The sequence below is a fragment of the Chiloscyllium punctatum genome, chromosome 34 (genome assembly GCF_047496795.1).
Source record: "Chiloscyllium punctatum isolate Juve2018m chromosome 34, sChiPun1.3, whole genome shotgun sequence".
NCBI lineage: Eukaryota > Metazoa > Chordata > Chondrichthyes > Orectolobiformes > Hemiscylliidae > Chiloscyllium > Chiloscyllium punctatum.
In genome coordinates, this window is record NC_092772.1 from 18,569,351 (window position 1) to 18,641,439 (window position 72,089).

Here is a 72,089-nt window from a genome sequence, read left to right on the forward strand (position 1 = left end):
TGTTTCATCAGTACATCAGAAAGTGCTTCCTCAATACCTCAGTAAGTGCTCCCTCAATACCCGAGATATTGCACCCTCAATGCCTCAGATAGTGCTTGCTGAATACCTCAGACAGTACTCCCTCAGTATCTCAGATAGTGCTTCCTCAATACCTCAGAAAGTTCTTCCTCAATACCTCAGAAACTACTCCCTCAGTACCTCAGAACGTATTCCCTCAATACCTCAGATAGTGCTTCCTCAGTTCCTCAGATAGTGCACACCCAATACGTCAGAAAGGGCTCCCTCTGTACCTTAGATTGTCAGTCCCTCAATACCTCAGATAGTGCTCCCTGAATACCTTAGACAGCGCACCTTCAGTATCTCAGAAAGTGCTCCATCAATACCTCAGATAGTACTCTCTCAATACCTCAGAAAGTGCTCCCGCAATCCCACAGATAGTGCTCCCTCAATACCTTCAGATAGTGTTCCTCAATACCTCAGATAGATCTCCCTCAATACCTCAGAGAAGGTTCCCTCAGTACCTCAGGCAATGCTTGCTCAATACCTCAGAAAGTGCTCCCTCAGTACCTGAGATATTGCTCCCTCAGTACCTCACTTAGTGCTTGCTCAATACCTCAGGAAATGCACCCTCAGTACCTCAGATAGTGCTTCCTCAATACCTCAGTAAGTGCTCCCTCAATACCCGAGATATTGCACCCTCAGTACCTCAGATAGTGCTTGCTCAATACCTCAGACAGTACTCCCTCAGTGCCTCAGATAGTGCTCCCTCAATACCTCAGAAAGTGCTCCATCAGTACCTCAGATAGTGAACCCTCAATACCTCAGAAAGTGCTCCCTCACTACCACAGAAAGTGATCCCTCAATACCTCAGTAATTGCTCCCTCACCACCTCAGAAAGTGCTCCCTCAATACCTCAGATAGTGCACCCTCAATACCTCAGTTATTGCTCCCTCACTACCTCAGAAAGTGCTCCCTCACTACCTCAGATTGTGCACCCTCAATACCTCAGAAAGTGCTTCCTCAGTACCACAAAAAGTGTTCCCTCAGTACCTCAGAAAATACTCCATCAGTATGTCAGATAATCCTCCCTCAGTACCTCAGATAGTGCTTCCTCACTACCTCAGATAATGCTCACTCTGTACCTTAGAAAGTGCTTCATCACTTCTTCAGATAACGCTTCCTCAATATCTCAAAAGGTGCACCCTCAATACCTCAGAAAGTGCTCCCTCAAAACATTAGAAAATGCTCCCACAATACCTCAGTAAGTACTCCGTCAATACCTCAGATAGTGCTCACTCAATACTTCAGAAAGTGCTCCCTCAATACCTCAGAAAGTGCTTCCTCAGTACTTCAGATAGTGCACACTCTGTACTTCAGGCAGTGCTTCCTCAGTACTCAGACAGTGCTCGCTCAATAACTAAGATAGTGCACCCTCAATACCTCAGATAGTGCTCCCTCAGTATCACAGAAAGTGCTCCCTCAGTACATCAGATAATGCTCCCTCAGTATGTCAGATAATGCTCTCTCAGTCCCTCAGATATTGCTTCCTCAGTACCTCAGAAAGTGCTCCCTCCATACCTCAGAGAGTTCTCACTCAATATCTTAGAAAGTGCTCCCTCAATATGTCAGATAGTGCACACTCTGTAATTCAGGCAGTGCTTCCTCACAACTCAGACATTGCTCACTCAATAGGTCGGACAGTGCTTCCTTAATACGTCAGAAAGTGCTCCCTCTGTACCTCAGATAATGCTCCCTCAGTACCTCAGAGAGTGCTTCGTCAGAACCTCAGAAAGTGCTGCCTCAATACCTCAGATAATGTTCCATCAGTATGTCAGATAATGCTTTCTCAGTACCTCAGATAGTGCTTCCTCCGTACCTCAGAAAGTGCTCCCTCAATACCTCAGAAAGTGCTTCCTCAGTACCTCTGATAATTGTCCCTCAGTACCTTAGAGAGTGCTTCATCACTACCTCAGATAGCGCTTCCTCAATACCTCAAAAAGTGCACCCTTAATACCTCAGAAAGTGCTCCCTCAGTACCTCAGAATGTGCTCCCTCAGTACCTCAGTTAGTGCTCCCCCATACCTAAGATAGTGCGCCCTCAATAACTCAGAAAGGGCTCCCTCAATACCTCAGATACTGCTCCCTTTATACCTCAAAAAGTGTTCACGCAATACCTCAGAATGTGTTCCCTCAATACCTCCGATAGTGCACCCTCAATACCTCAGAAAGTGCTTCCTCAGTACCACAGAATGTGCTCCCTCAGTATGTCAGATAATGCTCCCTCAATACCTCACATAGTGCTTCCTCAATACCTCAGAAAGAGCTCCCTCAATACCTCACATAGTACTTCCTCAGTACCGCAGATAGTGCTTGCTGAATACCACAGAAAGTACTCCCTCAGTACCTCAGAAAGTACTCCCTCAATACCGCATTTCGAGCTTCCTCACTTTCTCAGATAGTGCACACACAATACCTCAGAAATGGCTCCCACAGTACCTCAGATAGTGCACCATCAGTACATCAGAAAATGCTCCCTCAATACCTCAGACAGTGCACGCTCAATAACTCAGATAGTGCTTCCTCAGTAACTCAGGTAGTGCTCCCTCAGTTTTCTTTTTGTGCTTCCTCAATACATCAGAAAGTGCTTCCTCAGTACCACAGGTCGTGCACTCTCAATAGCTCAGATTGTGCTCCCTCAATACCTCAGAAAGCCCTCGCTCAATACCTCAGAAGGAGCACCCTCAATACCTCGGAATGTTCTCCCCCAATACCTCAGATAGTGCTCCCCCATGCCTTAGATACTGCTCCCTCAATACCTCAGATAGTGCTTCCTCAGTACCTCAGAATGTGCTCCCTCAGTACCTAGAAAATTGCTTCTTCAATACCTCAGAAAGTGCTCCCTCTACACCTCAGATAGTGTTCCCACAGTTCCTCACATAGTGCTTGCTTAATACCTCAGAAAGTACTCCCTCAGTACCTCAGATAGTGCTTCCTCAGTATCTCAGAAAGTGCTCCCTCAGTACCTCAGATAGTGCTTCCTCAGCAAATCAAATAGTGCTTCCTCAATACTTCAGAAAGTGCTCCCTCAATACCACAGATAGTGCTTCCTCAGTACCTCAGATAGTTCTCGCTCAATACCTCAGAAAGTACTCCCTCAGTACCTCAGAAAGTACTCCCTCAATACCTCAGATAGTGCTTCCTCAGTTCCTCAGATAGTGCACACCCAAGACCTCAGAAAGGGCTCCCTCAGTACCTCAGATAGAACGTCCCTCATTACCTCAGATAGTGCTCACTCAATACCTCAGATAGTGCTCCCTGAGTACCTTAGCCAGCGAACCTTCAATACAACAGAAAATGCTCCATCAATACCTCAGATAGTACACCCTCAGTACCTCAGAAGGTGCTCCCTCACTACCACAGAAAGTGTTCTCTCAATACCTCGGATAATGCTTCCTAAGTACCTCAGAAAATGCTCACTCAACACTTTAGATAATGCTCACTCAATACCTCAGATAGTGCACACTCTGTACCTCAGAAATTGCTCCCTCAGTACCTCAGACAGTGCTTCCTTAATACGTCAGAAAGTGCTCCCTCAGTACCTCAGATAGTGCTTCCTCAATGCCTCAGAAAATACTCGCTCAATACCTCAGAAGGAGTTCCCTCAATATCTCAGATAATGCTCCCTCAATACCTCAGTAATTGCTCCTTCAATACCACAGAAAGTACTCTCTCAATACCTCAGATAGTACACCTGCAATACCTCAGAAAGGGCTTCCTCAGTACCACAGAAAGTTCTCCTTCACTACCTCAGATAGTGCTCTCACAGTACCTCAGATAATGCTCCCTCAGTATGTCGGATAATGCTTCCTCAGTACCTAAGATAGCGCTCCCTCAATACCTCATATAATGCTCCCTCAATACCTCAGAAAATGTTCACTCAATACCTCATAAAGTGCTCCCTCAGTACTTCAGAAGATTGCTCCCTCAATGCCTCAGAAAGTTTTCCTCAATACCTCAGATAGATCTCCCTCAATACCTCAGAGAGTGCTTCCTCAGTACATCAGATACTATCTCCTCAATACCTCAGATAGTGTTCCTCAATACCTCAGATAGATCTCCCTCAAAACCTGAGATATTGCTCCCTCAGTAGCTCAAATAGTGCTTGCTCAATACCTCAGAAAGTCCTCCCTCCATACCTCAAATAGTGCTCCCTCAATACCTCAAAAAGAGCTCCTTTCATACTTCAGAAAGTGCTCCCTCAGTACCTCAGGTCGTGCTTCCTCAATACCTCAGAACGTGCTCCCTCAATACCTCAGATAGTCTGTCCTCAGTACCTCAGATAGTGCTTCCCCAGTACCTTAGAAAGCCTTCCCTCAGTATCTCAGATAATTTTCCCTCACTACCTCAGAAAGCGATCCCTGAATACCTCAGATAGTGTTCCCACAGTTCCTCAGATGGTGTTTCCTCAGTTCCTCAGATAGTGCACCCTCAATACCTCAGACAGTGCTTCCTCAGTATCTCAGATAGTTCAACCACAGAAAGTGCTCCCTCAGTACCTCAGATAATGCTCCCTCAGTATGTCAGATAATTCTTCCTCAGTACCTCAGGTAGTGCTTCCTCAGTACCTCCGAAAGTGCTTCCTCAGTACCTTGGAAAGCGCTCCCTCAGTATGTCAGATAATGTTCCCTCAACACCTCAGATAGTGCTTCCTCACTATCTCAAAAAGCGCTTCCTCAATACCTCAGATAGCGCTCCCTCAATATCTCAGATCGTCCTTCTTCAGATCCTCAAAAACTGCTCCTCCAATACCTCAGATAGCGCTTCCTCAATACCTCAGAAAGTGCACCATTAATACCTCAGAAGGTGTTCCCTCAGTACCTCAGAAAGTGCTCCCTCAGTACCAAAGAAAGTGCTCCCTCAGTACCTCAGATAATGCTCCCTCAGTATGTAAGATAATGCTTCCTCAGTACCTCAGATAGTGCTTTCTCAATACCTCAGAAAGTGCTCCCTCAATACCTCAGATAGTTCTCACTCAATACCTTACAAAGTGCTCGCTCAATACGTCAAATAGTGCACACTCTGCACTTCAGGCAGTGCTTCCTCACAACTCAGAAATTACTCCCTCAATATGTCGGACAGTGCTTCCTTAATACGTCAGAAAGTGCTCCATCAGTACCTCAGATAGTGCTTCCTCAATAACTCAGAAAATACTCGCTCAATACCTCAGAAGGCGCTCCCCCAATACCTCAGATAGTGCTCCCTCAATACCTCAGAAAATGCGCCCTCAATACCTCAGATAGTGCACCCGCAATACCTCAGAAAGTGCTTCCTCAGTACCACAGAACGTGCTCCCTCAATACCTCAGATAATGCTCCCTCAGTACCTTAGAGAGTGCTTCATCACTACCTCAGATAGCGCTTCCTCAATACCTCAAAAAGTGCACCCTTAATACCTCAGAAAGTGCTCCCTCAGTACCACAGGTAATGCTCCCTCAAAATCTCAGATAGTGCTTCCTCAATACCTCAGAAGGTGCTCCCTCAATACCTCAGAATGTGCTCCCTCAATACCTCACATAGTGCTCACCCATACCTAAGATAGTTCTCCCTCAATGCCTCAGCTAGAACTCCCTTTATACCACAAAAAGTGTTCACGCAATACCTCCGATAGTGCACCCTCAATACCTCAGAAAGTGCTTCCTCAGTACCAAAGAAAGTGCTCCCTCAGTATTCAGATAATGCTCCCTCAGTATGTCAGATAATGCTCCCTCAGTACCTCAGATAGTGCGTCCTCAATACCTCAGAAAGTGCTCCCTCAATACCTCAGATAGTTCTCACTCAATACCTTACAAAGTGTTGCTCAATACGTCAGATAGTGCACACTCTGTACTTCAGGCAGTGCTTCCTCACAACTCAGAAATTGCTGCCTCAATATGTCGGACAGTGCTTCCTTAATATGTCAGAAAGTGCTCCCTCACTACCTCAGATAATGCTTCCTTAATACCTCAGAAAATACTCACTTAATACCACAGAAGGAGCCCTCCAAATACCTCAGGTAGTGCTCCCTCAATACCTCAGTTATTGCTCCCTCACTACCTCAGAAAGTGCTTCCTCAATACCTCAGTAAGTGCTCCCTAAATACCTGAGATATTGCACCCTCAATGCCTCAGATAGTGCTTGCTGAATACCTCAGACAGTACTCCCTCTGTATCTCAGAAATTCTCCCTCAATACCTCAGAAAGTGCTCCCTCAGTACCACAGATAATGCTCCCTCAATAGCTCAGATAGTGCTTCTTCAATACCTCAGAAAGTGCTACCTCAGTACTCATATAATGCTCACTCAATGGCTCAGAAAGTGCTCACTCAATACCTCAGAAAGTGCTCCCACAGTACATCAGATAGTGCTCCCTCAATACTTCAGACAGTGTTCCTCAATACCTCAGATAGATCTCCTTCAATACCTCAGAGAGGGCTCGCTCAGTGCCTCAGGCAATGCTTGCTCAATACCTCAGAAAGTGCTCCCTCAGTACCTCAGAGATTGCTTCATCAGTACATCAAAAAGTGCTTCCTCAATACCTCAGTAAGTGCTCCCTCAATACCCGAGATATTGCACCCTCAATGCCTCAGATAGTGCTTGCTGAATACCTCAGACAGTACTCCCTCAGTATCTCAGATAGTGCTTCCTCAATACCTCAGAAAGTTCTTCCTCAATACCTCAGAAACTACTCCCTCAGTACCTCAGAACGTACTCCCTCAATACCTCAGATAGTGCTTCCTCAGTTCCTCAGATAGTGCACACCCAATACGTCAGAAATGGCTCCCTCTGTACCTTAGATTGTCAGTCCCTCAATACCTCAGATAGTGCTCCCTGAATACCTTAGACAGCGCACCTTCAGTATCTCAGAAAGTGCTCCATCAATACCTCAGATAGTACACTCTCAATACCTCAGAAAGTGCTCCCGCAATCCCACAGATAGTGCTCCCTCAATACCTTCAGATAGTGTTCCTCAATACCTCAGATAGATCTCCCTCAATACCTCAGAGAGTGCTCCCTCAGTACCTCAGGCAATGCTTGCTCAATACCTCAGAAAGTGCTCCCTCAGTACCTGAGATATTGCGACCTCAGTACCTCACTTAGTGCTTGCTCAAAACCTCAGTAAGTGCTCCCTCAATACCCGAGATATTGCACCCTCAGTACCTCAGATAGTGCTTGCTCAATACCTCAGACAGTACTCCCTCAGTACCTCAGATAGTGCTCCCTCAATACCTCAGAAAGTGCTCCATCAGTACCTCAGATAGTGAACCCTCAATACCTCAGAAAGTGCTCCCTCACTACCACAGAAAGTGATCCCTCAATACCTCAGTAATTGCTCCCTCACCACCTCAGAAAGTGCTCCCTCAATACCTCAGATAGTGCACCCTCAATACCTCAGTTATTGCTCCCTCAGTACCTCAGAAAGTGCTCCCTCACTACCTCAGATTGTGCACTCTCAATACCTCAGAAAGTGCTTCCTCAGTACCACAAAAAGTTTTCCCTCAGTACCTCAGAAAATACTCCATCAGTATGTCAGATAATCCTCCCTCAGTACCTCAGATAGTGCTTCCTCACTACCTCAGATAATGCTCCCTCTGTACCTTAGAAAGTGCTTCATCACTACTTCAGATAGCGCTTCCTCAATATCTCAAAAGGTGCACCCTCAATACCTCAGAAAGTGCTCCCTCAAAACATTAGAAAATGCTCCCACAATACCTCAGTAAGTACTCCGTCAATACCTCAGATAGTGCTCACTCAATACTTCAGAAAATGCTCCCTCAATACCTCAGATAGTGCACCCTCAATACCTCAGAAAGTGCTTCCTCAGTACTTCAGATAGTGCACACTCTGTACTTCAGGGAGTGCTTCCTCAGTACTCAGACAGTGCTCGCTCAATAACTAAGATAGTGCACACTCAATACCTCAGATAGTGCTCCTTCAGTATCACAGAAAGTGCTCCCTCAGTACATCAGATAATGCTCCCTCAGTATGTCAGATAATGCTCTCTCAGTCCCTCAGATATTGCTTCCTCAGTACCTCAGAAAGTGCTCCCTCCATACCTCAGAGAGTTCTCACTCAATATCTTAGAAAGTGCTCCCTCAATACGTCAGATAGTGCACACTCTGTACTTCAGGCAGTGCTTCCTCACAACTCAGACATTGCTCCCTCAATAGGTCGGACAGTGCTTCCGTAATACGTCAGAAAGTGCTCCCTCTGTACCTCAGATAATGCTCCCTCAGTACCTCAGAGAGTGCTTCGTCAGAACCTCAGAAAGTGCTGCCTCAATACCTCAGATAATGTTCCATCAGTATGTCAGATAATGCTTTCTCAGTACCTCAGATAGTGCTTCCTCCGTACCTCAGAAAGTGCTCCCTCAATACCTCAGAAAGTGCTTCCTCAGTACCTCTGATAATTGTCCCTCAGTACCTTAGAGAGTGCTTCATCACTACCTCAGATAGCGCTTCCTCAATACCTCAAAAAGTGCACCCTTAATACCTCAGAAAGTGCTCCCTCAGTACCTCAGAATGTGCTCCCTCAATACCTCAGTTAGTGCTCCCCCATACCTAAGATAGTGCGCCCTCAATAACTCAGAAAGGGCTCCCTCAGTACCTCAGATAGAACGTCCCTCATTACCTCAGACAGTGCTCACTCAATACCTCAGATAGTGCTCCCTGAGTACCTTAGCCAGCGAACCTTCAATACAACAGAAAATGCTCCATCAATACCTCAGATAGTACACCCTCAGTACCTCAGAAGGTGCTCCCTCATTACCACAGAAAGTGTTCTCTCAATACCTCGGATAATGCTTCCTAAGTACCTCAGAAAATGCTCACTCAATACTTTAGATAATGCTCACTCAATACCTCAGATAGTGCACACTCTGTACCTCAGAAATTGCTCCCTCAGTACCTCAGACAGTGCTTCCTTAATACGTCAGAAAGTGCTCCCTCAGTACCTCAGATAGTGCTTCCTCAATGCCTCAGAAAATACTCGCTCAATACCTCAGAAGGAGTTCCCTCAATATCTCAGATAATGCTCCCTCAATACCTCAGTAATTGCTCCTTCAATACCACAGAAAGTACTCTCTCAATACCTCAGATAGTACACCTGCAATACCTCAGAAAGGGCTTCCTCAGTACCACAGAAAGTTCTCCTTCACTACCTCAGATAGTGCTCTCACAGTACCTCAGATAATGCTCCCTCAGTATGTCGGATAATGCTTCCTCAGTACCTAAGATAGCGCTCCCTCAATACCTCATATAATGCTCCCTCAATACCTCAGAAAATGTTCACTCAATACCTCATAAAGTGCTCCCTCAGTACTTCAGAAGATTGCTCCCTCAATGCCTCAGAAAGTTTTCCTCAATACCTCAGATAGATCTCCCTCAATACCTCAGAGAGTGCTTCCTCAGTACATCAGATACTGCCTCCTCAATACCTCAGATAGTGTTCCTCAATACCTCAGATAGATCTCCCTCAAAACCTGAGATATTGCTCCCTCAGTAGCTCAAATAGTGCTTGCTCAATACCTCAGAAAGTCCTCCCTCCATACCTCAAATAGTGCTCCCTCAATACCTCAAAAAGAGCTCCTTTCATACTTCAGAAAGTGCTCCCTCAGTACCTCAGGTCGTGCTTCCTCAATACCTCAGAAAATGCTCCCTCAATACCTCAGAAAGTGCTCCCTCAATACCTCAGATAGTTCTCACTCAATACCTTACAAAGTGCTTGCTCAATACGTCAGATAGTGCACACTCTGCACTTCAGGCAGTGCTTCCTCACAACTCAGAAATTACTCCCTCAATATGTTGGACAGTGCTTCCTTAATACGTCAAAAAGTGCTCCCTCAGTACCTCAGATAGTGCTTCCTCAATAACTCAGAAAATACTCGCTCAATACCTCAGAAGGAGCTCCCCCAATACCTCAGAATGTGCTCCCTCAATACCTCACATAGTGCACCCGCAATACCTCAGAATGTGCTTCCTCAGTACCACAGAAAGTGCTCCCTCAGTACCTCAGATAATGCTCCCTCAGTACCTTAGAGAGTGCTTCATCACTACCTCAGATAGCGCTTCCTCAATACCTCAAAAAGTGCACCCTTAATACCTCAGAAAGTGCTCCCTCAGTACCACAGATAATGCTCCCTCAATAGCTCAGATAGTGCTTCCTCAATACCTCAGAAGGTGCTCCCTCAATACCTCAGAATGTGCTCCCTCAATACCTCACATAGTGCTCACCCATACCTAAGATAGTGCTCCCTCAATACCTCAGCTAGTACTCCCTTTATACCACAAAAAGTGTTCACGCAATACCTCCGATAGTGCACCCTCAATACCTCAGAAAGTGCTTCCTCAGTACCAAAGAAAGTGCTCCCTCAGTATTCAGATAATGCTCCCTCAGTATGTCAGATAATGCTCCCTCAGTACCTCAGATAGTGCTTCCTCAATACCTCAGAAAGTGCTCCCTCAATACCTCAGATAGTTCTCACTCAATACCTTACAAAGTGCTTGCTCAATACGTCAGATAGTGCACACTCTGTACTTCAGACAGTGCTTCCTCACAACTCAGAAATTGCTCCCTCAATATGTCGGACAGTGCTTCCTTAATATGTCAGAAAGTGCTCCCTCACTACCTCAGATAATGCTTCCTTAATACCTCAGAAAATACTCGCTCAATACCACAGAAGGAGCCCTCCAAATACCTCAGGTAGTGCTCCCTCAATACCTCAGTTATTGCTCCCTCACTACCTCACAAAGTGCTCCCTCAATACCTCAGATAGTGTTCCCACAGTTCCTCAGATAGTGTTTCCTCAGTTCCTCAAATAGTGCTCCCTCAATACCTCAGAAAGAGCTTCTTCCATACCTCAGGAGTACCCTCAATACCTCAGAGAGTGCTCCCTCAATACTTCAGATAGTGTTCCTCAATACCTCAGATAGATCTCCCTCAATACCTCAGATAGATCACCCTCAATACCTCAGAGAGTGCTCCCTCAGTACCTCAGGAAATGCTTGCTCAATACCTCAGAAAGTGGTCCCTCAATACCTGAGATATTGCACCCTCAGTACCTCAGATAGTGCTTCCTCAATACCTCAGTAAGTGCTCCCTCAATACCTGAGATATTGTACCCTCAGTACCTCAGATAGTGCTTGCTCAATACCTCAGACAGTACTCCCTCAGTATCTCAGATAGTGCTTCCTCAATACCTCAGAAAGTGCTCCCTCAGTACCTCAGAGAGTGCTTTCTCAGCAAATCAAATAGGGCTTCCTCAATACCTCAGAAAGTGCTCCCTCAATACCTCAGATAGTGCTTCCTCATTACCTCAGATACTGCACACCCAATACCTCAGAAAGGGCTACCTCAATACCTCAGATAATCCGTCCCTCATTACCTCAGAAAGTGCTCCCTCAATTCCTCAGATAGTGCTCCCTCAATACCTCAGATAGTGCTCCCTCAATACCTTTGCCAGCGCACCTTCAGTACCTCAGAAAATGCTCCATCAATACCTCAGATAGTACACCCTCAGTACCTCAGAAAGTGCTCCCTCACTACCTCAGAAAGTGTTCCCTCATTACTTCAGCGAGTGCACCCTCAATACCTCAGAAAAGCCTCCCTCAATACCTCAGATAGTGCACCCTCAATACCTCAGATAGTGCACCCTCAATAACTCAGATAGTGCTTCCTAAGTCCCTCAGAAGGTTCTCCCTCAATACCTCAGAAAGTGCTCCCTCAATACTTTAGAAAATGCTCCCACAATACCTCAGTAAGTGCTCCCTCAATACCTCAGATAGTGCTCACTCAATACCTCAGAAAGTGCTTCCTCAGTACCTCAGATAGAGCTTCCTCAATACTTCAGAAAGTGCTCCCTCAGTATTTCAGATAGTGCACTCTCTGTACTTCAGGCAGTGCTTGCTGAGTACTCAGACAGTGCTCCCTCAATACCTCAGATAGTGCACCCTCAATACCTCAGAACGTGCTTCCTCAGTACCTCAGATAGTGCTTCCTCAGTACCTCAGATAGTGCTTCCTCAGTACCTCAGATAGAGCTTCCTCAATACTTCAGAAAGTGCTCCCTCAATACCGCAGATAGTGCTTCCTCAGTATCTCAGATAGTTCTCGCTCAATACCACAGAAAGTACTCCCTCAGTACCTCAGATCGTGCTTCCTCAGTTCCTCAGATAGTGCACACCCATTACCTCAGAAAGTGCTCCCTCAATACCTCAGATAGTACTCCCTGAATACCTTAGCCAGCACACCTTCAGTACCTCAGAAAATGCTCCAACAATTCCTCAGATAGTACACCCTCAGTACCTCAGAAAGTGCTCCATCACTACAACAGAAAGTGCTCCCTCATCACCTCAGGTAGTGCACCCTCAATACTTCAGAAAGTGCTCACTCAATACTTTAGATAATGCTCACTCAATACCTCAGAAAGTGCTCCCTCAATACTTAAGCTAGTGCACTCTCTGTACTTCAGGCAGTGCTTCCTCAGTACTCAGACAGTGCTCCCTCAATAGCTCAGATAGTGCACACTCAGTACCTCAGACAGTGCTTCCTTAATACGTCGGACAGTATTTCCTCAATACGTCAGAAAGTGCTCCCTCAGTACATCAGATAGTACTTCCTCAATACCTCAGAAAATACTTGCTCCATACCTTAGAAGGAGCTCCCTCAATACCTCAGATAGTGCTCCCTCAATATCTCAGTAATTGCTCCCTCAATACCTCAGAAAGTGCTCCATCAATACCTCAGATAGTGCACCCTCAATACCTCAGACAGTGCTTCCTCAGTATCTCAGATAGTTCAACCACAGAAAGTGCTCCCTCAGTACCTCAGATAATGCTCCCTCAGTATGTCAGATAATTCTTCCTCAGTACCTCAGGTAGTGCTTCCTCAGTACCTCAGAAAGTGCTCCCTCAATACCTCAGAAAATGCTTCCTCAGTACATTAGAAAGTGTTCCCTCAGTATGTCAGATAATGTTCCCTCAACACCTCAGATAGTGCTTCCTCACTACCTCAGAAAGCGCTCCCTCAATACCTCAGATAGCACTCCCTCAATATCTCAGATCACGCTTCTTCAGATCCTCAAAAATTGCTCCTCCAATACCTCAGATAGCGCCTCCTCAATACCTCAAAAGTGCACCATTAATACCTCAGAAAGTGCTCCCTCAGTCCCTCAGATAGTGCTTCCTCAATACCTCAGAAAGTGCTCCCTCAATACCTCAGATAGTTCTCACTCAATACCTTACAAAGTGCTCCCTCAATACGTCAGATAGTGCACACTCTGTACTTCAGGCAGAGCTTCCTCACAACTCAGAAATTGCTTCCTCAATATGTTGGACAGTGCTTCCTTACTACGTCAGAAAGTGCTCCCTCAGTGCCTCAGATAGTGCTTCCTCAATAACTCAGAAAATACTCGCTCAATACCTCAGAAGGCGCGCCCCAAATACATCAGATAGCGTTCCCTCAATACCTCAGTAATTGCCCCCTCACTACCTCAGAAAGTGCTCCCTCAATACCTCAGATACTGCACCCGCAATACCTCAGAAAGTGATTCCGCAGTACCACAGAAAGTGCTCCCTCAGTACCTCAGATAATGCTCCCTCAGTACCTTAGAGAGTGCTTCATCACTTCCTCCGAGAGCACTTCCTCAATACCTCAGAAAGTGCTCCCTCAGTACCTCAGAAAGTGGTCCCTCAGTACCACAGATAATGCTCCCTCAATAGCTCAGATAGTGCTTCCTCAATACCTCAGAAGGTGTTCCCACAATACCTCAGAATGTGCTCCCTCAATACCTCAGATAGTGCTCCCCCATACCTAAGATAGTGCTCCCTCAATACCTAAGGAGTGCTCCCTTTATACCACAAAAAGTGTTCACGCAATACCTCAGAAAGTGTTCCCGCAATACCTCCGATAGTGCACCCTCAATACCTCAGAAAGTGTTTCCTCAGTACCAAAGAAAGTGCTCCCTCAGTACCTCAGATAATGCTCCCTCAGTATGTCGGATAATGCTCCCTCAGTACCTCAGATAGTGCTTCCTCAATACCTCAGAAAGTGCTCCCTCAATACCTCAGATAGTTCTCACTCAATACCTTACAAGGTGCTCGCTCAATACGTCAGATAGTGCACACTCTGTACTTAAGGCAGTGCTTCCTCACAACTCAGAAATTACTCCCTCAATATGTCGGACAGTGCTTCCTCAATACGTCAGAAAGTGCTCCCTCAGTGCCTCAGATAGTGCTCCCTCAATAACTCAGAAAATACTCGCTCAATACCACAGAAGGCGCTCCTCCAATACATCTGATAGTGCTCCCTCAATACCTCAGTTATTGCTCCCTCACTACCTCAGAAAGTGCACCCTCAATACCTCAGAAAGTGCTTCCTCAGTACCTCAGATAGTGCTTCCTCAGTACCACAGAAAGTGCTCCCTCAGTACCTCAGATAATGCTCCCTCAGTACCTTAGAGAGTGCTTCATCACTTCCTCCGCTAGCGCTTCCTCAATACCTCAAAAAGTGCACGCTTAATACCTCAGATGTCCTCCCTCAGTACCACAGAAAGTGTGCTCCCACAGTACCACAGATAATGCTCCCTCAATTGCTCAGATAGTGCTTCCTCAATACCTCAGAAGGTGCTCCCTCAATACCTCAGAATGTGCTCCCTCAATACCTCAGGTAGTGCTCCCTTTATACCACAAAAAGTGTTCCCGCAATACCTCCGATAGTGCATCCTCAATACCTCAGAAAGTGCTTCCTCAGTACCAAAGAAAGTGCTCCCTCAGTACCTCAGATAATGCTCCCTCAGTATGTCAGATAATGCTTCCTCAATATCTCAGAAAGTGCTCCCTCAATACCTCAGATAGTCCTCACACAATACCTTAGAAAGTGCTCCCTCAATACGTCAGATAGTGCACACTCTGTACTTCAGGCAGTGCTTCCTCACAACTCAGAAATTGCTCTCTCAATACGTCAGACAGTGCTTCCTTAATACGTCAGAAAGTGCTCCCTCTGTACCTCAGATAATGCTCCCTCAGTACCTCAGAGAGTGCTTCATCAGAACCTCATAAAGTGCTGCCTCAATACCTCAGATAGTGCTTCCTCAATACCTCAGAAAGTGCACCCTTAATACCTCAGAAAGTGCTTCTTCAGTACCACAGATAATGCTCCCTCAATACCTCAGAGTGTGATCCCTCAATACCTCAGATAGTGCTCCCCCATACCTTAGATAGTACTCCCTCAATATCTCAGAAAGTTCAACCTCAATACCTCAGATAGTGCTCTCTCAGTTCCTCAGAGAGTGCTCCCTCAATACCTCAGATAGTGTTCCTCAATACCTCACATAGATCTCCCTGAAAACCTCAAAGAGTGCTCCCTCAGTACCTCAGGCAGTGCTTTCTCAATACCTCAGAAAGTGCTCCCTCAGTACCTTAGGCAGTGCTTCCTGAGTACCTCAGAAAGTGTTCCTCAATACTTGAGTTATTGAAAACTCAGTACCTCACGGAGTGCTTCCGCAATACCTCAGAAAGTGCTCCCTCAATACCTCAGATAGTGTTCCTCAATACCTTTGATGGATCTCCCGCAATACCTCAGAAAGTGTTCCCTCGATACTTGAGATATTGCTCCCTCAGTACCTCACATAGTGCTTCCGCAATACCTCAGAATGTACTCCCTCAGTACCTCAGGGAATGCTTCCTCAGTAAGTCAAATAGTGCTTCCTCAATACCTCAGATAGTACTTCCTCAGTACCTCAGATAGTGCTTGCTCACTACCACAGAATGTACTCCCTCAGTACCTCAGAAAGTACTCCCTCAATACCTCAGATAGTGCTCCCTCAATACCTCAGATAGTGCACTGCCAGTACCTCAGAAAATGGTCCTTCAATACCTCCGAAAATGCTCCCTCACTACCTCAGATAGTGCACCCTCAATAACTCAGATAGTGCTTCCTCAGTACCTCAGATAGTGCTTCCTCAGTACCTCAGATAGTGCTCCCTCAGCACTCACATTGTACTTCTTCAATACCTCAGAAAGTGCTTCCTCGGTACCACAGATAGTGCACACTCAGTACGTCAGCAAGTGCTCCCTCAGTACCTCAGAAGGAGCACCCACAATACCTCAGGAAGTGCTCCCTCAATATCTCAGATAGTGCTCCCCATGCCTTAGATTTTGCTCCCTCAATACCTCAGAAAGTGCTAATTCAGTACTTCATATAATGCTCACTCAATAGCTCAGAAAGTGCTCACTCAATACCTCAGAAAGTGCTACCTCAGTACATCAGATAGTGCTCCCTCAGTTCCTCAGATAGTGCTCCCTCAATACTTCAGATAGTGTTCCTCAATACCTCAGATATATCTCCCTTAATACCTCAGAGAGTGCTCCCTCAGTACCTCAGGAAATGCTTGCTCAATACCTCAGAAAGTGCTCCCTCAGTACCTCAGATACTGCACACCCAATACCTCAGAAAGGGCTACCTCAGTACCTCAGATAGTCCGTCCCTCATTACCTAAGAAAGTGCTCCCTCAATTCCTCATATAGCGCTCCCTCAATACCTCAGATAGTGCTCCCTCAATACCTTTGCCAGCGCACCTTCAGTACCTCAGAAAATGCTCCATCAATACCTCAGATAGTACACCCTCAGTACCTCAGATAGTGCTCCCTCAATACCGCAGGTAGTGCACCCTCAATACCTCAGGTAGTGCACCCTCAATAACTCAGATAGTGCTTCCTAAGTCCCTCAGAAGGTTCTCCCTCAATACCTCAGAAAGTGCTACCTCAATACTTTAGAAAATGCTCCCACAATACCTCAGTAAGTGCTCCCTCAATACTTCAGATAGTGCACTCTCTGTACTTCAGGCAGCGCTTCCTCAGTACTCAGACAGTGCTCCCTCAATACCTCAGATAGTGCACCCTCAATACTTCAGAAAGTGCTTCCTCAGTACCACAGAAAGTGCTCCCTCAGTACCTCAGATAATGCTCTCTCAGTATGTCAGATAATGTTCCCTCAATACCTCAGATAGTGCTTCCTCACTACATCAGAAAGCGCTCCCTCCAAACCTCAGATAGTTCTCCCTCAATATCTCAGATCGCGCTTCCTCAATACCTCAGAAAGTGCACAATTAATACCTCAGATAGTCTCCCTCAGAACCTCAGATAGTGCTCCCTCAGTTCCACAGATAATGTTCCCTCAATACCTCAGAAAGTGCTCCCTCAGTACCTCATAACGCTCCCTCAATATCTCAGAAAGTGTTCACTCAATACCTCAGAAAGTGCACCTTCAGTACTTCAGAAAATTGTTTCCTCAATACCTCAGACAGTGCTCCCTCAATACCTCAGAAAGGGCTCCCTCAGTACCTCAGATAGTGCACCATCAGTATCTCAGATCATGCACCCTCAGTACCTCAGAAAATGCTCCCTCAATACCTCAGAAATGGCTCTCTCAATACCTCACATAGTGCACCGTCAGTACCTCAGATAGTGCTTCCTAAGTACCTCAGAAGGTGCTCCCGCAGTACTGCAGAAAGTGCTCCCTCAATACCTCTGATAATGCTCCCAAATTACCTCAGAAAGTGCTCACTCAATACCTGAGAAACTGCTTCCTCAATACCTAGATAGTGCTCCATCAATACCTCAGATAGTACTCCCTCAATACCTCAGGAAGTGCTCCCTCAATACCTCAGACAGTACTCCATCAATACCTCAGAAAGTGCTCCCTCAATACCTCAGATAGTCCTCACTCAATATCTTAGAAAGTGCTCCCTCAATACGTCAGATAGTGCACACTCTGTACTTCAGGCAGTGCTTCCTCACAACTTAGAAATTGCTCCCTCAATGCGTCGGACAGTGCTTCCTTAATACGTCAGAAAGTGCTCCCTCAGTACCTCAGATCGTGCTTCCTCAATACCTCAGAAAATACTCGCTCAATACCTCAGAAGGAGCTCCCCCAATACCTCAGATAGTGCTCTCTCAACACCTCAGTTATTGCTCCCTCAATACCTCAGAAAGTGCTCCCTCAATACCTCAGATAGTGCACTCTCAATACCTCAGAAAGTGCTTCCTCAGTACCACAGAAAGTGCTCCCTCAGTACCTCAGATAATGCTCCCTCAGTACCTTAGAGAGTGCTTCATCACTACCTCAGATAGTGCTTCCTCAATACGTCAGATAGTGCACACTCTGTACTTCAGATAATGCTCCCTCAGTACCTTAGAGAGTGCTTCATCACTACCTCAGATAGTGCTTCCTCAATACCTCAAAAAGTGCACTATTAATACCTCAGAAAGTGGTCCCTCAGTACCTCAGAAAGTGCTCCCTCAGTATCACAGATAATGCTCCCTCAATAGCTCAGATAGTGCTCCCTCAATACTTCAGAAAGTGCTCCCTCAGTAACTCATATAATGCTCCCTCAATTTTGCAGAAAGTGTTCACTCAATACCTCAGAAAGTTCACCTTCAGTACTTCAGAAAAATTGTTTCCTCAATACCTCAGAAAGTGCTCCCTCAATATCTCAGATTGTGCTCCCTCAGTACCTCAGATAGTGCTCCATCAATACCTCAAAAACAGCTCCTTCCATACCTCAGAAAGTGCACCCTCACTACCTCAGAAAGTGTTCCCTCTATACCTCAGAGAGTGTTCCTCAATACCTCAGATAGATCTCCCTCAATACCTCAGAGAGTGCTCCCTCAGTACATCAGATTGTGCTCCCTCAATACCTGAGACATTGCTCCCACAGTAGCTCAGAATGTGTTTGCTCAATAACTCAGAAAGTGCTCCCTCCATACCTCAGATAGTGCTCCCTCAGTACCTCAGATAGTGCTTTCTCAATACCTCCGAAAGTGCTCTCTCAGTAACTCAGAGAGTGCTTCCTCAGTAAATCAAATAGTGCTCCCTCAATTCTTCAGAAAGTGCTCCCTCAATACCTCAGATATTATTCCTCAGTACCTCAGATAGTGCTTGCTCAATACCTTGGAAAGTACTACCTCAGTACCTCAGAAAGTACTCCCTCAATACCTCAGGAAGTGCACCATCAGTACCTCAGATCCTGCTCCCTCAATACCTCGGATAGTGCACCATCAGTATCTCAGAAAATGCTCCCTCAATACCTCAGAAAATGCTCCTTCAAAACCTCAAATAGTGCACCCTCAGTACCTCAGAAAATGTTCCCTCAATATCTCAGAAAAGGCTCTCTCAATACCTCACATAGTGCACCGTCAATATCTCAGATAGTGCTTCCTAAGTACCTCAGAAGGTGCTCCTGCAGTACTGCAGAGAGTGCTCTCTCAATACCTCAGATAATGCTCCCTCAATACCTCTGATAATGCTCCCACATTACCTCAGAAAGTGCCCACTCAATACCTCAGAAATTGCTTTCTCAGTACCTAGATAGTGCTTCATCAATACCTCAGATAGTGCTCACTCAATACCTTAGAAAGTGCACGCTCTATATGTTAGAAAGTTCTCCATCAGTACCTCAGATGGAGCTTGCTCAATACCTCAGAAAGTGCTCCCTCAATACCTCAGAATGTGCTCCCTCAATACCTCAGATAGTGCCCCCCCATACCTAAGATAGTGCTCGCTCAATACCTCAGAATGTGCTCCCTCAATACCTCAGATAGTGCACATTCTGTACTTCAGGCAGTGCTTCCTCACTACTCAGACAGTGCTCCCTCAATACCTCAGATAGTGCACACTCAGTACCTCAGAAATTGCTCCCTCAGTACCTCAGACACTGCTTCCTTAATACGTCTGACAGTGGTTCCTCAATACGTCAGAAAGTGCTCCCTCCGTACCTCAGATTGTGCTTCCTCAACACCTCAGAAAATACTCGCTCAATACCTCAGAAGGAGCTCCCCCAATACCTCAGATAGTGCTCCCCCAATACCTCAGTAATTGCTCCCTCAATACCTCAGAATTCTCCCTCAATACCTCAGAAAGTGCTCCCTCAGTACCTCAGATAATGCTCCCTCAATACCTCAGAAAGTGCTCCCTCAATACCTCAGAAAGTGTTCCTCAATACCTCAGATAGTGCACACTCAGCACCTCAGAGGGTGCTCCCTCAGTACCTCAGACAGTGCTTCCTCATTACCTCAGAAAGTACTCCCTCAATACCTGAGATATTGCTCTCTCAGTAGTTCAGATAGTGCTTCCTCAATACCTCAGAAAGTGCTCCCTCAGTACCTCAGATAATGCTTCCTCAGTACCTCAGATAGTGCTTCCTCAGTACCTCAGATAATGCTCCCTCAGTATCTCAGTTAATGTTCCCTCAGTCCCTCAGATAGTGCTTCCTCACTACCTCAGAAAGTGCTTCCTCAATACCTCAGATAGCACTCCCTCAATACCTCAGATCATGCTTCTTCAGATCCTCAAAAAGTGCTTCCTCAATACCTCAGATAGCGCTTCCTCAATACCTCAGAAAGTGCACCATTAGTACCTCAGAAAGTGCTCCCTCAATACCTCAGAAAGTGCTCCCTCAGTACCTCAGAAAGTGCTCCCTCAAAACCTCAGATAGTGCTTCCTCAATACCTCAGAAAGTATTCCCTCAATACCTCAGAATGTGCTCCCTCAGTACCTCAGAAAGTGCTCCCTCAAAACCTCAGATAGTGCTTCCTCAATACCTCAGAAAGTATTCCCTCAATACCTCAGAATGTGCTCCCTCAATACCTCCTTGCTCCCTATACCTTAGATAGCACTCCCTCAATACCTGAGAAAGTGCTCCCTCAATACCTCATATAATGCTCCCTCAATATCTCAGAAAGTGTTCACTCAATACCTCAGAAAGTGCGCCTTCAGTCCGTCAGAATATTGCTTCCTTAAAATCTCAGAAAGTGTTCACTCAATATCTCAGATAGTGCTCCCTCCATACCTCAGATAATGCCTCCTCAATACCTCAGAAAGTGCTCCCTCAAAACCTGAGATATTGCTCCCTCAGTAGCTCAAATAGTGCTCCCTCAATACCTCAAAAAGAGCTCCTTTCATACCTCAGAAAGTGCTCCCTCAATACCTCAGAAAGTGTTCCCTCAATACCTCAGATAGTGTTCCTCAATACCTCAGATAGTGTTCCTCAATACCTCAGATAGATCTCGCTCAATACCTCAGAGGGTGCTCCCTCAGTACCTCAGGTCGTGCCTCCTCAATACCTTAGAATGTGCTCCGTCAGTACCTCAGAGAGTGCTTCCTCAGTACATCAGACAATGTTTCCTCAATACCTCAGAAAGTGCTCCCTTCATACCTGAGACATTGCTCCCTCAGTACCTCACATAGCGCTTTCTCAATACCTCAGAAAATGCTCCCTCAGTACCTCAGACAGTGCTTCCTCAGTAAATGAAATAGTGCTTCCTCAAACCTAAGAAAGTGCTCCCTCAATACCTCAGATATTACTTCCTCAGTACCTCAGATAGTGCTTGCTCAATACCTCAGAAAGTACTCCCTCAGTACCTCTGAAAGTACTGCCTCAATACCTCAGAAAGGGCTCCCTCAGTAGCTCAGATAGTGCACCCTCAGTACCTCAGAAAATGCTCCCTCAATACCTCAGAAAAGGCTCTCTCAATACCTCACATAGTGCACTTTCAGAATCTCAGATAGTGCTTCCTAAGTACCTCAGAATGTGCTTCTGCAGTACTGCAGAAAGTGCTCCCTCTGATAATGCTCCCTCATTACCTCAGAAAGTGCTCACTCAATACCCCAGAAACTGCTTCCTCAGTACCGAGATAGTGCTCCATCAATTCCGCAGATAGTACTCTCAATGCCTCAGAAAGTGCTCACTCAATACCTTAGAAAGTGCTCCCTCAATACCTGAGATATTGCTTCCACAGTAGCTCAGATAGTGCTTTCTCAATGCCTCAGAAAGTGCTCCCTCAGTAACTCAGAGAATGCTTTCTCAGTTAATCAAATAGTGCTCCCTCAATACCTCAGATATTATTCCTCAGTACCTCAGAGAGTGCTTGCTCAATACCTCGGAAAGTACTCCCTCAGTACCTCAGAAAGTACTCCCTCAATACCTCAGAAAGGTCTCCCTCAGTAACTCAGATAGTGCACCCTCAGTACCTCAGAAAATGCTCCCTCAATACCTCAGAAAAGGCTCCCTCAATACCTCACATAGTGCACCGTCAGTACCTCAGATAGTGCTTCCTAAGTACCTCAGAAGGTGCTCCCGCTGTACTGCAGAAAGTGTTCCTTCAATACCTCTGATAATGCTCCCTAATTACCTCAGAAAGTGCTCACTCAATACCTGAGAAACTGCTTACTCTGTACCTAGATAGTGCTCCATCAATACCACAGATAGTACTCCCTCAATACCTCAGAAAGTGCTCCCTCAATACCTCAGATAGTGCTCACTGAATAACTTAGAAAACGCACCCTCTATATGTCAGAAAGTGCTCCCTCATTACCTCAGATAGTGCTAACTCAATACCTCAGAACATGCTCCCACAGTACCTCAGACATTGCATACTCAGTCCCTCAGATAGTGCACCCTCAATACGTCATAAAGTGCCGCCTCAGTACATCTGATACTGCTCCCTCACTACCTCAGAAATTACTCGCTCAATACCTCAGAAAGTGCCCCCTCAATACCTCAGATAGTGCACACTCTGTACTCCAGGCAGTGCTTCCTCACAACTCAGACAGTGCTCCCTCAATACCTCAGATAGTGCACACTCAGTACCTCAGACAGTGCTCCCTCAATACCTCAGATAGTGCATACTCAGTACCTCAGAAATTGCTCCCTCAGTACCTCAGACAGTGCTTCCTTAATACGTCAGAAAGTGCTCCCTCAATACCTCAGAAAGTGCTCCCTCAGTACCTCAGATAGTGCTTCCTCAATACCTCAGAAAATACTCACTCAATACCTCAGAAGGTGCTCCCCCAATACCTCAGATAGTACTCCCTCAATACCTCAGTAATTGCTCCCTCACTACCTCAGAAAGTGCTCCCTCAATACCTCAGATAGTGCACCCGCAATACCTCAAAAAGTGCTTCCTCAGTCCCACAGAAAGTGCTCCCTCAGTACCTCAGATAATCTTCCCTCAGTATGTCAGATAGTGCTCCCTCAGTACCTCAGATAGTGCTCCCTCAGTACCTCAGATAATGCTCCCTCAATACCTCAGATAATGCTCCCTCAATACCTCTGATAGTGCTTCCTCAATTCCTCAGAAAGTCCTCCCTCAATACCTCAGAAGGTCCACCCTCAATACATCAGATAGTGCTCCACCATACCTAACCTAGTGCTCCCTCAAAACCTCAGAAAGTGCTCTCTCAATACCTCATATAATGCTCCCTCAATATCTCAGAAAGTGTTCACTCAATACCTCAGAAAGTGCTCCCTCAGTACCTCAGAAAATTGCTTCCTCAATAAATCAGAATGTGCTCCCTCAATACCTCAGATAGTGCTCCCTCAGTACCTCAGATAGATCTCCCTCAATACCTCAGAGAGTGCTCCCTCAGTACCTCTGGTAGTGCTTCCTCAATGCCTCAGAAAGTGCTCCCTCAGTACCTCAGAGAGTGCTTCCTCAGTCCCTCAGATAGTGCTTCCTCAATACCTCAGAAAGTGCTCCCTCAAAACCTGAGATATTGCTCCCTCAGTAGCTCAAAAAGTGCTTGTTCAATACCTCAGAAAGTGCGCCCTCCATACCTCAGAAAGTGCTCCCTGAATACCTCAAAAAGAGCTCCTTCCATACCTCACAAAGTGCTCCCTCAATACCTCAGAAAGTGTTCCCTCAATAACTCAGATAATGTTCCTCAATACCTCAGATAGATCTACCTCAATACCTCAGTGGGTGCTCCCTCAGTACCTCAGAGACTGCTTCCTCAGTCCCTCAGATAGTGCTTCCTCAATACCTCTGAAAGAACTCCCTCAGTACCTCAGAAAGGTCTCCCTCAGTACCTCAGATAGTGCACCTTCAGTACCTCAGAAAATGCTCCCTCAATACCTCAGAAAAGGCTCTCTCAATACCTCACATAGTGCACCGTCAATACCTCAGATAGTGCTTCCTAAGTACCTCAGAAGGTGCTCCAGCAGTACTGCAGAAAGTGCTCCCTCAATACCTCTGATAATGCTCCCTCATTGCCTCAGAAAGTGCTCACTCAATACCTGAGAAACTGCTTCCTCAGTACCTAGATAGTGCTCCATCAATACCTCAGATAGTACTCCCTCAATACCTCAGAAAATGCTCCCTCAATACCTCAGATAGTGCTCACTCAATACCTCAGAAAGTGCACCCTCTATATGTCAGAACGTTCTCCCTCAGTACCTCAGATAGTGCTAACTCAGCACCTCAGATAGTGCTTCCTCAATACCTCAGAAAGTCCTCCCTCAATACGTCAGAAAGTGCTCCCTCAGTACATCTGATACTGCTCCCTCAATACCTCAGAAATTACTCGTTCAATACCTCAGAAAGTAGCCCCTCAATACATCAGATAGTGCACACTCAGTACCTCATACAGTGCTTCCTCAGTACCTCATACAATGCTCCCTCAATAGCTCAGATAGTGCTTCCTCAACACCTCAAATAGTGCTCCCTCAGTACCTCAGAACACGCTCCCTCAGTTCCTCAAATAGTGTTCCCTCAGTACTCACATGGTGCTTCCTCGTTACCTCAGATAGTACTCCCTCAATACCTCAGAAAGCACTCATGCAATACCTCAGAAGGAGTACCGTCAATACCTCAGACAGTGCTCCCTCAATACCTCAGATAGTGCACACTCAGTACCTCAGAAAGTCGCCCCTCAGTACCTCAAATAGTGCTCCCTCAATACCTCAGAAAGTACTCGCTCAATTCCTCAGATAGTGCACACTCAGGACCACAGAAAGTGCTCTCTCAAACCTCAGAAAGTGCTCCCTCAGTACCTCAGGTAGTGCTTCCTTAATACCTCAGAAAGAGCTCCCTCAGTACCTCAGATAGTGCTTCCTCAATACCTCAGAAAGTGCACCCTTAATATCTCAAAAAGTGCTCCCTCGGTAGCTCAGAAAGTGCTCCCTCAGTACCTCAGAATGTGCCCCCTCATTACCTCAGATAGTGCTTCTGTGAAGGGAGGGGGAGAAAGAGACAGAGAGAAAGTTCACCTTTCAATCCAGTGATTTCTGCGCGAAAGTTCCTTCAGAACAGACCGTTTTGAGGAAGAGTCACTTGGAATGCGAATTGTTCCTCTCTTCACTGTTGCTACCTGCTGTATTGTGCTGAATTTCCCCACCATCTGTTGACTTGAGAACTTGATCTCATTCATGCATCACTGAGTAATTCAGTCTGTGTTCAATGCCCTGAGGCTGCTACTGTTGAAAGTTGACAAACAGGTTTAAGGCTGTGGTAAAATCAATGACTGCAGATGCTGGAAACCAGATTCTGGATTAGTGGTGCTGGAAGAGCACAGCAGGTGTGCAGGTTTAAGGCTGTGTAAGGTATTGTATTCGGAGTGCGGGCTACATGGGAGAACAGATACAGAACAAAGGCACACCGAAATGTTAGGTCTGAGCTGTTCCTTCTGAACTAACATCACAAAGTTACATTGATCAGGATCTTTGTGAAGTGCCTTTATCAAGTGACTCTTCCTCAAAACAGTTTGTTCTGAAGGAACTTTCCTGCAGAAATCACTGGATTAAAAGGTAAACTTTCTCTCTGTCTCTTTCTCCCTCTCCCCTCAGAGATGCTGCCGGACAAGCTTAGCTTCTTCAGCAATCTCTGTATTGATGTTTCAGGTCTCTAGCGTGTCCGTACAGATTGATTTTAGTGTTGAATTCTCAAGCTTGCTCTGTTCAAGGGATTGAATCCCTCGGCTACAAAGGGGGGTCAGTTACCTCAGCTAACAGGTTCATGATGCCAACATTGTTGGCTCAATCTCTATCATGACCTCTCCCCTCACCTGAGGGGTGTGACCCACCAGGCCTCTCTCTCTGACAAGACAGCAGCTCTCAGGTCCTCCTGGTCTATAATAACTTCCCAACTTTAAAAAGGGCACTCCAGTAAGAGAGCTCTTTACATGGTTCAGGTCAAACTCCTGGAGCTCCCTCCCTAACATCACTGTGGGACACCCAAGGACTGCAGCAGGAGAGTACACCCCACCCCCACCTTCCAGGCAACTATTAGAGGGGGTGGGAATCACATACAAGCCACATTTGAAAATAAGTTTTATAACAGGGTCACGGTGGATGGTCACTAACTCTGTTTCTTTACCTCCGATCAAATCAGCGTAATGAAGAAGCAAAGGGTCAGTTGAAAATGACAATGATATCCTTTCGTAGGTTGGTGTTTATTAGAGTTTGAATCGACAGTATGAATGTTTGAGCACTTATTCAAGGGCATGCAGGTAGCTGCCAGAGGAAGTGATGGGGGCTGGTATAATTGCGACATTTAAAAGGCATCAGGATGAGTAGGTGAATGGGAAGGGTTTAGAGGGATATCAGCCAAGTGCTAGCAAATGGAATAAAATGAGATGAGAATATCTGGTTGGTATGGACAAGTTGGATAGGAGGGTCTGGTTCCATGCTCTGCATCTCTGTGACTCTGTGCCTCCGAATAATCTATTGCAGAGAGTTTCAGACAGGCCTTGGTTTGTGTGTCTCTCTCATGCTTCCTCAGAATCTGCAAACCCTATGTCTCCATATTTCCCAAGAAATAAAGAGGGTCAGTACCGAGGGAGTGCTGCACAGTCAGAGGGTCAGGACTGAGGGAGTGCTGCACTGTCAGTGGGTCAGCACTGAGGGAGTGCTGCACTGTCAGAGAATCAGTACTGAGGGAGTGTCACACTGTCAGAGGGTCAGTACTGAGGGAGTGCTGCACTGTCAGTGGGTCAGCACTGAGGGAGTGCTGCACTGTCAGTGGGTCAGTACTGAGGGAGTGCTGCACTGTCAGTGGGTCAGCACTGAGGGAGTGCTGCACTGTCAGTGGGTCAGTACTGAGGGAGTGCTGCACTGTCAGTGGGTCAGCACTGAGGGAGTGCTGCACTGTCAGTGGGTCAGCACTGAGGGAGTGCTGCACTGTCAGAGAATCAGTACTGAGGGAGTGTCACACTGTCAGAGGGTCATTACAGAGGGAGTGCTGCACCGTCTGAGGGTCACTACTGAGGGAGCGCTGCACTGTCCAAGGGTCATTAATGAGGGAGTGCTGCACTGTCAGAGTGTCAGTACTGAGGGAGTGCCGCACTGTCAGAGTGTCAGTGCTGAGGGAGTGCCACACTGTCAGAGGGTCAGTACTGAGGGAGTGCCACACTGTCAGAGTGTCAGTGCTGAGGGAGTGCCACACTGTCAGAGGGTCAGTACTGAGGAAGTGCCACACAGTCAGAGTTTCAGTACTGAGGGAGTGCCACACTGTCAGATGGTCAGTACTGAGGGAGTGCTGCACTGTCAGAGGGTCAGTACTGAGGGAGTGCCACACTGTCAGAGGGTCAAATTGAGGGAGGGCCACACTGTCAGAGTTTCAGTACTGAGGGAGTGCCACACTGTCAGATGGTCAGTACTGAGGGAGTGCTGCACTGTCAGAACGTCAGTATTGAGGGAGGGCCACACTGTCAGATGGTCAGTACTGAGGGAGTGCTGCACTGTCAGAATGTCAGTACTGAGGGAGTGCTGCACTGTCAGAGTGTTACTACTGAGGGAGTGCTGCACTGTCAGAGGGTCAGTACTGAGGGAGTGATTCGCTGTCAGATGGTCAGTGCTGAGGGAGTGCTGCTCTGTCAGAGTGCCAGTACTTAGTGAGTGCCACACTGACAGAGGGTCAGTGCTGAGGGAATGCTGCACTGTAAGAATGTCAGTACTGAGGGAGTGCTGCAATGTCAGAGGGTCAGTACTGAGGGAGTGCTGCACTGTCAGAGGCTCCTTACTAAGGGAGCGCTGCACTGTCAGAGTGTCAGTACTGAGGGAGTGCCACACTGTCAGAGGGTCAGTACTGAGGGAGTGCTGAACTGTCAGAGCTGTCAGTATTGAGGGAGAGCTGCACTGTAAGAGTGGCAGTACTGAGGGAGTGCTGCACAGTCAGAGTGTCATTACTGAGTGGGTGCTGCAAAGTTAGAAGGTTAGTACTGAGGGAGTGCCACATTCTCAGAAAGTCCTTACTATGAGAGCGCTGCACTGTCAGAGTGTCCTTACTGAGTGAGCGCTGCACTGTCAGAGGGGTCAGTACTGAGGGTGTGCGGCACTGTCAGAGGGGTCAGTACTGAGGTAGTACCACACTGTCAGAATCTCAGAGCTGAGGGAGGTCTACCCTGCCAAAGAGTCCATGCTGAGGGAGTGTTACACTCCCAAAGGGTCAGTACTGAGGGAGTGATGCACTGTCAGTGGGTCAGTACTGAGGGAGTGCCACACTGTCAGATGGTCAGTACTGAGGGAGTGCTGCATTGTCAGAGTGTCACTACTGAGGGAGTGCTGCACTGTCAGAGGGTCAGTACTGAGGGAGTGCTGCACTGTCAGAGGGTCAGTACTGAGGGAATGTCACACTGTCAGAGGGTCAGTACTGAGGGAGTGCTGCACAGTCAGAGGGTCAGTACTGAGGGAGTGCTGCACTGTCAGAGTGAAAGGATTGATGGAGTGCCAGACTGTCAGAGGGTCAGTACTGAGGGAGTGCTGTACTGTCAGAGTGAAAGTACTGATAGAGTGCCACACTGTCAGAGGGTCAGTACTGAGGGAGTGTCACACTGTCAGAGTGTCAGTACTGAGGGAGTGCTGCAATGTCAGACGGTCAGTATAGAGGGAGTGCCGCACTGTCAGACGGTCTGTACTGAGGGAGTGCTGCACTGTCAGAGTGTCCTTACTGAGTGAGCGCAGCACTGTCAGAGGGTCAGTACTGAGGGATTCCTGCATAGCCAGAGAGTCAGTATAGAGGGAGTGCAGCATTGTCAGAGGGTCGGGACGTAGGAAGTGCTGAAATTCAGAGGGTAATTAGTGAGAGAGAGCTGAACTGTGAGAGGGTCAGTACTGAGAGAGTGTGCACTGTCAGAGGGTCAGTACTGAGGGAGTGCTGCACTGTCAGAGAGTCAGCACTGAGGGAGTGCTGCACTGTCATAGGGTCCGTACTGAGGGAGTGCTGCACTGTCAGAGGGTCAGTACTGAGGGATTCCTGCATAGCCAGAGAGTCAGTATAGTGGGAGTGCAGCATTGTCAGAGGGTCGGGACGTAGGAAACACTGAAATGTCAGAGGATTATTACTGAGAGAGAATTGAACTGTGAGAGGGTCAGTCCTGAGAGAGTGTGCACTGTCAGAGGGTCAGTACTGAGGGAGTGCCTCACTGTCAGAGGGTCAGTACTGAGATAGTGTTGCTCTGTCAGAGGGTTAGTACTGAGCGAGTGTCACACTGTCAGAGGGTCAGTACTGAAGGAGTACTGCACTGTCAGATGGTCAGTACTGCGGGAGTGTCACACTGTCAGAGGGTCAGTACTGAGGGAGTGCTGCACTGTCAGAGGGTCCGTACAGAGGGAGTGCTGCACTGTCAGAGGTTCAGCACTGAGAGAGTGTCACACTGTCAGAGGGTCAGTACTGAAGGAGTACTGCACTGTCAGATGGTCAGTACTGCGGGAGTGTCACACTGTCAGAGGATCAGCACTGAGGGAGTGCTGCACTGTCAGAGGGTCAGCTCTGAGGGAGAGTCACACTATCAGAGGGTCAGCACTGAGAGAGTGCTGCACTGCCAAAGGGTCTGTACTGAGGGAGTGCTGCACTGTCAGAGGGTCAGTACTGAGGGAGTACTGCACTGTCAGATGGTCAGTACTGCGGGTGTGTCACATTGTCAGAGGGTCAGTACTGAGGGAGTACTGCACTGTCAGAGGGTCAGTACTGAGGGAGTACTGCACTGTCAGAGGGTCAGTACTGAGGGAGTGCTGCACTGTCAGAGGGTCAGCCCTGAGGGAGTACTGCACTGTCAGAGGGTCAGTACTGAGGGAGTGCTGCACTGTCAGAGGGTCAGTACTGAGGGAGTACTGCACTGTCAGATGGTCAGTACTGCGGGTGTGTCACATTGTCAGAGGGTCAGTACTGAGTGGATGCTGCACTGTCAGGAAAGCTGGACTGAGGGACTGCTGCACTATCAGAGGGTCAGTACGGAGTCAGGTTCACACTGTCATGAATCGGTCATGAGAGATCACCGCACTGTTGGACAGTCAGTACTGAGGGTCTGCTTCATTGCCAGAGAGTCAGTATTGAGGGAGTGCTGCACTGTCAGAGGGTCAGTACTGAGGCAGTGCTGCACTGTCAGAGGGTCAGTACTGAGGGAGTGCTGCACTGTCAGAGGGTCAGTACTGAGGGATTCCTGCATAGCCAGAGAGTCAGTATAGAGGGAGTGCAGCATTGTCAGAGGGTCGGGACGTAGGAAACACTGAAATGTCAGAGGATTATTACTGAGAGAGAGTTGAACTGTGAGAGGGTCAGTACTGAGAGAGTGCCACATTGTCAGAGGGTCAGTATAGAGAGAGTGCTACACTGTCAGAGGGTCTGCACTGAGGGGGTGCTGCACTGTCAGAGGGTCAGTACTGAGGGAGTACTGCACTGTCAGATGGTCAGTACTGAGGGAGTACTGCACTGTCAGAAGGTGAGTACTGAAGGAGTTCTGCACTATCAGAGTGACAGTATTGAGGGAGTGTTGCACTGTGAGAGAGTCAGTACTGAGGGAATGCTGCACTGTCAGAAGGTCAGTACTGAGGGAGTGTCACACTGTCAGAGCATCAGTTCTGAGGGAGTGTTACACTGTCAGAGAGTCATTACTGAGGGAGTGCTGCACTGTCAGAGGGTCAGTACTGAGGGATTCCTGCATTGCCAGAGAGTCAGTATAGAGGGAGTGCAGCATTGTCAGAGGGTCGGGATGTAGGAAGCGCTGAAATTCAGAGGGTAATTAGTGAGAGAGAGCTGAACTGTGAGAGGGTCAGTACTGAGAGATTGTGCACTGTCAGAGGGTCAGCACTGAGGAATGCTGCACTGGCTGAGGATCAGTATTGAGGGAATGCTGGACTGTCAGAGGGTCAATACTGAGGGGGTGCCACACTGTCAGAGTGACAGTATTGAGGGAGTGCTGCACTGTCAGTACTGAGGGAGTACTGCACTGTCAGAGGGTCAGTATTGAGGGAGTGCTGCACTGTCAGAGAGTCAGTAATGAGGGAGTGCTGCAATGTCAGAGTGTCAGCACTGTGGGAGTGCCTCAGTGTCAGAGTGACAGGATTGAGGGAGTGCCGCACTGTCAGAGGGTCAATACTGAGGGAGTGCCACACTGTCAGAGGGTCAGTACTGAGGGAGTGCCACACTCTCAGAGTGACAGAGCTGAGGGATTGCTGCGCTGTGAGAGTGTCAGTACTGATGGAGTGCCAAACTGTCAGAGGGTCAGTGCTGCGGGATTGTCACACTGCCAGAGGGTCAATACTGAGGGAGTGCTGCACTGTCAGAGGGTCAGCTCTTGAGGAAGTGCTGCAATGACAGAGGGTCAGTGCTGCGGGATTGTCACACTGCCAGAGGGTTAATACTGAGGGAGTGCTGCACTGTCAGAGGGTCAGGACTGAGGGAGTGCTGCAATGTCAGAGGGTCAGCACTGAGGGAGTGCTGCAATGTCAGAGGGTCAGTACTGAGGGGGTGCTCCACTGTCAGAGGGGTCAGTGCTGAGAGAGTGCTGTACTGTCAGAGGGTCAGTACTGACGGAGTGCGGCACTGTCAAGGGTTAGTACAGAGAGAGTGCTGCAATATAAAAGGGTAAGTACTGAAGGAATGCTGCATTGCTAAACAGTCTGTACTGAGGGAGTGCTGCAATGTCACAGGGTCAGCACTGTGGGAGTGCCACACTGTCAGAGGGTCAGTACTGAGATAGTGTTGCTCTGTCAGAGGGGTCATTACTGAGCGAGAGCCACACTGTCAGAGTATCAGTACTAAGGGATTGTCACATTGTGAGAGGGTCAGCACTGAGGGAGTGCTGCACTGTCGGAGGGTCACATTGAGGGAGTGCTGCACTGTCGGAGGGTCAGTACTGAGGGAGTGCTGCACTGTCAGAGGGTCACATTGTGGGAGTGCTGCACTGTCGGAGGGTCAGTACTGAGGGAGTGCTGCACTGTCGGAGGGTCACATTGTGGGAGTGCTGCACTGTCAGAGGGTCAGTATTGAGGGAGTGCTGCAATGTCAGAGGGTCAGTACTGAAGGAGTGCCACACTGTCAGAGTGACAGTATTGAGGGAGTGTTACACTGTGAGAGAGTCAGTACTGAGGGAATGCTGCACTGTCAGAATGTCAGTACTGAGAGAGTGCTGCAATATAAAAGGGTAAGTACTGAAGGAATGCTGCACTGCTAAACAATCTGTACTGAGGGAGTGCTGCAATGTCACAGGGTCAGCACTGTGGGAGTGCCACACTGTCAGAGGGTCAGTACTGAGATAGTGTTGCTCTGTCAGAGGGGTCATTACTGAGCGAGAGCCACACTGTCAGTGTATCAGCACTGGGGGAGTATCACACTGTGAGAGGGTCAGCACTGAGGGAGTGCTGCACTGTTGGAGGGTCACATTGAGGGAGTGCTGCACCGTCGGAGTGTCACATTGAGGGAGTGCTGCACTATCAGAGGGTCAGTACTGAGAGAGTGCTGTACTGTCAGAGGGTCAGTACTGAGGGAGGGCTGCAATATAAAAGGGTAAGTACTGAAGGAATGCTGTACTGCTAAACGGTCTGCACTGAGGGAGTGCTGCAATGTCACAGGGTCAGTACTGTGGGAGTGCCACACTGTCAGAGGGTCAGTACTGAGATAGTGTTGCTCTGTCAGAGGGGTCATTACTGAGCGAGTGCCACACTGTCAGAGCATCAGTACTAAGGGATTGTCACACTGTCAGAGGGTCAGTGCTGAGGGAGCGCTACACTTCCAAACAGTCAGTGCTGAGTGAGTGCTACAGTGCAAAAGGGTCAGTACAGAGAGGGTGCTGCACTGTCAGTGGTTCAGTACCCAGGGAGTGTCACACTGTCAGGGGGTCAACACTGTGGGAGTGCCACACTGTCGGAGGTTCAGTGCTGAGGGAGTGCTGCACTGCCAGAGGGTCAGTACTGAGGGAGTGTCACACTGTCAGAGGGTCAGCACTGAGAGAGTGCTGCACTGTCAGAGGGCCAGTAGTGAGGGAGTGCTGCACTGTCAGATGGTCAGTACTGAGGGAGTGCTGCAATGTCAGAGGGTCAATACTTAGGGAGTGTCACACTATCAGAGGGTCAGCACTGAGAGAGTGTCACACTGTCAGCGGGTCAGTGCTGAGGGAGTGCTACACTGCCAAAGGGTCAGTACAGAGGGAGTGCAACACTGTCAGAGGATCAGTGCTGAGGAAGTGCTGCACTGTCAGAGTGTCAGCACTGTGGGAGTGCCTCAGTGTCAGAGTGACGGTACTGAGGGAGTGCTGCACTGTCAGAGGGTCAGTATTGAGGGAGTGCTGCACTGTCAGAGGGTCAGTACTGAGGGAGTGCTGCACTGTCAGATGGTCAGTACAGACGGAGTGCTGCAATGTCAGAGGGTCAATACTTAGGGAGTGTCACACTATCAGAGGGTCAGCACTGAGGGAGTGTCACACTGTCAGCGGGTCAGTGCTGAGGGAGTTCTACACTGCCAAAGGGTCAGTACAGAGGGAGTGCAACACTGTCAGAGGGTCAGTACAGAGGGAGTGCCACACTCTCAGAGTGACAGTGCTGAGGGAGTGCTGCACTGTGAGAGTGTCAGTACTGATGGAATGCTGCCCTGTCAGAGGGTCAGTGCTGCGGGATTGTCACACTGCCAGAGGGTCAATACTGAGCGAGTGCTGCACTGTCAGAGGGTCAGCACTGAGGGAGTGCTGCAATATCAGAGGGTCAGTACTGAGGGAGTGCTACACTGCTGGAGGTTCAGTAATGTGGGAGTGCTACACTGTCAGAGGGTCAGTACTGAGAGAGTGCTGCAATATAAAAGGGTAAGTACTGAAGGAATGCTGCACTGCTAAACAGTCTGTACTGAGGGAGTGCTGCAATGTCACAGGGTCAGCACTGTGGGAGTGCCACACTGTCAGAGGGTCAGTACTGAGATAGTGTTGCTCTGTCAGAGGGGTCATTACTGAGCGAGTGCCACACTGTCAGAGTATCAGCATTGGGGGAGTGTCACACTGTGAGAGGGTCAGCACTGAGGGAGTGCTGCACTGTTGGAGGGTCACATTGAGGGAGTGCTGCACTGTCTGAGGGTCAGTACTGAGGGAGTGCTGCACTGTCAGAGGGTCAATACTGAGGGAGGGCTGCGCTGTCAGGGGGTCAGTACTGAGGGAGTGCTGCACTGTCAGAGTGTCAGTACTGAAGGAGTGCTGCACTGTCAGAGGGTCAGTACTGAAGGAGTGCTGCAATGTCAGAGGGTCCATATGGGTGCAGTGTTGCACTGTCAGAGGGTCATTACTGAGGGAGCGCTACACTGTCAGCGCATCAGTCTGTGGGATACCTGCATTGTAAGAGAGTCAGTACTGAGTGAGTGCCACACTATCAGATGGGCTGAAAGACTTAGTTTCAGCTCCCATGTCTTGTGGTCTACGAGGAATATCTGAAATTGTTCAGTCCATTTCTGAATCTGCTTCCTACATACCCTGCTCAGTAATGATTCCCACGTCCAGATTACAGAGACTGTGTTCAAACAGACCATCTTTAATTGGTTATTGAACCTGAAGAGGTACCACCCTCTTTTCCCAGGGATCGAGTTTTTGTTTTATTCCTCAGCTTCCGTGTGCTCATCCCAAATGAATCCCACTGCCCCACACTCAGCACAGTTGGGTGTTCCTTATTTCTGAGCTTCCCAATGCTAATTCACATCCAGAATGACATCCCACACTCCTCCAAATCATATCACAGGCTAATTGCCTGGGAGAGAGGAGTGCTAAGAGGGGAAATAGAATTCTGAATGTACCTTACAGTGACATTAAGGGTGAATTGATAATGCGAGAAACACAGTGAAAATTTGTGCATGGACCCAGAGGCTACAGTGAATGAATGCATTTTGTCAATGCTCATTGGGACAGGGTTGATATGAAATCGTGAAGATGCTCTGTGATACAATTAAATGAATGAGCATATATAGAGAGAGAGATGGTTCTGAGTGGTCAGGCCTTCTTACAATCCAATAAATCTCCAAAGACGGTGGAAATGTATCTCAGTTTACCGAATGAGATGATGGAGGAAGAAGCAGGTACACTTGCAAACATTTTCAAATCCCCTCTGTCCACAGGAGAGGTGTCATCGTACTGACCATGTGGTACTGTTATTCAAGAAGGAGCATGGTATATATCTGGCAGCTACAGGCCAGTCAGGCTAATATCGTGGGTGGGGCGTCTGTTGGAAGCAATTTTGGGAGATAGAATTAATCAACATTTAAAGAGACTGGAGTTCACGAAGAACAGTCAGAATGGTTGTGTTAAGGAGGGGTCAGGTCTGACCAATGGGATTGCACTTTTTAAGGAGGTGACCAGGTGTGTAAATAAGGGCAATACTTTCCTGTCGCCTGCTTGGAGGTCAGTAAGGCTTTTATCAGGATCCATACTGGAAACTGATAATGAACATAAAAACTCAAGATCCAAGGAATTTGGTGCAGAATGCTGAGTGGCAGGAAGCAGACAGTGATGGCCCAATTAGAAACCTCTGTCTGTTCATGTCTCACTGTTGGGGTCTTGCTGATGTGGTTGATAGAAAAGATTTAGATTTGAATGGTGGAGGGTTAATCATTGGGTTCATGAATGATATGAAGATTGGTTGGGTGATAAATACTGAGGATGATAGCCTTAGGTTACAGATGGATGGAGATGGCCTTGTCAGATGGACCAATCAGTGGCAACGGGTGAGGTGCCTGAAGACTGGAGGGTGGTTAATGATGGGCCATTATTGAAGTAAGGCTGCAAGGAACAGCCATTGAACTATGGAGCTGTGAGCCTGATGGCAGTGGTGGGTAAGCTGTTGGAGGGCACTCTGAGAGACAATTTACATGGATTTGGAAAAGCAAGAATTGATTAGGGATGGTCAGCATGGCTTTGTTTGGAAATGATGTGTCCAAGTTGATAGAGCTTTTGAAGGGATGACCAAGGAGACAGATGAGAAGGTTTCACATGGGAGGTTGCTTAGTAAAAGGTTAGATGACATGCCATCCAAGGAGAGAGGACAGCACAGTGTCTCAGTGGTTTGATTCTAACTCCCGGTGACTGACTGTGTGGAGTTTACACATTCTCTCTGTATCTGTGCGGGTTCCCTCCAGGTGATCCAGTTTCCTCCCACCGCCCAAAGATGCCATGGGAAATGCAGCATTACAGGGATAGAGTAGAGGATGTGAGTCTGGGTGGGATGCTGTTCAGACAGTCAGTGTGGAGCCAATGGACGGAATGGCTTGCTTCTACACTGTAGGAATTCTAAAATTAATCCAGAGAGATTAGTAATGTTCTGGGGACCTGGGCTCCAATCTTGGACAGGGGTGGATGTGGGTCCTTCCAGTCTGAAGGGGTTTGAACGCAATCTGAGGGGGGAGCTGGGCTGCATCCTGAAATGTTGAGGATGTGAATGTTTTGTGGAGCTACTGTCTAAGGGGCTTTAGGGGAGCACTTTCTTCGGTATTGAGGAAGAACTATCTGAGGAATTGAGGGAGCATTATTTGAGGTACTGCGGGAGAACTATCTGAGATATTGAGGGAGCACTTTCTGAGGTATTAAGGGAGTACTATCTGAAGTATTGAGGGAGCACGTTCTGAGGTATTGAGGGAGCACTGTCTGACGTATTGAGGGAGCACTGTCTGACGTATTGAGGGAGCATTTTCTTAGATATTGAGGGAGCACTTTCTGAGATACTGAGGGAGCACTATCTGAGGTACTGAGGGTACACCTTCAGAGGTATTGAGGGAGCACTTTCTGAGGTATTGAGGGATCACTTTCTGAGATATTGAGGGAGCTCTTTCTGAGGTACTGAGGGAGCACTGTCTGAGGTAATGAGGGAGCACCTTCTCAGATGTTGAGGGAGCTCTTTCTGAGGTACTGAAGGAGAACTATCTGAGGTATTGAGGGAGCACTTTGAGGTACAGAGGGAGGACTTTCTGAGGTACTGAGGGCGGTCTTTCTGAGGTAATGAGGGAGCACTTTCTGAGGTATTGAGGGACACTTTCTGAGATATTGAGGGAGCACTTTCTGAGGTAGCACTTTCTGAGGTACAGAGAGAGCACTTTCTGAGGAACTGAGGGAGCACTTTCTGAGGAACTGAGGGAGCACTTTCTGAGGTATTGAGGGAGAACTATCTGGAGTATTGAAGGAGAATTGTCTGAGGTATTGAGGGAGAACTATCTGAGGTATTGCGGGTGAAATATCTGAGGTATTAAGGGAGCACTTTCTGAGGTATTGAGGGAGCACTTTCAGAGGCATTGAGGGAGCATTATCTGAGGTACTGAAGGGGAACTATCTGAGCTATTGAGGGACCACATTCTGACGTATTGAGGGACCACATTCTGACGTATTGAGGGAGAACTATCTGAGGTATTGAGGGAGCACTGTCTGAGGTATTGAGGGAGCACTGTCTGAGGTATTGAGGGAGAACTATCTGAGGTACTGAGGGAGCACTACCTGAAGTATTGAAGGAGAATTATCTCAGGTATTGAGGGAGAACTATCTGAGGTATTGTGGGTGAAATATCTGAGGTATTAAGGGAGCACTTTCTGAGGTATTGAGGGAGAAATATCTGAGGCATTGAGGGATCACTATCTGAGGTACTGATGGATCACTTTCTGAGGTATTGAGGGAACAATTTCTGAGGCACTGAGGCAGCACTTTCTGAGGCACTGAGGCAGCACTTTCTGAGGTACTGAGGGAGCACTTTCTGAGGTATTGAGGGAGAACATTCTGAGGTATTGAGGGAGTACTTTATGATGTATTGAGGGGGCACTTTCTGAGGTATTGAGAAAGTACTTTCTGATGTATTGAGGGAGTACTTTCTGAGGTACTGAAGGAGTACTTTCTGAGGTACTGAGGGAGCACCTTCTGAGGTATTGAGGGAGCACTATCTGAGGAAGTGAGGGAGCATTATCTGTGGTACTGAGGGAGAACTATGTGAGCTATTGAGGGGGCACTTTCTGAGTTTTTGAGGGAGCACTTTATGTGGTACTCAGGGAGAACTATCTGAGGTATTTAGGGAGCACTATCTGAAGTATTGAGGGAGCACTATCTGAGCTATTGAGGGAGAACTTTCTGAGGGATTGAGGGAGCACTATCTGACGTACTGAGGGAGCACTTTCTGAGGTACTGTGGGAGGCACGGTGGCACTGCTGCCTCACAGCGCCGGAGACCCGGGTTCAATTCCCGCCTCAGGCGACTGACTGTGTGGAGTTTGCACGTTCTCCCCGTGTCTGCGTGGGTTTCCTCCGGGTGCTCCGGTTTCCTCCCACAGTCCAAAGATGTGCAGGTCAGGTGAATTGGTCATGTTAAATTGCCTGTAGTGGTAGGTGTAGATGTAGGGGTATGGGTGGGTACGCTTTGGCGGGGCAGTGTGGACTTGTTGGGCCGAAGGGCCTGTTTCCACACTGTAAGTAACCTAATCTAATCTAACTATCCGAGGTACTGAGGGAGAACTGTCTGAGATACTGAGGGAGCACTATCTGAAGTATTGAAGGAGAATTATCTGAGGTATGGAGGGAGAATTATCTGAGGTATTGTGGGTGAAATATCTGAGGTATTAAGGGAGCACTTTCTGAGTTACTGAGGGAGCACTTTCTGAGGTATTGAGGGAGAACTATCTGAGGCATTGAGGGATCACTTTCTGAGGTACTGAGGGATCACTTTCTCAGGTACTGAGGGAGCACTTTCTGAGGTATTGAGGGAACACTTTCTGAAGGACTGAGGGAGCACTTTCTGAGGTACTGAGGGAGCACTTTCTGACGTACTGAGGGAGCACTTTCTGACGTACTGAGAAAGCACTATCTGAGGTATTGAGGGAGAACTATCTGAGGCATTGAGAGAGTATGTTCTGAGCTATTGAGGGAGCACTGTCTGAGGTACTGAGGCAGCACTTTCTGAGGTACTGAGGGAGAACTATCTGAGGTATTGAGGTAGCACTTTCTGAGGTATTGAGATAGCACTTTCTGAGGTATTGAGGGAGTACTTTCTGAGGTATTGAGGGGGCACTTTCTGAGCTATTGAGGGAGAACTAAATGAAATATTGAGGGAGCACTTTCTGTGGGATTGAGGGAGCACTATCTGACGTACTGAGGGAGCACTTTCTGATGTACTGTGGGAGAACTATCCGAGGTACTGAGGGAGAACTGTCTGAGGTACTGAGGGAGCAATATCTGAAGTATTGAGGGAGCACTATCTGAAGTATTGAGGGAGGACTCTCTGAGGTATTGAGGGAGCACTATCTGATATATTGAGGGAGCATTTTCTGTGGTACTGAGGGACCACTTTCTGAGGTACCGTGGCAGAACTATCTGAGGTACTGAGGGAGAATTGTCTGACGTATTGAGGGAGAACTATCTGGGGTAGTCAGGGAGAAACTATCTGAGGTACTGAGGGAGCACTATCTGAGGTTCTGAGGGAGCACTATCTGGTGGTACAGAGTGCAGAGGATAGAAAGGAACAGATGCAATTTCCTGATCATTTCCTCAGGGTCCCTGAGGCACTCTGGTGTCGTAATTTGAAATGGAAGCCACTTCCCATTTCAGAAGATTCAGATCATTTTAAACAATCAGTGAAAAATAACAGCAGCATGTGTCTGAAACATGGTTTGGAGGAAAACGTTCCTCGATCTATTGTTACTTGTTGCTTGGATACGCTTTAGAAAAGCAGGCACCCAAACAGACTAACGCTGTTGATGCAAGAGGTGGTGCACAGGAAGATCCAACAAGTCATCTGTAGCTGCTGTCTGTCTCCCTGGAGCAGTCATCATGTGAGATCAGGGATCAGTCCTCGGAGAAATCATTTCTCCAGCAATAACTCAACCATGCCTTTACAGCCGTGTGTGTGTATGTGTGTGTGTGTGTGTGTGTGTGAGAGAGAGAGACAGAGAGACAGAGAGAGATAGAGAGAGAGAGAGACTGCCGGTGTTTGTGTGTGTGAAAGAGTGGATGCATGTGTATCTCTGTGTGTCTGTATATGTGTGCGTGAGAGAGAAAGTGCATGTTCATGTGAGAGTGTGTGACTGTGTGTGTTTGTATGTGTGAGAGAATTTGGCTGTGTGTATGTATGTGTGAGAGTGTGTCTGTGTGTGTGAGAGAATGTGTCTGTGTGTCTATGTGTGTGTGTGTTTGTGTGTCTATGTGTGTATGTGTCTGTGTGTCTGTCTGTGTATGACAGTGTGTCTTATGTGAGAAATAGTGTGTGTGTGTGTGAGAGTGTGTGTGTCTGTGTGCATGTGTGTGTGAGAGTGAGTGTGTCTGTAAGTGAGAGAGAGTGTGTGTGTTAGTGTGTGTGAGAGAGAGTGTGGGTGTCCGTGTGTGTGTGTGAGAGAGTGTGTGTCTATGCATATTTGAGGGAGCGTGTGTCTGCGTGTGTATGTGTGTGTGAGAGAGAGTAACTGTGCGTTTATGTGTGTGTGTGAGAGTGTGTCTGTGTGTGTTTGAGGGAGCATGTGTCTGCGTGTGTATGTGTGTGAGAGAGAGAGTAACTGTGTGTTTATGTGTGTGAGAGAGAGAGTGTGTCTGTGTGTGTTTGAGGGATCGTGTGTCTGTGTGTCTGTCTGTGTGTATGTGTGTGAGAGAGAATGTCTCTGTGTGTGAGAGAGAGTTTCGGCGTGCGTGAGAGTGAGTGGGTGTGTGAGAGAATGAGAGTGTGCGTGTGAGCGTGTGTGTGTAAATGAGAGAGAGTGTGTGTATGTGTGTGTGAGACAGACTGTGTCTGTGTGAGTGTGTGTCCGTGTGTGTATTTGAGGGAGCGTATGTCTGTGCGTGTATGTGTGTGAGAGATATAGTGTGTGATTGTGTGTGTGTGTATGTGTGTGTGTGAGTGTTTGTGTTTGAGGGAGCGTGTGTCTGTGTGTGTGAGAGAGCTTGCGTGTGGTGGGGTCCTTTGTGTATGTGTGTGTGACAGTGTGTCTGTGTGTGTTTGAGGGAGTGTGTGTGGGTGTGTGTGTGTGTTTCTGTTTGAGGGAGCGTGTGTCTGTGTGTGTGAGAGAGCCTGCGTGTGGTGGGGTCCTTTGTGTATGTGTGTGTGACAGTGTGTCTGTGTGTGTTTGAGGGAGTGTGTCTGTGTGTCTGTGTGTGTGTGTGTGTAAACTAGCCAATCTTATTGGGTGCTCATGAATATAAAATCCAGCTGCAGTTTCAGGTGAAATGGTCCTTTTGTCTCCAAAGACACAAAGGCTGCAAGAGTGAATTAACTGGGGGAAAGAGAGTGCTGTTCATTCCAGTGGGGATTCATCCAGTAAACCTTCCCCACACACTAACATCCCTCTGGCAATGCAGTGACTAGTCCTGCACACAGAGCTCCAGGTACAAACCAATGTAATGTCACCATAGTCTTACCAGAGCATGGGACAGCTCCTCATTACAGAGTGGGGTCTGGTGGGGATTTAATCAGAGGGTCACCATGGCCCAACTGAGGGGAGAGGTTGGGAAGGAGAGTCCTTCAGGGTAACCCCAGCTGGTGTGGGAATTGTACACACGCTATTGGTTTTACTCTGCATTATAAACCAACTGTCCAGCTAACTGAGCTAACTGACTTCACTCCAGGAGCATGTCCTGTATAACCCAATCATTGCCAGCCTGCACCTCAATTAGAGCCAGGAGCAAGGCTATTCGGCCCCCACCCTTACCCAGAAGGGAGAGCACGGGAAGCTGATGAAGGAACCAAGCCCCTCCCATGTGGCCTTCTGAAATGGAGCTGGAGGACAGGGCAGACCTGGCCTGCTGTTTGCTTCCCTGAGACTGGCCTGCTCCACCTTACAGTGAGAGACTGAGGGGAATCTCGAGGAGATTTCACTTCTCACTGAGAGGCTGCAACTCCAATCCAAATCAGGCTGGTTCCCTCCGAGACTCACGGAAGGGTGCAACACTCTACAGATCAGGGCCTTGTGGAGTCATAACCTCCAGTGTGGGGGCCAAGAGCTGGGAGGTAGTGTTAAGGACATAAGACCATCTGAAATAGGAACAGGAGGATACCATTCAGACCCTCGAGCCTGCTCTACTATTCAATAGGATCGTGGATCGTGAATGATTTAGCATTTGATTTGGGAGCTGAAACCCGGAGAGTACAGAGACAGAGAATCAAATTATTCTGCTATACGGAATCATCAGACAGGAGCTGGAACCAGAGAGAGTGAACACACACACACAGACACATTGTGGGATTCAGGCTGTCTGTGGGAATTTTACCACAAGGTGTGAGCTCTACACTGAGGAAAGACAAAGGCGCAAAATGCTAGAGAGGGGGCAGCTGCACAGTCTAATCCCACCGATCTCACTGCTTCCCACTCCCATGAGAGCTCTTATGTATATTTCTGTGTTCCCAGCTGTCTCTCCCACATTTTCCCTTCAATCCCTATCTCACAATATCCTTCATATCTCTGCCCTGTTGACATTTCCCTGCAGATTCCCTTCCTCCAACACTCTGCCCCTTTGACACCCCATCATGTTTTTCAGGAATGCTTAATCATTCAATCTTCCCCAAAACCAACACCTTGCTCATCTCTCTCTGCATCTTTCTCTCAGCTCTATGGGATCTTGCTATTCTTGTCTGTAAATCATTCTCGTTGCATCGCAGCAGCCCCCCTCACCACTCCATTCTCTCAGCTCTATCTCTCTGCTGCTGCAACTCCTTTCTCTCTCTCTGTCCTATATCTCTCCCTGGGTTTTCTCTCTTGCTGTCTATCTGACCTTCACTCCCTGTCTTTGCCTCCCCTTTTTCCCCTTGTATCTTTCTGACATTGTATGTCTCTTCCTGGCGTTTTCCTCTTTCTCTCTCACTTTCTGTCCCTCCCTCTGCCTGCCCGTCTTTCTCTTGTTCTCTCCCTCCCTCTCACTGTCTGTCTACCCAGCTCTCTATCTCTCTTGTAGTTTCTCTCCCTCTGTCTCCCTAGACCCCTGTCCCAGTGACTGGGGAAGGGACATTGGGAAGAGTTTGTCTCTGTGTTGCTGGATGCTGTACAGTTAATGTGGGGGGACCAAACTTTTCCTGGTCTCTCCCGAATGTTACCCCGACTGTGGGGAGGGGGTTAGTGTAAGGGACATAAAAGTACTTTTCTCATTGAGTCTGAAATGAAGAAAAAGAGAAGGGGAGGGTGACAAAAAGAGAAAGAGAGACATGGAGAGAGTGGGGATGGAGAAATTGAGGAGAGGGTGAGAGGGGCAGTGAGAAACAGGGAGAGGAAGAAGGAAACATATGGAGGGAGAAGGACAGTGTGTGTGGCTGGGGAATGGTTGCAGAGTGGGATCTTTCTGTGCATGACAGCAGTCAGTCAAAAGGTCTGCATCATGTCCTCCAGCCCAGGAGCTGTGGGTCTACATGGGAAGGGGGAGATTGGGAGACAAGGGGGGAGTGGGACAGCCAGAGATGGTGGACTGTTTGATGGGGTTTTGGAGATGGTGGAGAAAGGAGGGGCTGCTGTGAGAGAGAGAGAGATTGAGGGAGGGATAGCATGAGACGCAAAGTCTGAGACAGGATGGAGAAGAGGTGTTCAAAGTTTGGGAGAAGATTTGTAGCTTGGGTGCTCATTGTTGTGGTTCTGTTCGCCGTGCTGGGAATTTGTGTTGCAGACGTTTCGTCCCCTGTCTCGGTGACATCCTCAGTGCTTGGGATCCTCCTGTGTAGCACTTATGTGTTGGTTCCTCCGGCATTTGTAGTGGTTTGTCTCTGCTGCTTCCGGTTGTTAGTTCCAGATGTCTGCTGCGATGTGTTAACAAACACATCGGCCTGGACCCAACATACCAGCCACTGCAGCAGACAGCTGGAACTGACAACCGGAAGCGGTAGAGACAGGCCACTATAAATGCCGGAGGAAACATCACAGAAACGCTTCACAGGAGGATCCCAAACACTGAGGATATCACCGAGACAGGGGACGAAACGTCTGTAACACAATTCCCAGCTTGGCGAACAGAACCACAACACGGAGAAGGGGTCTCCACAAAAAGGACAGTCAGTGAGGCCATTCAGGGGACAATCCTGAGGATCCTGAACAGGACGAGGATCATTTAATGGGGGAGGGGCGGAATGGGCAGAAAGGACTCCATCTGTGATACAAACCTTTTATAATTCTGGGACTGGGATCTTGCTGTGCATTAAAACAGCCACAGGCCAGTCAGCCAACCCAGACTCATTTACCTGTGTGAGAAAGTGAGGACTGCAGATGCTGGAAAGTCAGAGTTACAAAGTGTGGAGCTGGGGAAGCACAGCGGGTCAGCCAGGAGAGTCGATGGTTCAGGCCTGACCTGCTGGGCTTTTCCAGCTCCACACTATTCCACTCATTTCCCTCTGCCCCAGGGAGTGGGGCTCACAGCAATGTTGGGGGGGGGGCAGCAAAATATTTCAGGGGGGCACAGTTGGTAAGGTAGGTATTTGGGAGGGAAGGTATTTGGGGAAGGGAATAAATTTGGGAGAACAGTGAAAATGAAGGGCACAGTATTTTTGAGGGGGGACAAAATTGGGTGAGATCTTTCAGGTCTGAAATAACGAAAAACAGAAAGGGAGGGTGAGAAAAAGAGTCAGAGATGGAGAGAGTGGTGATGGAGAAGGGGGATGGGAGAAAGATGGGCAGAGAGAGACAGGGAGAGGGAGAGAGAGAGAAAGCGTGTGTGTGTGTGAGAGAGAGAGACAGACTGACAGAAGGACAGAGAGAGAGGGGACAGAGAGGGAGAGAAGGGGAAGTCAGACTAAGACTGAGGAGTTAAACATGGACAGACTGAAGGGGTGACACTCGTTATTCCAGTTGGTTCCAACTCTCTCTCTCAATGGATTTTCACATTCCCTCTCTCCCATGCCCCTGGGTTTTGCTTCAGCCTGTCTCTCTCTCTCTCTCCCTCTCTCACTGGTTCTGCCTCTGGGTCTGCAAAACTGTTTTCTCTCGCCCTCTCTCTCTCTGGAACGTCAGATGGTCTCTGTCTCTTGCCATGCTGGTCTCCTCAGAAGGCCTCCACAGATTCAGGCAATCAGTCTGCAGATAAACTCTGTTTTTGTTCATTTCTGGATGGTTTTCAGGAACTTTCTATCGTTTTGGCCAATTAGGAGAATCCGTTAATAGTTTGAAGCATTGCCAATCATTTGGATGGCTTGTTGCTGTTAGTTTCTTTGTGTAGCAGGACCTGTGCCTTCCTGTCTGGGCCCTCATTTGTTTGGTAGATACGTCTGTCCAGAATAACTGTTGCCTTTTACATTATGCTGTGTTTGCGCTGTGCCTGGTGTGTGGGTTTTGTGATTTGGGAGATTTCCTTGGCCAATAAACCTTGGCTGTCTATCTGTGTTTTAGCCAGGAGTTTGTGACATCTCCCCCAACTCATCCACTTGAATGGAAAGGAAGAAGCTTATGCAATAAATTACAAACCTAATTTTAAAAGCTGGTTATGCTTGTTGTCAGAGTAGCCAGCTGTCTGTGCAAAAGCCATTGTGTACGTTTTCCAAACCGATGATCTTATAGCTTCACTTGGAGGTCCCCACTGATGATGCTACCCAGCCAGGTAACGAAACGTCTGGATATCAAACCTATCACCGGGCAAACCTACACCCTAAGTCTTAGAGCTGATAAGTGATATCATAAAATCTTGACAGAACAGAATCAGACCGTTCGGCCCATTGAGTCCACAATGACCCTCTGAAGAGAATCCAACTCAGACCCACTCCCCCAGTGATATCCCTGAAACCCTGCATTTCCTATAGCTACTCCAGCTAGCCCGAATATCCCTTGACACAATGGGCAATTTAATATGGCCAATCTGTCGTAATGGCAACTATGGGCAGGAAATCAATACTGGCCCGGCCAGGAACACCCAAACACTGCAAATGAATGAAACTAAGGTGATCACCCGGGGAGTTCCATCTACCTTCCAGCCCCTGGGGGTGTATCCAGGCATTATTCACCATGATCGTACCCATCTGTTACAGCCTGCAATCCTAACCACCGGTATCCCGAGATATATCAAGGTGAGTGCGGTTAGGACCACAGCCGATGTGAGAGGAGCCGAATTCTTGGATACCAGGCTATGGGAATGTCATGGTATGACCGGTTCCTTCCCATTTAGGTAAGTATGGTCCCTGGCAATGTTCCCTCTATCTCCACAGTAAGTGGGAGGTAATCATGGTAGCCCATCCAAATACCTTTTTTATACAACTCCGATAATTTGGACTTCATCCTACCTTTGGTCACTTGGGTTAAGTGGAATCCCTCATACCAAGCCCAGGTGTCCCACCGAGAGTGTCCTTACAGCTGTTATTAACCCAGCCCTTGGTGAGCTGCTGTCACTGACAGTGAGAGACGTTGGTGTGGGGGTTCTCCTGGAACAAATATTGAAACTGTTTGTCACGAACCCGGGATGGGACTTTCCAATGTCTGGCCTGCCTGAGCTCCTCCCTCAGCTGTTCCATCATCGCGTTACTGCACAGGGTGTGGTTTTATTGCTCACCATAATCTCTGATTGGGACGTGGATGATCTGATTAATCGTGTTGGCGTGACCCTCCAGTCTGGTCACTAAGTGATGGTTAGCCGGATTCTCCACGAGTTGTCCCATGGTCTCCTCTGGGTTTTCTGTATTAAGTCTTTCTCAGGCTCATTAGAGAGTTGTTGGGTCAGGATCCTGATTTATTCTCCAAATTAGCCAAGTCAGCGTTCTGACCAGTAACACTCCTGCCCTGGGAGTGGACTCGTATACTGTGGCTCAATTGTTAAGGAGTTCCCTTTTCTTTTGTCTCTTAATTACTTTTCTGGGTTCTGTGTTTTCCCTCAAATTTCCCTATCCTTTGTCCCAATATCCCGTGGGTCAGTTGGGAACATGATTATTTTTATGGGGAAGGACACCACTCTGATTACTGTATCCCGGACACATTCATAATGATTATTATCAGTTTGTGAAAAATGTTCATGAAGAAGGAATTCCCTGTGAGTTTAGTGACTAGTCCATTGTGAGAGCCTGGTATGTGTGGGACAAGCTGGGGGAGGAGCCTTCCCTCCTGGTCACAGCCCGTTTTTAATTTTGTTTCTGAGGAATTCTCCCTGGTGGGCTTCCTGGGATATTACTGTCCGAAAATGACCCCTAGTCCAGGCGGGGTGCTTGGTATCCTACTACCATTCTCGGGGAAACCCTACCAATCGCTTCTGACCCCTGAGCTCCTGTAACACAATGTGGAAATCCCTAAAGTCTATTTCGTATTCAGCAATTAATTAGCAGAGAACCCAAGCCTCATTACGGGCACGATTGAGGGGTCGAATCCCAGATGTCCCTCCTCCTTTCTGAGAGATGGGAGACAAAGGGTCGGGCCCAGTTTCTCATCGCTAAGAGAGGTGCAGGTCATATCCCCAAAAATCCAGACAAATTGGACCCAGAGTCTCCAGGTGAAGCTGACAGGGGGAGGGGGGAGCATTCCCCTGGTTGTTGTTCAGCAGTTATGTAGCGCCTCTGCAGGTTATGCCTTATCCTGCCATCGAGCAGTGATAATTGCTGCCTTCATCTCATCATGGATGCCCCTCCCTAGCTGTTGGCCCTCAGGGAGGGCTGAATGGCCTGCTGGACTAAGGCACATGGCGATTCATTTGGTTTGCTCCTCAGCGTCCACTCTGTGTATGACAGACTGTCAGTCAGTATCTGTGCCAGAGATGGGATCTTTTTGGTGCTGCCCACCAGCTGGGTGCCTGGAATGACTGTTGTGTACAGAGTGAGACCAGAAGATGCTTTACACTGGGTAACCACAGGATTCATGGAATCTGAGTTCGGCTGTGGGTCAGGGCTGGGGGTAAAAGGTGCAGTTACCTGGGAGACAGGCAGTGGGAGTCCCCATCTGTGAGCGGGTGTGGATGTGTCAGTGTGGGGCCTGTCATTATCTCCATGGGGAGGTAGAACCCCAAAGGCACACACTATCCCATTCTGGGAGGAGTCCTAGTTCCCTAGGGATTGTATTTGCTCCTGACACCTCCTACTAGGGCCTGATGTGTGTTGCTCCGTGTTGTAGGTGTACAGGACCCATGCAGCTGCTTGGAGCTCATACACTGTCCTTCCAGATTGTCAATGTAACCTGAGGCTGCCTCCCCATCCCCAGAGACCCTCCTTTCACTGGATTGGGCTCTTCCCAATTGGAACTGGAGTAGTCCCATGTGGGTGAGATTTTCCTGCAACGTTCTGTCCTGCTCATTGTGTAGGAGACCTAGCTCGGTCACAGCCTGTAGTTTTCCCTGGGGTGACCGGATCCCAGCTGCCTTATCCCAGCCGGGGCTCCTCCAGGCTATCAGCAGTGGAGTGAGCTTTCCAGCTTCCTTCCCCAGTTCTTTTTGGACATCTCACCACAGCTCCTGTACCAGGAATCCTTCACTGCACGGCCAGGCTGGCTTCCTGCCAAATTCTGCAGGACTGTTTCCCATTTGTCCCGGCTCGTGTTCGTGTTGCTTTGGCCGCTTCTGGATGATGGGACACTTCGGTATGTTCATAGAGTTCTACAGCACGGAGACAGGCTCTTTGGCCCAAACTGGTCCATCCACACTAACCCCGTTTCCCTACACTTGGCCCATATCCTTCCAATACGTTCCTCTCCATGTATTTGTCCAAGTGCCTTTTAAATGTTATTAAATGTATCCTCCTCGACCACTTGCACTGGTAGTTCATTCCGTATGTGTACCACCCTCTGGGTAAAAGCTTTGTCCCCCAGGTTCCCTTTTAATCTTCCCCTTTCACCTTAAACTGATGACCTTTCATCCTTGATTCCCCAAGACTTGGATAAAGACTGAGTGCATTCACCCTATCCATGTCTCCCATGATCTTATACACCTCAATAAGGACACCCTTCAGTCTCCTACACACTAAAGAAAATGTCCTTGCTTGTCCAACCTCTCTCTATATCTGTCTAGTTGAATTCTGGCAACATCCTTGTAAATTACTTCTGTCCTCTTTCTAGTACAATAACATCCTTCCTATAGCAAGGTGGGCAAAACTGAACACAATACTCCAAGTGCGGCCTCAGCAACATCCTGCACAACTACAACAGAACTTCCTAACTTCGATATTCCATGCCCTGACTGGTGAAGGGCCCAGTGTGCCAAAAGCCTTCTTCACTGCCCTGTCTCCCTGAGTTCAGAGAGCCGTGCTCCTGGAATCCAAGGTCCCTCTGTTCCACGACACTCCTTCAGGCCCTACCATTCCCCATGAAACCCCTGTCTTGATGTGACTTTCCAAAATGCTAGATCTCGCACTTTCTGTATTAAACTCCATTTGCCATTTCTAAGCCCAATTTCCCAGCTGATCAAGGCCCTGTTGCAATTGCTGAGACCCTTCTTCACTTATTTTAGTGTAATCTGCAAACTTTCTAATCATGCCTTAAACACCCGCATCCAAATCATTGATATAGATGACAAACAGCCATGGGCCTAGCACTGACCAGCTCAGTGGCACAATGGCTCGGTGGTTGGTACTGCTGCGTCACAGCACTGTGGATCTGGGTTCAATTCCAACCTCACAGGATGGTCTGTGTGGGTTAGATCCTGTTAGGGTTAGATTTCCTACAGTATGGAAACAGGCCATTTGGCCCAACAAGTCCCCACCGACCTGCCGAAGACTAACCCACCTAGAGCCATTCTCCTTACCCAATATTTACCCTGGTCGAATGCACCTAGCAATATGGGCAATTTAGCCTGGCCAATTCATCTGACCTGCACATTTTTGGAATGGGGAGGAAACCGGAGCACCCGAAGGAAACCCACACAGACACAGGGAGAATGTGCAAACTCCACACAGTCACCCGAGGCTGGGGTCGAACCCGGGTCCCTGGCGCTGTGAGACAGCAGTGCCAACCACTGAGCCACCATGCCAGACCAATTGAGTTTGTACGTTCTCCCCATGTCTGCGTGGGTTTCCTCTGGGTGCACCGGTTTCCTCCCACAGTCCAAAGCTCTGCAGGTCAAGTAAATTGGCAATGCTCAATTGCCGAGAATGTTCATGGATGTGGAAGTAAGTTGCGTTAGTCAGGGGTAAATGTAGAGTAATAAAGTAGGGGAATGGGTTTGAGTGAAATGATCTTCAGAGGGCCAGTGGTCTTGTTAGGCCGAAGGGCCTGTTTCCACAGAGGAGGGATTCTATGATTCTATGTCCGCTGAGGCACACCACGAGTCACAGGCCTCCAGTCTGACTGTTACCCTCTGCTTCCTACCATCAAGCCAATTGTGTACACAGCTTGCCAACGCCCCCTGGATTCCATGCGATCTAACCTTCCAAAGCAACTTATCATGTGGAACCTTATCAAAGGCCTTCCTGAAATCTGTAGAGTCTACATGTACTGGCCTGCCCTCGTCAAACTTCCTGATCACTTCAATAAAGAACGCTGACAAATTTGTGAGGCATGGTCTCCCATGCACAAAGCTTTGCTGACTATTCCCAACCAAATGTTGTATTTCCAAATGCATGTCTATCTAATCTCTCAGCATCTTCTCAAGTAACTTACTTACCACGGATGTTAGGTGTACTGATCTATAGTTCCCAGGTTTATCTTTACAGCCAATCTTGAATAAGGGCACAACATATGCTGTCCTCCAGTCTTCCGGGACCTCACCCGTGGCTAACGGTGAGGCAAAAAGATCAGCAGGGACCCCACACGTACTTCCCTCGCCTCTTGAGGTGCCGTTGGATATGTTAGTTCAGGTCCAGGAGATTTATCCACCTTCATACACTCTAATGCATTCAACACATCCTCTCCTGTGATATGGACTGACCCCAAGAGATCATCACTAACTTTCCCAAGTTCCCAAGCCTTCATGTCCTTCTCCAAGATCAACACAGAGGAGAAATAACTCCTGTGATTCTGCACACACATGTCCACTCTGGTCCTTGAAGGGTCTTATTTTCTCTCTATTCTTTTTTCCTTGGGAGGGGGAGATTGCAGTGTTGGGTAGGGATCAGTCAGGGAGGGGGAGATTGCAGTGTTGGGTAGGGATCAGTCAGGGAGGGGGAGATTGCAGTGTTGGGTAGGGATCAGTCAGGGAGTGGGTGATTGCAGTGTTGGGTAGGGATCTGTCAGGGAGGGGGAGATTGTAGTGTTGGGTAGGGATCAGTCAGGGAGGGGGAGATTGCAGTGTTGGGTAGGGATCAGTCAGGGAGGGGTAGATTGCAGTGTTGGGGAGGGATCAGTCAGGGAGGGGGAGATTGCAGTGTTGGGTAGGGATCAGTCAGGGAGGGAGTGATTGCAGTGTTGGGTAAGGATCAGTCAGGGAGGGGGAGATTGCAGGGTTGGGTTGGGATCAGTCAGGGAGGGGGAGATTGCAGTGTTGGGGAGGGGTCAGTCAGGGAGGGGTTGAGTGCAGTGTTTGGTAGGGATCAGTCAGGGAAGGGAGATTGCAGTGTTGGGTAGGGATCAGTCAGGGAGGGGGAGACTGCAGTGTTGGGTAGGGATCAGTCAGGGAGGGGGAGATTGCAGTGTTGGGTAGGGATCAGTCAGGGAGGGGGAGACTGCAGTGTTGGGTAGGGATCAGTAAGGGAGGGGGAGATTGCAGTGTTGGGTAAGGATCAGTCAGGGAGGGGGAGATTGCAGTGTTGGGTAAGGATCAGTCAGGGAGGGGGAGATTGCAGTGTTGGGTCGGGATCAGTCAGGGAGTGGGTGATTGCAGTGTTGGGGAGGGATCAGTCAGGGAGGGTGTGAGTGCAGTGTTGGGTAGGGATCAGTCAGGGAGTGGGTGATTGCAGTGTTGGGTAGGGATCAGTCAGGGAGTGGGTGATTGCAGTGTTGGGTAGGGATCAGTCAGGGAGTGGGTGATTGCAGTGTTGGGTAGGGATCAGTCAGGGAGGGGGTGAGTGCAGTGTTGGGTAGGGATCAGTCAGGGAGGGGGAGATTGCAGTGTTGGGTAGGAATCAGTCAGGGAGTGGGTGATTGCAGTGTTGGGTAGGGATCAGTCAGGGAGGGGGAGATTGCAGTGTTGGGTAGGAATCAGTCAGGGAGTGGGTGATTGCAGTGTTGGGGAGGGATCAGTCAGGGAGGGTGTGAGTGCAGTGTTGGGTAGGGATCAGTCAGGGAGTGGGTGATTGCAGTGTTGGGTAGGGATCAGTCAGGGAGGGGGTGAGTGCAGTGTTGGGGAGGGATCAGTCAGGGAGGGGGTGAGTGCAGTGTTGGGTAGGGATCAGTCAGGGAGTGGGTGATTGCAGTGTTGGGTAGGGATCAGTCAGGGAGGGGTGAGTGCAGTTTCGGTGAATCTGTTTTTTTGGTGACAGTACAGGTGGATGTACAGTCTGTATCTGGAACTGTAACCAACGAATCCACATTGTTCCAAAGCCAACAGAGTGTATGTTGGCTGCAAGATAGAAAGTGCTTTTTGATTTTAAGCACAGCAATACCTGCCATCTGAGAGAACAGCTTTTCAAAAATAGAGACATGTTCCAATTACTTGAGGTTTTGCTGCTGTTTTGACCACAATTCCAATTTACCCAACTAGTTTAAGTTGTGCCCAGGATACCAGAAACCAACGGCATTTGGTTTGATTGTTTTGACACCTTGAAACTGATTCTAAGAGTTTATTGAGTCGTGGGTGTTATATAAACACCCACGACTATTTTGAAAGTCTGAGGGAGAGCAACTGCCATCGAATAGCGAGCAACTGCTGCCGAGCCCAAGAGCGAAATGGCCATCTCGCATCTTCCTCGCAAAGAAATTAGAAAACAATTTCAACCAAAGTACCTTTACATGTACAACCTTCTCACTTTAAAAAAAAGAAACAAGATGGCCCAGCGAGATCAGCAGGCAGACGATTGAATTCAGAGGAACATGTTTGGTCTTGAGATTAAGTTAATGCAATGCTTAATAAGTGTCAAGTTTAATAATTGGAACAGTGTACTTTTGTGGAGTTGGAGTCAGATACTAAGTAGGTAAAAGAAGGGGACTTGGATTTGTGGACAGTTGTTGTTTAGTGTTCACTATTAGAGTTAAGAAAATAATTATAATTTTCTTAATGTATTCGAATTTTAGAGTTCTCTGTCCCTATTATTTTAACAGATTACAGAGTGAACCAAGACTCTCTGGGTGTTTGGTTTAATTAACAGAGAGGTTCGACCTCTGCGTCGTAATTAATGGCAGGAAATTTCTGATGAGACTGTCATGGATAAGCAGCCCAAAGAAACTGGAAGCTTGATGCTGAAAAATAGAGGCCAGCCAGTTCTTTGGTGAGTGGGTTCCAATAATATCATGTAATCACCTGCCATGATTTCTCACTTCACAACAGCTCATAGATCGCTATTTGGGACATTAATATAGGGTTGGTATACATGAAATATTTACAGATTAACTCGTCTGTTTAACTGGATCAGAACCCGCAGAAGAATTTGATTTTTGATGGACACTTAGAGGGTTCCAAACTGATAGGACTTACCCAGTAGGAAATTCCACTTTCCTGGACAATTCCTTTGGATTATGCTAAGATGGGGAATCTGCCGGTTCCCAGCTCAACCCTCTCTCTGCACTGGGATAAGGACTCTCTGTCGGATGTGATGGAATATGCTCCACTTGCCTGTATGAGTGCAGCTACAATAAACACTCAAGAAACTTGACACCATCCAGGACAAAGCAACCTGCTTGATTGGCACCCCACCCACAAATATCCACTCCCTCCACCAAAGATACTCAGTAGCAGCAGTGTGTCCCACCTACAAATGCAGTGCAGATATTCACCAAAGATCCGAGACAGCACCTTCCAAAGCCACAGCCACTTCCATTTTGGAAAATGGCAACAAATACATGGGAACACCACCTTATGCAAATTTCCTTCGAAGCCTCTCACCATCTTGAAGTGGAAATATATCCCTGTGTCAAATTCCTGGAATTCCTTCCCTAACAATGTTATGGGTTGACCTACATGGATAATAGCGGTTCAAGAAGGCAGTTCACAACCAACTTCTCAAGGGGCAACTAGGGATGGGTAATAAATACTGGGCCTGGCAGTGATGCCAACATCCCATGAATGAATTTGAAAAATTGTTTCATGTCGGGAACAACAGGACCCTCCTGTGGCTTCACTAAGGAGTTTTATTTATTCATTATGCAAGGAATTTGTGTCACTCGCTACTTTGCTGTGTTAGTGATCTTCACTCTGAACCGAGATAATGTTGCTGCACAAATAAACCTGTTTCTGCACCAACTTAGGGTCTGCAGCATATAACCAAGTTTTGTGAAGTTATGCAGGAAAAGCGAGTAATCTTCAGGCTGGACTCCTTGAATAATATAATGTAAGAAACTTAAATCATAGATCAACAACAGGAGGATGAAGCTCCAAGAGATGGTGAGGAGCAAAATCACAGACTTCCTCCTGCTCTCCATCTCTGGGTCTCTGTGCTGTAGATACTGCACAGAATGCAGTTTTGTTGCCCACCGTCATTATTGCTGGTTCACCCTGTGCAGTATCTGCAGGAACAGGATGAGGGAGGAGTTCAGACAGGCCAGCCAAGGGAAAGCCCCACAGCAAATTTGTGACAAATAGTGTAAACATTTGTTCCAGGAGAAGACCCAGCCCAATATCTCTCACTGTCAGTTTAAATTACATTCCCTATAATATGGAAACAGGCTCTTCAGCCCAACAAGTCCACACTGGCCCTCTGAAAAAGAACCCACTCAGACCCATTCCCCCACCCTATATTTACCCCTGACAAAGCACCTAACACTATGGGCAATTTAGCATGGCCAATTCACCTAACCTGCACATCTTTGGCCTGTGGGTGGAAACCCATGCAGACATGGGGAGAATGTGCAAACTCCACACAGACAGTCGCCCAAGGCTGGAAATGAAGTCATGTCCCTGGTGCTGTGAGGCAGCAATGCTGACCACTGACCCACCATCCACCCCAATTACAGCAGCTCACTAAGGTCTCGTTTAATGGCAACTGCAAGGGCACTCTCAGTGCTAGGGATTCCAATTATCCCAAGTGACGAAGTTAGGATGATGTCCAAATTAACGGAATTATATTAAAAAATGTATTTAGATGGCTTATCATATCTTCCTCCCACATAATGTGGAGATAGAGGGGACATTGACAGGGACCACTCTTAAGTAAATGTAAAGGAACAGGCCATATGATCACATGCCCATAGCCTGTCATCCATGAATTCGGCTCCTCTCACATCAAGCTGTGGTCCTAACTGCACTCCCCATGATATATCTCGGGATAGTGGTGGTTATGATTGTAGTTTGGAAAAGGCACCTATCCCCAAACATGGGTATGATCCTGATGAATACAGACAAGGGCCTATAAGGTAGATGGAACCTCCAGGGTTATCACTTTATTCTTATCCATTGATGGGATGTGGGCATCACTGGCTGGGCCAGTGTTTATTACTCGTCCCTAGTTGCCCCTTTGGGAAGGATGGAGAATGACAATAAGAGTGACATCAGTGATACCTCCATTGTTGGAAGCCTAACTTGTTCACTCAGTCCCCTTCCTCCAGGAAAGCCCTTCATGTGCCTCTGGAACCTGGGCCATGAGTGATGTGGAATAAATGCTGACCTCGGCAGCAATGCACACATTCAGTGTGTATGAAGAATCATATTTCAATCAGTGAGTGAAACGCTCTTTTTTAAAGAGGGCAGCTCCTACTCTAGAGAACAGAAGAACAGCTCTGAGATATATTTTCATACATGGAATAAACTGGCTTGATGCAGCATTGGTTGAAATTATTTGTGATCTTGTGACGGGGCTCACGGTATTTGTGTGGGCAGCATTATTGCTGAGAGATCCCAGGTTCTGTTTTTTGTTATTTCATTATGATATACTAAAAAGTAACGCTCCTTCATAATTGGGATTAAACTTGTTATTGTAATGAGTTTGTTCATTGTCAGAGTTTTGACACAAAGCTGAGCAATGCTGTCGTGTCAGTCTCCCAAAGGAGCTTTCAGACAGTATAAGGCAGCATCTCTGGGAATGCATCAGCCCAGAGTTTCAAACAAGGAGCTTGTCAGCTGCCTGAAGGGACAGATCACCTCACATGGAATCATGCATCGACCAACTCAGCAGGTGGAGAAGGTGTTCGACACCATCCTGGTTATTATTGGTGTTTCTGGTGTGGCATAAAGACATTTGGACTTACTTTAATCTGCTGTTGATCTGCTCTCTGGTTTTACCTTTTGAACAACAACGTCACCATCTTATTGACTGGTCAGCCATATCCAGACCCCAGAACAGTGATAACAATCCAGTGAGCAGCATTCATGGTACAATTTTCCATTGACGGAGACTCTCAAAGTCACTGCTGCTGAAGAATGTCCTGACTTAAGTATTCTCTCATCTGTTCTGGTTTCGTATATTCTGAAGGTATGAAGAGAAATCATGCAACTTAGTACTGAAGAAGGGTCTCCGGACTTGAAACATTTACTCTACTTTCTCTCTCACAGATGCTTGCCAGACCTGCTGAACAATTTCTGTTTTTTGATATACAAACGAAGCCTGTGTTCACAAGGATCTTGAAGGATAAGGGCTGATCTGAGTGAAGTCCTCCAAGACATTAACAGAAAAAGATAAATGATTTCCATTGGCTGGCAATTCTCTAACGAGGGGGCACAGTCTGAGAATGAGAGCCAGAGCGTTCAGGAGGAATGTTAGGATGCACATCTACAGACAAAGGATGGGAGAGGTTTGGAACTCTCTTCCACAAACGACAGTGGATACTGGAACTGTTAGTCAGTTTAAATGAGGAAGTTTTTTTTTAACAAAGGAACTGAAGGATACACGTGTTTTGATTTGTGAAGCTACATCCATCTACCATGTCCCCCAGAAATGTTCTCGTTCTCACAGTCTCTGGTTAAAGAATTCAAGTCTTGACAGATTGCCCTCCTGGTCTCTGTATGTTGAGGTGTTTGTCATGTACAGATGTATAGATTTAGAGTGTAAATATCACCACAGTGCAAACACACCCTTGTTGTCACTAAGGGAGCCCTAAATGCTCTGTTACACTGCACTTAGTCATAGAGATGTACAGCATGGATACAAACCCTTCGGTCCACCACATTCATGCCAACCAGATATCCTAACCTAATCTAGTCTCTATTGCCAACACCTGGCCTGTATCCCTCTAAACCTTACTATTCATATAACCGTCCAGATGCCTTTTAAATGCTGTAATTGTACCAATCTCCACTACTTCCTCTGGTAGCTCATTCCATACACACACCATCCTCTATGTGAAAAAGTTGTCTCCTTAGGTCCATTTTATATCTTTCCCTCTCACTCTAAGCCTATGCCCTCCAATTTGGGACTCTCTCACCCCAGGGAAAAGACTTCGTCCGATCCATGCACCTCGTGATTTTATGAAACTTGAGAAGCCTCTGATGCTCCAGGGAAAACAGCCCCAGCCTATTTCAGCCTCTCGCTATAGCTCAAATCCTCCATCCTGGCAATATCTTTGGAAATATTTTCTGAACGCTTTCAAGATTCACAACATTCTTCGATTGGAAGGAGACCAGAATGCACGTGGCCTAACCAATGTCCTGTAAAGTCACAACATGACCTCCTAATTCTGATACTCAATCATCTGACCATTGAAGGAAAGCATGCCAAATGTCTTCTTCATTATCCTATCTGCCTGCAACTCTACTTACAAAGAACTATGAACCTGCACTCCAAGGTCTCTTTGTTCGGCAACACACCCTTACCATTAAGTGGATATGATGTGCTCTGATTTGCTTTTCCAAAATGCAGCACCTCGTATTTATCTAAACTAAACTCCAACAGCCACTGCTCGGCCCATTGGCCCATCTGATCAAGATCCCATTATACTCTGAGGAAACTTTCTTCACTGTCCACTGCACCTCCAATTTTGTTGCCCCCTGCAAACTTACTAACTATACCTCCTACGTTTGCATCCAAATCATTTATATAAATGATGAAAAGCAGTGGACTCAACACCGATCCTTGGAGCACACCACTGGGCATAGGCCTCCAGTCTGAAAAGCAACCTTACACCACCACCTCTTGCCTTTGAGTCAATTCAAATGGCTCATTCTCCCTGTATTCCATATGATGTAACCTTGCTAACCAGAATTCCATGGGGAACCTTGTCAAGCACCTTACGGATCCCGTACGGAGTCCACACGGATCCCGTTCACCGCTCTGCCCTCATCAATCCTCTTTGTTACTTCTTCAAAAAAATCAGTCAAGTTCGTGTGACATGATTTCCCACACAAAAAACCATTGCTACTTTAAAATTAATCAAATTTTATTCACGGATGAATGGGCACCACATAACAATCAACAGACAGGAGGGTTCCCTCCCAGTTGGGGAACGCTTCAGTGGTCCAGGACATTCAGCCTCGGACCTTCGGGTGACCATCCTCCAAGGTGAACTTCGGGACAGGCAGCAGAGGAATGTGGCCGAGCAGAGTCTGATAGCTAAGTTCGGTACCCATAGGGAGGGCCTCAACCGGGACCTTGGGTTCATGTCACATTACAGGTGATCACCATTACAGTACACACACACACACACAGACACACACACACACACACACACACACACACACACACACACACACACACACAGATATTCCTACACACACACCCTCACATGCACACGGACACACGTACACACAGACGCGCACACAGACACCCACACACACCCTAATAGACACACATACTCCCAAACCTGCACACCCTCACAGACTTAAGACACTCTGCACTCACTACACACACACAACACACTTTCTCACACTCACAACCCCCACCCCAGACAGGCACACGCACAAAGACCCACATGCACACATATACTACATGTAGTTTGCTCAAAAGCTACATACATTCATGTAGAACTCTGAGCTCAAAACTGCATGAATTTATGTAAAACTCTGTTATCTCACTTTTTAGATTAGAATCAATCTAAACATCAGGTCATGGACAGAGAACACAGGGGGACAACACCTTCAACATATTGTCTAGCTATCACCATTGTTAACAGCTAATCCGAGAATGCAACTTTTAAAAAAAGGGTTTTATGATTTACCCATGAAAGAAGTGAAACTATCACTGTATTCTAACAGATGAAAGGCTTAACAGACAATCAATTTTTCAATGTATAATTTCAGTTACATCACACTGTAAATTTTTGCTATAAATTCTGTGTTACGATCGAGCCCTCCACAATCACCTGATGAAGGAGCGTCGCTCCGAAAGCTAGTGTGCTTCCAATTAAACCTGTTAGACTATAACGTGGTATTGTGTGATTTTTAACTTTGTACACCCCAGTCCAACACCGGCATCTCTGAATCTTAACCAATCAAAGTTGCCTTATTTAAGACTTAAGAAATCAAGTGTCTTCCGGCTCTTGTCTCAATTTTAATGTTTCTTGCAAGGAGTCACCCATGAAGGAAGCGTTGCTGCAGCTGTTCCCAGTTTTACTGAGATCACAGCTGGAGGACTGTATCGGGCTTTTTAAAATCTCTTTACCACAGAAAGAATTTAATTATATGAGAAGGTGTACGGACACAGCTCACACAGTTGATTCCTGGGATGACCGGTTCATCCCATGTGGAAATGTTGCGCAGTTTGGATGTATACCCTTTGAAGTTCAGCAGAAATAGGCATGATCATATTGAGACATAACTGACCCTGAGGGGAATTGACAGGGTGGATGCTGAGAGGATGGATCCCCACGTTGGGTGTGTCGAACTAGGGGAACTGGAGAATGTTTGAAAATGTGATCTCTTCCATTTCAGACTGAGATAAGGATGGATCTGATAATGTGTTGCGCAGAGAGCAGTGAAGGCTGAATCTGATAGATATTTGATCAACTAGACAGCCAGTGCTTATGTGGGCCAGGTTTGAGGGGGTTGAATGGTCTACGTATGTTCTGATTTGTTGTGCATCATGTCATAAGTAGGAGGTGATTTGGTGCAAGGACAATCACTTTAAATGCAAGGGTGCTCCCATTTCAGATTGAGATGAGGATGCTCCTTTGTCCTGAGGGATGTGCTAACTGTGGCATTCTCATCTGCAGGGAGCAGTGAAGATATTCAAGGCTGAGCTCAGTAGCTCCTTGATGGTCGAGGAAGCCCATGTTTATTGGGAGCAGAGATGGACAGGGAGTTCAGCCACAGTCAGACCAGCTCTGATCTGTCTGAATGGTGTAGCACAGACCGAATGGCCAACTGGAGCTCATATGTCCCGTGTAATGTCACACAACACGTCTCTGACAGAATTTCTCAGGGCTATTACTGAGGCACAGGAATAAACCATTCAGCCCCTCTAAAGAGTTGCATAGTAACTTGTATTCAACACTTAGAACGTACTGCACAGTGTACCAAGGAGATGATTTAACTCTTTTAAACAACTCCTCCTCATCTGACCAGATTCTGTGTCTGTGTAGGGCTTGTCCATAGGGGCTGGATGTTTTAATATGTTTTGGGTGGAAGCTGGAGAAGTGTAGCACTGTGAGGTTATCTGTGGGTTTGCAGTAGAGTGAGGTGCCCATCCTTGATGGAGATACATGTGTCCAAAATGAGACAGTAGAGAGTAGTCCATTGTGAGTGTGATGGTGGGATAAAACTTGTTGATATCACTGTGTAGTTTTATCAGTGACTCCTCGCCATGGGTCCAGAGGAAGAAAATGTCGTTGATGTACCTGGTGTATAGTGTTGGTTGGAGGTCCTGCGTAGAGAAGAAGTCTTGTTCAGACACGTGCCTAAAGATGTTGGCATATTGGGGTGCAAATTTGGTCCCCATGGTTGAACCATGTGTCTGGATGAAGAACCTGTTGTCAAAGGTGAAGACATTGTAATTGAGGATAAAGCGGATGAGTTGTAGGATGGTGCTCGGAAATTGGCAGTTGTTGCTCGTCTTTAAAGAACCCCCAAACCTCAAACAGGTGAAGGGGTAAATGTAGGAGAATGGGTCAGTGTGGACTTGTTGGGCCGAAGGGCCTGTTTCCACACTGTAAGTAATCTAATCTAATCTAAACTATAGAGGAAACAGAGAGTAATGAATAACGAACAGTACAGCACAGGAACAGGCCCTTCGGCCCACCAAGACTGTGCTCACACGTGATGCCTTTCCAAATGAAAAACCTTTTATCTTTTCAGAGTCCATATCCCTCGATTCCCTACCTATTCAAGAAATTGCTATTGTATCCACCTCCACCATTACCTTTCAGAAGCACATTTCAGGTAGCTATCACCATCGGTGTAAAAAAGCTGTCTCACATCTCCTTTAAACTTTCCCTTCTTACCTTAAAACTATGTCCCCTTGTAATTGAGATGAGTATCCTGGGAAAAAAGGCTCTGACTATCCACAGTAATAGCCTGGGGCTCTGATTGCAAGTGTAGTGATATTATCACAATCCCACTGACTCTGCTGAAGTCAGAACCTTTCAGGGAGAACACTCAACATTTCTAGTCAAATTATTTGTGGCCGGAAGAGAATAGGAACAGTTGAATCTGGATATAACAAAGGTGCAGATGATGGTTTATTCAGCAGCTAGACTGAGACAAAATGGGAGACCTGAGATATTGCGGAGTTGATAGTGAACAGGATTGGTGCTGGAGAGAATGTGGAAATAGATATCAGCTTAGAGCCGAAGTACATGTTGGAGTTATACGCAGTTTGATTCCACTTCAGATATTGGCATTAAAATTGTTTGGTTAGGAATGGAGTTTGTGGACAGAAGTCATGGCAACAGCTTCCTTTTTTTTCAGTATTTAAGTTATGAGAACAGTAAGTTAGTTCAACAAAGTTTATTGAATTCATAGTCAGATGGAAAGACTTACCAGGAATAATAGTGAGGAGAGGATAGAAATCAGCTTGAATCAGCCAAAGCACACTTAAGGTCCACCCAATCTTGAGGAAGATTGTGAAGACCCAAATGTAAACCCCTGGTCAGTATTGGAACATTCCAGTCTATTGTTCCCATATTCTGGTCCATTGTTGGAACACGTCAGTGCATTGTTCTCAGACTCTGATCTCTTCTCTCCCTCACTCTTGAACTGTTGATCCTGGTTAGTGCTGCAAGTGAAGTTCCTACTGATACTATGTGATAATATTGTAAGACCCCCCCCTTATTAATAGGAAGTAAACCTTTTAGTGAAATAATTTGATGCATGGAGACTGACATTAACTACAATCACTGAACGAGCAGGTTCACTTAACCCCATTCAAACCAATTTGTTTTATACCATGGTAAATTAATACATTTGCTCAGTCTTGATGGGATGTCTGAGTGTTTCTGAGGAATGGACACAACAGCAAAGTGATTGATCTTAATTATTTAATGCTCCATAGATACGGAATTGTGGTCAGAGGACTGAAGAGTTTTCAATTACCATCTCTTTTCATAAAAGAAGAGACAAACTCTGTAATAAAGAACAGCCAATATAATATAATTAAAATATTGAGGAGACTTCTAGAGTCCACCATTTGGGGAGAATAATTTGTTCCTCAGATACATTGGATTTACAAGAAGCAACTAGAATAGCGACGCAAATGGAAAACACATGTATCGACAAGAAAGGACAGTTTATTAAGCTAGTATCAGAGCAGATCAATGAAGATGGTGCTGTAGATTTTCTCAACTAAAATAAAATCAAGGGTCATTGTCGTGGAAATTAAATCTACTCAACTATTAGCAGGAGCAAAGAAAGGATCCTTATTTTGAATCCTGCAGGATTGACTCACTACGCTACGCCAGATGCCTTAATACAAAGAGCACTGAAACATTGTACAGATGCTTGCCTTATAGTGTTCCTTATCACACCCGCAAGGGCAACTCCCTGGTCTTTCAGACATAATGGTTCTTTAGCCTTTGCTGAGTTCGACTATCGCAAGGTCAAGTAGAAGGTTTACAGAATTCACACAGAGTTAAGCTGATGGCAACCCTTCTTCAAAGCATCGTTTACAAAGATCAGTACAGCATTGAATTAAAGAAAAGCATTCTCTTTAAATTACACAGCAAATGGATAATTAATTTCACAGTAAATGGATAATTTCCCATTTCATTTTCCCCCTTTTTGTCATTTTATGACATGAAGCCCAACTACAGCAACAACTACAAAGAAATACAGAGCCGTAATAGCTATACATCAAAAAATGTTTAGGAAACACCAGGCCTTTCCTCAGATACCACCTCCCCGAAACACAGCTTTGTGGTGGTATCTTCCCTTGCTCTGGTGTGCCCTGTAAACAGCCCATGTGTGAGCTGTGGCAGCCCCATAATCGTATGAAGCTTCTAATCACTACTTGCACTTAATTGGTTCCGGTGCTGTCCGATATATCCTCGGGCCCAGCTACATGCTTGTAAAGGCTGGTGTGTACCCACGTGGCTCTTTCTGCGATCTTAACTGCTGTCTGTGTTGTAAGGAGCACTTGAAATGCTCCAAGCCACCTCTTCACCTTCCAGTTGTTCCTCCTGAAGTCTTTCACCACTATCCAGTCTCCAGGTTCGAGATCATACAGCTTCCCTCCTGCTGGTTGGGGTAGTTCTGCTTACACTTGATTCTGTATTTGAGACAAAAGTGCAGAGAGTTTTATACAGTATCACAACATCTCATCCTCACAGCGGCCTGTTATCTGTGTTACCTTCGGTCTTGGGCCCATTCCTGTGTTGGGCGATCTACCAAAGAAAATCTCAAACGGGCTAGGATTAACTCTTCCTCTCCTCCTCGATCTCATTTACACTAACACAATCGGAAGTGCCTTTGTCCATGTCACCCCTAGTTCCTCACAACATTTTGTCCATTTATTTTTTAGGGTAGCGTTTTCACTTTCCACTGCCCCACTACTCACTGGGTGGTAGGCACAGGGTTGTCTCATATATTTTACCAAATAATCACTCATCTGCTGTAAGACATTATTGGCAAATGGTGTCCCATTGTCAATACTGATCCTTTCAGGGATGCCCCATCTCGGAATTATCTCAGTTAGCAAAGCCTTGGCTACTGCACTGGCATCCTATTTAGACGTGGGGAACGCTTCCACCCATTTGGAAAACATATCAACTATTACCAGACAATAGCTTTTCCCTTCACTGGGCGTTAGCTCAATGAAATCTGTCTGTAAATGTTCAAAAGGTTTTTGGGGTTGGGGGTGTGCTGTATGACTTATCTGTATTCCCCTTCCCATATTATTAGTGACACAGATAAAACAATATTTCTGGGATTAATGGAGTAAATCCCTTAGTGTACCAGTGTGCCAAAATACTGTCGTACGCCCACCCTTTGGTCACATGGTCCTTACCGTGTGTCAGTTTGGTATAGAATGGAAATAATGATGGGGTAGACAGGGTTTCCCATTGGGACCACCCCATACTCCTTCCCTCACACTGCATCCTGCTTTCGTCCACTCACGATTTTCCTCTGGTGTGGCCTGTGACTGTAACTCCCATACATCTGCTGTTGGGTTACAAATTTTTATCATAAACATGTCAATCTGCTCAGTTGGTGGCTTCTGGGCTGCTGTTCTTGCTGCTGAGTCTGCCCTCACATTGCCTTGGGAAATAAGATCATTATTTTTTGTGTGAGCTTCACACTTACACACAGCGATTGATTTAGGCAATAGGGTTGCTTCCAGGAGGTCGGAAATCAGGTCGCGGTGTGTGATGGGCATTCCGGTGGAGGTCAAGAATCCGCTGTGTTTCCACAGGGTTCTAAAATCATGTACAACCCCAAAGGCATATCTGCTATCGGTGTAAATATTCACTGTCCTTCCCTCAGGCAACTTACAGGCCTCAGTCAAGGCAATCAGCTCCGCTGCTGGCATTGACAGATGAGAAGGGAGTGATCCCACTTTGACTACCTCGTAGATAGTCACTGCATCATACCCAACACAGTTCTGGCCTGTCCCCTTGCTCCTGAATGCTGACCCATCCACAAAAACCTCCATGTCTGGATTCTGATATGGTCAATCCTGCAAATCTGGTCTAGGGCTGCAAATTTCATTAGTTACAGCAACACAATCATGTGGGTCTCTGTCTCCTTCTGTGGGGAGAAGGCTAGTAGGGTTAAGGGCGTTACATCGCTTTATTATAATGTTAGGTGTCTCCAATAACACAGTATTGTATTGGAGCCAACGTGCTGCTGACATGTGTGCGGTCGTTTGCTTGCTGCATGTGGGACCAGAAGGGTTAATTCACCGCAGCCGACCATATCCCTGGATGCTCCAACAGCCTTTTCAGCTGCAACCACAGCTCACAGGCATTGAGACAATCCTGCCACGAGTGGGTCAAGTTTAGCTGAAAAATATGCGACCGGCCTCAATCTTCCCCAATGATCCTGGAACAGCACAGATGTCATGCAGCCACGCGAATCATCAACCGTTTGTACAAAAGGCTGGTTTGGGTTCAGAATCCCCAGCGTATGTGTAGTTTGGAGAGACCCTTTTTAATTCAACAAAGGCACTGTCAGCCTCTGGGGTCCACTGTAATGGACTCTGGTTCTGCAACCCTTTTCCATGGGCTATGTCACTTAGGGGAGCCTCAAGGGTTGTGTAATGTGCGATAAACATCCTACAGTAGGAGTACTTACCCAAAAAGGATAGCAATTGTCTCTTCGTATGAGGCTTTGGATTATTTGCTGGATTGTTTGAACTCTGTCTTGACCAATAGCCTTCCCTTATTCAGATATTAGATGACCTATGAACTTCACCTGTTGTTGCACAAATTGTAGCTTTGTGAGACTGGCTTTGTGCCCTTCCTGCACTAGATGGCAGAGCAACGGAAGGGTCTCCTTCCACATTGTTCCTTTGTTGGTGCCTCAGTCAAGCAATCATCTACATACTGCAGCAGCACTGACCCCGGGGTTTGAACAAGAGTCTCCAGACTCCTGTGTAGAGCCCCACTATATATGGTGGGAGACTCACAGTAACCTCGCGTGAAGGTATATGATTTCCCTTTGAATGAAAAAGCGAACCAGAATTGACGATCTGGGTGTACCAGTACACTAAAGCAGGCATTTGTTAAATCCACAACAGGGAACCATTTTCTGTCCGGTGGAATTTGAGCCAATATAGTATAGGGATTGGGAACATTTGGGGCATGTGGAACAACAGCGTCATTGACAGCCTGCAGATCTTGAACAAATCTCCATTCCTCCGGTTCACCGGGATTGTTTGTCTTTTTGAACGGATAAATGGGGGTTCTCACTGGTGAGTTTACACAAAGGATTATCACTCCAGCCTTTAGGAGGGATTCAAAGACTGCAGTAATTCCTTCTTTGCCTTCGGGTTTTAACAGGTATTGTGCTCTGCAAGGACGATACTCAGACTTCGGGGTTATCCTAATGGCTCACAGCCCAGTATTAGTCCCATATCATGTTTGCCCTTTGTCCACAACTCAGTAGGGACCATTTTTAATCTTGGGTTTGAGACTTCTATCTTCGGGAAACACCAGGCTATCCCCCTAGGCTTCTCAGGACTAGCGAGCGTTACCTGGACTGTCCTATCTGCCTGGGTAACCAATTTAGTTTCTTCATATATGTCCGCATATCTGCATTTAATCAGATACCCACATCGTCCCTGAAGACCCAACCTTTCATTCTTTGTGCCTTTAGCACCCATGCTCCTAAATCCTACCACCTGTCACTAGACACCTTCGCCAGTGACACGTGAGAGCAGAACCTTCCACATCAACAAAATAGGGTCGACTTGCCGTCACAGATACTTTAGATAAGTTGCAATAAAATTCAGACAATAACAACTGATCTGGTTTCACCAATCTCCTGAACCAATCCTTCTCATATGGTTCGTCAGGGCCAACGTGATGTATGTGTGCTGTGCAGTGCAGCATGTCTCCAGCAAGAAAATCGGTGTTAGTAGGATTAACATAGTTACTTGCTTCCAGGGTGAATGAATTGCTCACTGAACGTATCTCTCTCTGGATTAATAGCCACTCATAGACATACATCAGGGGTCGTAGGTCATATTTTACAGCCTGCACTGGGTAAATCGTTTCTTTGAATTATCTGCAAGCCCGTCGGAGTACTGATCAAATCCAATCCCAGTCTCCGTATGAGATCCCGGCCCATCAAATTTAAAGGACAAAATTCCGATAACAAGAAGGAGAATTAGAATGTTTCCCTTTTACTAGAGGTGCAGAAAATCTCTCCCGCATCATGACTCCTGATGCACCCATTGTGTTCAGGAACCTTTCACTAATCTTTATTTGTGTCGATTGTCTAAACGGGCCTAATGTAAGGATTGAGTATGTGGCCCTGTATCTACCAAAAAGGGAACTGATGTACTTTCACATATGATATAGAGGTGGGCATCAACTTATACACATCATTGTGATATTGGACATACCGTCCACACTTTGCAATTTCAGTGCTGAATATTGAGGTGTGATATCTCTCAGTGTGTGAAAGGTTAGTAGAAGAGATTAGCATAAGCGAGTCTTCGTTGCCAAGCATAAAGGAAAGAGGCTTACCTGTACCTTGTGGGCTGGCCACCTCCACCTCAGCCTTCCCCTGTTAGTCACCCTCATGTCCCACCTCTAGGGCCGAGTGAGGCTGTCTGTCTGGGGCACCGTCTCACCCAGTGGTCCATTGCTCTGCAAACAAAGCACCCGCCAGATCTCCCTCCATCAGTGCCTCTTTTGTGACCTCTTCCTCTTCCGCGACCTCCCCCTCTCCCTCTCTCTCTTCCTGCAGCACCTCCCTCCAACAGCTGGGTGACCATTTGCATCAGAGTAAGCTGACCTTTATGTGTTTGCTGTTCCATCTTAATTTCCGCTTATCCTTCTCTTGGGTAAGCAATATTTCAGCATGTATTGCATGTTGTTCTATCAAATTCAGCTTTCCCGTGTCCAGGTAATACATGTGTCTTTTACCTTTTTCGCTATTTCTTCCTTCATTCCATTGATGAAGCTGTTCCTCAGGTGTGCCTCATACAGTGTGATTTCTGCCGTCGTTATGTCCTCATGCCGTCTCAGTGCACTATGGGTGTTATGAACTTCAGTGAGGTACTGGGACACTCTCTCACATTCCCATTGTTTTCACATTGCTGTTTTGGTCATGTCTATTCGCACTGGGAATGCCTCCCTACAGGCTGTTCCCAGCACTGTAACAAAAGCATTAAAGTCTTCCTTCTCTTCCACTTGTGGGTTGGCTGCTCTGGCATGGACGTTTGCAGCTGGCCAGGTATCCTTGTGTTTGGTGACATTGGCACCTAGTTTTCATCCCAGGACACCTCTCATCTCTTGTGAAGTGGGACGGAACTCAGTACAGAACTTTGTCACTTCTTATTAGCTCCAACCTCGTGTGGGTCAGGCAACTGCCCAAAGGCACTTTCCAGATCCTTCATGGTCCATGGCTGGTGGGCCAACACTGGGCGCCCTTCTGGACCTGTAACTTCAACCATTGGGTCTTGCAGAACGACCTGGTTAGATGATTGTACACCAGTACCCTCACTGTGTGACTCATCATCCGTCGGGGGGTGATCACGGACAGGCCTTGGATGCCTTTCCACCTTGGAGTGGTCGTCCTTCTTTTGGCCTTCTTGCTTCGGTCTGTTGTGGGTATGGTGTGCTATCGGTGATCTAGCAGGCCCTGAGGTGGTGGTCGCTGACGTGGAACTTTCACCAGGCGGATCTCGTGGTGGTGGTGGGGGGGGTGGAAACGGCAGGTCTCGGAAGGACGTCATCAAGGTCAGGGTCTGAAACAGATTTAAGACACTGTACAGCTTCGTTAGGTTGTTTCCCACATGTGCACTGGTGGTTGTACGTGTATTTGATTGATCCTTTACTTGAGAATTCCTTTCTCTGATATCAGCCTCAGCCTTCCACTTACGAGAAACACTCCAATTCACAGGTTCGATCTTTCCGTCCCTTTTCTCCTTCTCTCTCTCCTCCTACCTCAACCTTAATATTTCCAGCTGTCTTTTACTAAAACTTCCCCCCTCCGGAAAACCACATTCCTTAATCCACAATTCTAACTGCTTTACACATTCTGGGCGGTACTTATTTAGCATGTATTGTAATTTTGGTTGGCTATTCCAAATTTTGTGTGGACTCCCCCTTTGTTCGCTCTTGCCAGAACCCATTTTTAGTGTAACATCAAAAGTGTTCAGCTCTCTCTCTCTCTCTCTCTCTGTCTCTCGCTCTCATGGTACAGTTATCTATTCCCTTTTGACTTTCTTTTACTTCCGGAGGTCCCCTCTCACATTGGGCACGTCCACCTCAAGGCCTTGGTTTTCATAAACCAAGAAACCACGTACCTGGTACGTCTTCGGCGAGTCCAACTCAGCCAGTGGTGGTTCCAAGTCTAAAACCAGCCTTAACCTCGCTGTCTCCTAAACACTCTTCAGACAGCAATCCCCTTCCCCTGGAGTTTTACTCTAATACCACGTGAGAGTTCACTGAACCCTTTTCCTGTTGTATTTATTCTCTAAGAACGACTCTCTATGTAGGATTACGCAAACCACGACTATTACCCAACCTGAATTGATTTGAAACCCCGGCGCTAGGGCAATCCACAGATTCCCAGTCCTCTCACGCAAAAGGGCCAACTCAGCGCTCGAGATGAAGTGAAAGACCTTCAAGGCGCTGGCACCTGCGCTTCCTGGGAATCTTCAGAATCTCATCCAGTCCCTGGGTCCTGGGATGAGCCCCCAGGTTTACTGTCATGGAAATTAAATTGACTTAACTCAATAATTAGCAAGAGCAAAGCAAGGGTCTTCATTAAAAATTTTACAAGATTGGCCCATTACACTAAGTCAGATGCTCAATGCAATAAGTACCCAAACATTTACACAGACACCTGCCTTATAGCGTTCCTTACCACACTCTCAAGGGCAGACACTGGGGAAACTCAAGTTGTTATCCTCTCATCCCCTGGTGCTAGACATAACAGTTATTCAGCTTTCGCTGAGTTCGACTATCGCAAGGTCGAGTTGAATGCTTACAGAAATCAAACAGAGATAAATTAACTGCAACCCTTCATCAAAGCATCGTTTAGAAAGCTCAGCACAGCATTGATTTAAACAAAGCATTCTCTTTAAATTTTACAGTAAATGGATAATTAATTTCATAGTAAATGGATAGTTTTCTATTACAGTCACTGTGTGTTCAGAGAGTCAGAGGGTGTCACAATGTGTCTCAGAGAGAGTCACAGTGAGTCAGAGTGTCATAGTGTGTCTCAGGATGTGTCTTAGAGTGGGTCTCAGTGTGTCCCATTGTGTCTCAGAGAGTGTCACAGTGTATCAGAGAGAGGCCGGGAATGTCATAGTGTGTCAGAGAGTGTCACAGTGTGTCAGAGAATATCACAGTGTGTCTCAAAGACGGTGAGAGCGTATCAAAGTGCATCAGAGATTGGCACAGTATGTCCCAGACAATGTCAGAGAGTGTCACAGTGGGACTCAGAGAGTGTCAGACAGAGTCAGAGAGTGTCACAGTGTGCTACAGTGAGTGTCAAAGAGGTTCAGACAGTGTAACAGTGTGTCTCAGAGAGTGTCACAGTGTGTTACAGAGAGTGTCAAAGAGGGTCAAACAGTGTAACAGTATGTCTCAGAGTGTCACAGTGTATCTCAGGGAGTGTCAGAGAGAGTCAGGGAGTGTCACAGTGTGTCACAGTCTGTTAGAGAGTGTCACAGAATGTCTCAGAGAGCGTCAGACATTATCACAGTGTCTTAGAGAGGGATACAGGATGTCTCTGAGAGTGTCAGAAAGTGCCACAGTGTCTTAGAGAGTGTCACAGTGTGTCAGAGATTGTCATAGTGTGTCAGATAGAATCAGAGAGTGTCACAGTGTGTCAGAGAGTGCCACAGTTTGTCTCACAGAGTGTCAGAAAGTGTCACAGCGTCTCAGTGGGTGTCACAGTGTGTCAAGTATTGTCACAGTGTGTCAGAGAGAGAGAGTCAGAGAGTGTCACAGTGTGTCAGAGAGAGAGAGTCAGAGAGTGTCACAGTGTGTCAGCTAGTGTCATAGTGTCACAGAGAGAGTCAGAGAGTGCTGCATGCAGAGTCAAACAGTATCACAGTGTGTCACAGTCTGTTAGAGAATGTCACAGTGTTTCTCAGAGAGTGACAGAGAGAATCGGAGAGTGGCACAGTGTGTTTCAGAGAGTGTCAGAGAGAGTCAAAACGTGTCACAGTGTGTCACAGTCAGTCAGAGAGTGTCACAGTACGTTTCACACAGTGTGAGAGAGATTCAGAGACAGTCAAATACGTGTCACAGTGTGTCACAGTCTGTCAGAGAGTGTCACAGTACGTTTCAGAGAGTGTCAGAGAGTGCCGCAGTGTGTTTCAGAGAGTGTCACAGTGTGTCTCAGAGAGTGTCACAGTGTGTCTCAGAGAGTGTCACAGTGTATCAGAGATTGTCACAGGGTCTCACAGTCAGTCAGAGAGTGTCAGAGAGTCAGAGAGTGTCACAGTGTGTCTCAGACAGTGTCGGTGAGAGTCAGATAGTGTCCCAGTCTGCCAGAGAGTGTCACAGTGCGTCTCTGAGATTTTCATAGAGTGTCTCAGTATGTTACAGTCTGTCAGAGAGAGTCAGTTTGTCTCAGAGAGTGTCAGATAGAGTCGGAAAGTGTCACCGTGTGTCTCAGAGTGTGTCACAGTGTGTCAGAGATTGTCACAGTGTCTCACAGTCAGTCAGAGAGTGTCACAGTGTGTCTCGGAGATTTTCAGAGATTGTCTCAGTGTGTTAGTTTGTCAGAGAGAGTCAGTGCGTCTCAGAGAGTGTCAGAGAGAGTCAAAGATTGTCAAGTATGTCTCTGAGAGTGTCAGAACGAGTCAGGGATTGTCAGAGAGACTCAGAGTGTGTCACAGTGTGTCTCAGACAGTGTCAGTGAGAGTCAGATAGTGTCACATTCTGCCAGAGAGTGTCACAGTGTGTCTCTGAGATTTTCAGAGAGTGTCTCAGTGTGTCACAGTCTGTCAGAGAGAGTCAGTTTGTCTCAGAGAGTGTCAGATAGAGGGGGAAGGTGTCACCGTGTGTCTCAGAGTGTGTCACAATGTGTGAGAGATTGTCTCAGTGTCTCATAGTCAGTCAGAGAGTGTCAGAGAGAGTCAGAGAGTGTCACAGTGTGTCTCAGACAGTGTCAGTGAGAGTCAGATAGTGTCACTGTCTGCTAGAGAGTGTCACAG

At 47.1% G+C, this 72,089-nt stretch overlaps 1 long non-coding RNA gene across 1 annotated transcript; it reads left to right on the forward strand.

Moving 5' to 3' along the window:
* The first annotated feature begins 25,373 nt into the window (after positions 1-25,373).
* On the forward strand, positions 25,374-59,236 carry LOC140458771 (uncharacterized). The gene is made up of 2 exons (XR_011953677.1): positions 25,374-25,611; positions 53,053-59,236. It is a non-coding gene; the product is annotated as an uncharacterized lncRNA (long non-coding RNA).
* Positions 59,237-72,089: the final 12,853 nt, after the last annotated feature.